The sequence below is a fragment of the Triticum urartu genome, chromosome 7A (assembly GCF_056163025.1).
Source record: "Triticum urartu cultivar PI428250 chromosome 7A, HENAU_Tu73, whole genome shotgun sequence".
Classification (NCBI taxonomy): Eukaryota; Viridiplantae; Streptophyta; class Magnoliopsida; order Poales; family Poaceae; genus Triticum; species Triticum urartu.
Window position 1 is genome coordinate 250,653,726 of NC_141879.1, and position 60,948 is coordinate 250,714,673.

The window sequence follows — 60,948 nt, forward strand, 5'->3', positions numbered from 1 at the left end:
ACAAGAGCATGATATGATGCATTTGTCATCGTGGTGGAAACGAAAGGGGTGCCACGACAATGACAACGGAAATGGTGCCACGGCAACATTCCGGTTCCGATAGCTCACTGAGATACCGGTGCAAAAGGAAGTGGGTGTGAGTTTATCATGCAAGAAAATGGGGTGCTCCCGGATACCGGGTTCCCACGGGTAGACGACGGTGTCAAACGAGGGAACAAGTAACGTTCTCGGGCAGATTACAACAACCAACATGCATCTCATACAACTCATGCATACGTTTCACGGGTGGTCGTCTCGGGGTTATACCTTCGAAGCATGCCTTTTCGGAACGAATCAAGTCCGATGCGGTGTAGGGGAAGTAGATGTTCTCGGGACGTTCGTAGGAAGTAGTGGTACTATCGTTCCTTGGCGACGGAAGTGGAAGTAGTGGTACATGTTCGTTCTCAGAGAGGTACTTGACGGATCCAACGTCCTTGGGGCAACGGTAGTTGTACACTTGGTTTTGTCAGACCCGCGGAGGCGGTAGAGGTACAGACGTTCTCGAGGTACTTGTCAAACCGGTCTTGGTGTAGTCGTACACGTTCGAAGCGGAACTTGGCGGTCCATGTAGTCAAACTTGGTGCATCCGAAGGTACTTGGTGAATCCTCGTAGTCGGTCTTGGCGGTCTGTGTGGTCATCGATGTTGTGGTACTTGGGGTCTTCGGACTTGCCGGTCTCGTTCTTGAGGTGGTAGTCGTTTATGTCTCGTTCGGAGGGGTACTTAATGACTCCAACGTCTTCGGGGCGACGGTAGTGGTACACACTTGTCGGAGAGGATCTTGGCGCCTCCAAAGCGAAGCAGCACAAAAAGGGCCTCGGTTCTCGGCGTGTCCAAAACGTAGCAGAACAGAGGTCTCGGTTGCGGTCGTGAAGGGGCTGCTCAAGGCAGCAGGAGAAGATGGCCGGGGTGGGCATCGAGCTTGAAGGCCGGTGGTGCATAGGCGAAGCAAAGGACGGAGCAAGGGCACAACGACGCTCGATGGCAGGAAGTGAAGAAGATGGCGCGACGCTCGCCGGTGACGAGGAGGAAGCAGGGGCGTAGGCGCGGCGCTCCGGTTGAGGGACTTGGCGCAGGGGCATCGTGGGGATGGCGCTGGTCCTCTCCTCCAGCGAATCAAGAACGACGGCCGAGCGGGCGACCTTCCAGCGACAGAGGGGCGTCCTGCCGGCTTGGTGGCGTGTTGAATGGGCGAGGAAGAACATGGACGCGTGGCTCGGCGACGTTGGCGCTCCTGCGGCCATTCATGGCGGCGGCGGATCGAGAAGATGGACGGCGGCGGGGCGCGAGGCACTTGAGGGCGCGGGGGGAGCGATGGAGCTCGGCGGGCGTGCTCCTCTGGGCACGGACAAGGACGACAGCTGCGGTCACAGGCCGGTGCGGCAGAGGTATGGGGGGTGAGGAGGCGGCGGAGCAGGCTCGCGGTGCTGGGAGGAGCGCGATGTCGAGGAGTAAAGAGCGAGTGAGCGTCGAGGGGATCAGGCAGTGTGCATTGGGGCGCTGGGAGAATGAGAGGGAGATGGGGGGCGAGGCTCCTGGCGGCGCTACGGGAGGGAGAGGGAGACGAGTGAGGAAGAGATCGGGCTAGGGTTAGAAGCATAGGTGGGTTGGCGTGGGAGGCCTTGGCCAAATGGGCCACGGGGAAGCAGGCCGCCTGACCACTGGGCTCTGCTCTCTTAACCTCTCTTAATACTACTATAACCAAAAAAACATTAGAGGGAAAGGGAAAAAAGAAGAAGAGGGGTTTAGGGAACGAATTTGAGCATGCGGGTAATTTTTCTGGACTCGTAAAAACGTGCATGTTCACCGAAAAATAGAATTGGCACGATTGCAAGAGTTAAATTCAAATTCATTTGAATTTAATTCAAATGGTTTTGAATTGGGACTAGGTTTGATGTGGCCAAAAATGTTCGGATTTTTGGTGGAGCTTGGAAAAAGAACAAAAGAATTATCGACAAAGTTGAGAGTCGAAAACCGGAAGAAGGAAAGGTCAAGGATTTATCTTGCAAGTGGGTTGCGGATAATTCCAAACTAATGGAATACTTTATAATAGCTCCCTAAATATTGGGAGGGTATGCTTTAAAGAGAAACCACCATGTGAGTTCCCTCGGTTTAAATGGACCGAAGATCCATGCAATTTATTTAGTTGAGTTGCAAAAGATTTATGAGATGATGGCATGATGACATGATGCAATGCAAAAATAAAAGGGCAGGCACAAATGAAACACACGGTGAAACCCGGAACATTGAAGTCTTCTCGAGCATCGGTCTCGGGGCGTCACAATAATGGATACTAGGGATCAAACCCTAACAAAACTAACTCGATTACATGATAAATCTCATCCAACCCATCACCGTCCAGCAAGCCTACGATGGAATTACTCACGCACGACGATGAGCATCATGAAATTGGTGATGGAGGAAGGTTGATGATGACGATGGAGACGGATTCCCCTCTCCGGAGCCCCGAACGGACTCTAGATCAGTCCTCCCGATGAAGATTAGGGCTTGGCGGCGGCTCCATATCGTAAAACAGGATAAATCCTTCTCTCCGGTTTTTTCTCCCTGAACATGAATATATAGAGTTGGGGTTGACGTTGGTGGAGTCTCAGGGGGCCCACGAGGCAGGGGGCGCGCCCTAGGGGGCGTCCTGCACCCTCGTGGACAGGGTGTGGGCCCTCCTGATGTTGATTCTTTCGCCAGTATTTTTTATTAATTCCAAAAGTGTGTCTGTGTATTTTCAGGTCATTCCGAGAACTTTTATTTCTGCACAAAAATAACACCATGGCAATTCTGCTAAAAACAGCGTCAGTCCGGGTTAGTTTCATTCAAATCATGCAAGTTAGAGTCCAAAACAAGGTCAAAAGTGTTTGGAAAAGTAGATACATTAGAGACATATCAACTCCCCCAAGCTTAAACCTTTGCTTGTCCTCAAGCAATTCAGTTGACAAACTGAAAGTGATAAAGAAAAACTTTTACAAACTCTGTTTGATCTTGTTGTTGTAAATATGTAAAGCCAGCATTCAAGTTTTCAGAAAAGATTATGAACTAACCATATTCACAATAATATTTAGGTCTCATGTTTACTCATATCAATGGCATAATCAACTAGCGAGCAATAATAATAAATATCGGATACAACACTTCCTCAAAACAATCATAACATGATATAACAAGATGGTATCTCGCTAGCCCTTTCTGAGACCGCAAAACATAAATGCAGAGCATCCCTGAAGATCAAGGACTGACTAGACATTGTAATTCATGGTAAAAGAGATCCAGTCAAGGTCATACTCAATGTAGATTAATAGCAATGCATGTGAATGACAGCGGTGCTCTCCAACTGGTGCTTTTTAATAAGAGGATGATGACTCAACATAAAAGCAAATAGATAGGCCCTTCACAGAGGGAAGTAGGGATTTGCAGATGTACCAGAGCTCAAGTTTTGAAACAGAGATAAAGAATATTTTGAGTGGTATACTTTCATCGTCAACATAACAACCAAGAGATCTCGATATCTTCCATGCTACACACATTATAGGCGGTTCCCAAATAGAATGGTAAAGTTTATACTCCCCCAACCACCAACAAACATCAATCCATGGCTTGTCCGAAACAACGGGTGCCTCCAACTAATTAACAATCCTGGGGGAGTTTTGTTTGCAATTATTTTGATTTGAGCATGGGACTGGGCATCCCGGTTACCAGCCATTTTCTCGTGAGTGACGAGCGGAGTCCACTCATCGTGAGAATAACCCACCTAGCATGGAAGATATAGATAGCCCTAGTTGATACATGAGCTATTCGAGCATACACAACAAAATTTCATTTGAAGATTTAGAGTTTGGCACATACAAATTTACTTGGAACGGTAGGTAGATACCGCTTATAGGAAGTTATGGTGGACTCAAGTGGAATAACTTTGGGGGTTTATGGAAGTGGATGCACAAGCAGTATTTCCGCTTAGTACAAGTGAAGGCTAGAAAGAGATTGGGAAGCGACCAACTAGAGAGCGACAACAGTCACGAACATGCACTAAGATTAATCAACAATGAGTGCAAGCATGAGTAGGATATAAATCACCATGAACATCAATATCGTGGAGGCTATGTTGATTTTGTTTCAACTACATGCGTGAACATGTGCCAAGTCAAGCCACTCGAATCATTCAAAGGAGGATACCACCCTATCATACCACATCACAACCATTTTAATAGCATGTTGGCACGCAAGGTAAACCATTGTAAACTCCTAGCTAATTAAGCATGGCATGGGCAACTATAATCTCTAATTGTCATTGCAAACATGTTTCCTTCATAATAGGCTGAATCAGGAACAATGAACTAATCATATTTACAAAAACAAGATAGGCAGAGTTCATACCAGCTTGTCTCATCTCAATCAGTCCATCATATATCGTCATTATTGCCTTTCACTCGTACGACCGAACGGTGTGGATAATAATAATAGTGCACGTGCATTGGACTAAGCTGGAATTTGCAAGCATTTAATATAAGGGAGAAGATAAGGTAATATGGGCTCCTGGTTAAATCAACAATAATGCATATGAGAGCCACTCAACATTTTCATCATGGTCTTCTCCTCTCGACCCCCAAAGAACAAGAAAAGAAATAAAACTATTTACACGGGAAAGCTCCCAACAAGCAAATGAAGAACGAGAAATCTTTTTGGGTTTTCTTTTAATTACTACTACTACAGACATGGAAAGTAAACTAGTTAAAAGCTACAACTAATTTTTTTGGTTTTTCTTAAGGTTTTTCAAACTCACAAGAAGAAGGCTTAGAAAATAAAATAACCTAGCATGGATAGTACAATGAAAAAGTATGAGCACCGACAACTGGCATGAGTGTGTGAACATGAATGTAATGTCGGTGAGAAATACGTACTCCCCCTAGCTTAGGCTTTTGGCCTAAGTTGGTCTATGGCCACTGCTGTCCTGGTGGATATCCAAAGTTGTAGCTGGGGTCGTACTGAGATGCAACAACTACTGCCTGAAGAGCTGCAGCTTGGAGGCGAGCTGCCTCCGTACTCCTCTCGTACTCGTTTGCCTCCTCCCTAGTTATAGTATATCTCCTTTTTTCCTAAAAGTTAAAGAAAGTAGGAGCAGGGAGGGCAGCATGGACAGTGTATTGTTTGTCAAAGATTAGTCGGTACTAGAGGAACTGTTCGTTCCTCTCAAGAAACTGATGGCGGACCATAGCATTATAATCTAGATAAGCAGGAGGTAGCTCTATATCATTTCCATGTATGGGTACATTAAGGCAATTAGCTACACGAGTTGCATAAATTCCACCAAACAAATCTCCACTTATACCGTTAAGATGCAACCTTCGTGCAACAATGGCCCCCAAGTTATATTGTTTATCTCCTAATACCGCACTTTTGAGGACACAAAGATCTGGAGCGCACATGTGACAAGCCTTGTCTTTACCATTAAGGCATCTACCAATAAAGAGAGAAAAATAATGTATGGAAGGGAAATGAATTCTCCCTATGGTGGCTTGTGTGATTTCCCTAGATTCCCCCACAGTGATACTAGCAAGAAAGTCTTTATATTCATATTTGCGGGGTTCACTAACATTGCCCCACTGCCGGAGTTTACAAGCAGTATTAAAATCTTCTAAGTCCAAGGTATATGATTTATCATAAAGATCAAATAAAACAGTGTGAGAATTGCGTGATGATGTAAATTTAAACCTCCTCACAAAGGAATCAGTTAGATAGTGGTACTGCCGGCACTTATCTGACACGAAGTCCTCAAGATCAGCATTACGCATATACACGTCAAATTCATCCTTGATGCCTGCCCGGACCATAAACTCCTCTGACGGCCATTCACAAGGCCGTACTTGAGCTTCCCTCGGGGGTTCATCGTCCGACTCACGTATCGCGAGCCTTGGTCCTTGCTTCCTTGAGGAACCACCTTGGTACATTTTCCTAAACATTTTATTTCTCTGAAAACTTTCTGAAATTTTTAGTGACTCAAAATAAAAGTGAACCAAACTCAACAAAAGTAATAGCAACTACTCCCACAAGTGCCTAGAGGCCATATCATGCATTAAAACTACTTTGGACCATATAAATTTGACATGCAAGCTCAAGAACAGGGTCACCTTAGCAAAAAAAAATTGCAATAAATAAAGCACTAGAACAAAAACTAATTGGACCATTGGAGGAGTCACATACCGAAGAACAATCTTCCCAAACAGTTTTGTGAATGGAGCTTTGAGCAAGGAGATCGAAAATGGCAGCAAGATGAGATAGAACACGGGTTTGAGCTATGAGAGGATTTTTCTGGAGGAAGACGAAGTGAGTAGGTGCTGGAATAAGTGGAGGGGGTCCATGTGGGGTTCACGAGGCAGGGGGCGCGCCCCAGGGGGGTGGGCGCGCCCTGCACCCTCGTGGCCAGATGGTGGCCCCCCTGGTGTGTTCTCAGTGCCAGTAATTCTTAAATATTGTACAAAAAATCATATATCATTTTCAGGACATTTGGAGAACTTTTATTTTCAGGGTATTTTTATTGCAAGGATAATTCAGAAAACAAACAGAAATTATTATTTTTGCTTTATTTTAATCTAAATTACAGAAAGTAAAAGGAGGGTGCAGAGAGTTGTGCCTTCTAACTTCATCCATCTCATGCTCATCAAAAGGAATCCACTAACAAGGTTGATCAAGTCTTGTTAACAAACTCTTTCCGAATAACATGAAAACGGAGAATTTTCGAATAACACTAGGTTACCTCAACGGGGATATGCATGTCCCCAACAATAAGAATATCATATTTCTTCTTGACAGTAGGAAGAGGGAATTCAAAACCTCCAATAGTAACCGTTGAAAATTTTCCAATCGAATTGATACTGTGGACTTGAGGTTGTTTCCTTGGAAAGTGTATCGTATGCTCATTACCATTAACATGAAAAGTGACATTGCCTTTGTTACAATCAATAACAGCCCCTACATTATTCAAAAAGTGTCTACCAAGGATAATAGACATACTATCATCCTCGGGAATATCAAGAATAACAAAGTCCGTTAAAATAGTAACGTTTGCAACCACAACAGGCACATCCTCACAGATACCGACAGGTATAGCAGTTGATTTATTGGCCATTTGCAAAGATATTTCAGTAGGTGTCAACTTATTCAAATCAAGTCTACAGTATAAAGAGAGAGGCATAACACTAACACCGGCTCCAAGATCACATAAAGCAGTTTTAACATAGTTTCTTTTAATGGAGCATGGTATAGTTGGTACTCCTGGATCTCCTAGTTTCTTAGGTATTCCACCTTTAAAAGTATAATTGGCAAGCATGGTGAAAATTTCAGCTTCTGATATCTTTCTTTTATTTGTAACAATATCTTTCATATACTTAGCATAAGGATTCATTTTAGGCATATAAGTCAAACGCATACGCAAAAAGATAGGTCTAATCATTTCAGCAAAGTGCTCAAAATCCACATCATCCTTTTTCTTGGATGGTTTAGGAGGAAAAGGCATGGGTTTCTGAACCCATGGTTCTCTTTCTTTACCGTGCTTTCTAGCAACGAAGTCTCTATTGTCATAACGTTGATTCTTGAATTGTGGGTTATCAAGATCAACAACAAGTTCAATCTCTACATCATTGTTATGTAGGGGATCATTGCGGAAAATAAAAAATTCTATGCATCACCAAGATCAATCTATGGAGAGACTAGCAACGAGAGAGAGAGAGGGGAGTGCATCTTCATACCCTTGAAGATTGCGATGCGGAAGCATTACAAGAATGCGGATGAAGGAGTCGTACTCGCAGTGATTCAGGTCACGGTTGATTCCGATCTAAGCGCCGAACAATGTTGCCTCCGTGTTCAACACACGTACAGCCCGGGGACGTCTCCTCCTTCTTGATCCAGCAAGGGGGAAGGAGAAGTTGAGGAAGAACTCCGGCAGCACGACGACATGGTGGTGGAGCTTGCAGTTCTCCGGCTGGGCTTCTCCAAGCTCAACTACGGAGGATGAGGTGTTGGGGAGGGAGAGGGCTGCGCCAGGGGAAGGGTATGGCATCCCTCCCACCTACCCTCTATTTATAGGGGCAAGGGAGAGGGGAGCCGTCCCCCACCAGATGGATCTAGAGGGGGCCGACCAAGGAGGGTGGCTTGCCCCCCAAGCCAAGGGGGCGCCCCCTTTAGGGTTTCCCCTAAACCCTAGGCACATGGTGAAGGAAATATGCCCTAGAGGCAATAATAAAGTTATTATTTATTTCCTTATATCATGATAAATGTTTATTATTCATGCTAGAATTGTATTAACCGGAAACATAATACATGTGTGAATACATAGACAAACAGAGTGTCACTAGTATACCTCTACTTGACTAGCTCGTTAATCAAAGATGGTTATGTTTCCTAACCATGAACGAAGTTTTGTTATTTGATTAACAAGGTCACATCATTAGTTGAATGATCTGATTGACATGACCCATTCCATTAGCTTAGCACCCGATCGTGTAGTATGTTGCTATTGCTTTCTTCATGTCTTATACATGTTCCTATGACTATGAGATTATGCAACTCCCGTTTGCCGGAGGAACACTTTGTCTGCTACCAAACGTCACAACGTAACTGGGTGATTATAAAGGAGCATTACAGGTGTCTCCAAAGGTACATGTTGGGTTGGCGTATTTCGAGATTAGGATTTGTCACTCTGATTATCGGAGAGGTATCTCTGGGCCCTCTCGGTAATGCACATCACATAAGCCTTGCAAGCGTTACAACTAATATGTTAGTTGTGAGATGATGTATTATGGAACGAGTAAAGAGACTTGCCGGTAATGAGATTGAACTAGGTATTGGATACCGACGATCGAATCTCGGGCAAGTAACATACCGATGACAAAGGGAACAACGTATGTTGTTATGCGGTCTGACCGATAAAGATCTTCGTAGAATATGTAGGAGCCAATATGGGCATCCAGGTCCCGCTATTGGTTATTGACCGGAGACGTGTCTCGGTCATGTATACATTATTCTCGAACCGTAGGGTCCGCACGCTTAATGTTACGATGACAGTTAGTATGAGTTTATGCATTTTGATGTACCGAAGGTTGTTTGGAGTCCCGGATGTGATCACGGACATGACGAGGAGTCTCGAAATGGTCGAGACATAAAGATTGATATATTGGAAGCCTATGTTTGGATATCGGAAGTGTTCCGGGTGAAATTGGGATTTTACCGGAGTACCGGGAGGTTACCGCTATATGGGCCTTAGTGGGCTTTAGTGGAAAGGAGAAAGGGGCAGCCCAAGGTGGCTGTGCGCCTCCCCCCTTCCCCTAGTCCTATTAGGACTAGGAGAGGTGGCCAGCCCCCTCTCTCTCTTTCCCCCCTCAAGGAATCCTATTCCAACTAGGATTGGGGGGGGGGAATCCTACTCCCAGAGGGAGTAGGACTCTCCTGGCGCGCCCTCCCTTGGCCGGCCAGCCTCCCCCTCTAGTCCTTTATATACAGAGGTAGGGCACCCCAAAGAACACACAAGTTGATCCACGTGATCTATTCCTTAGCCGTGTGCGGCGCCCCCAGCCACCATAGCCCTCGATATTACTGTAGCGGAGTTTAGGCGAAGCCCTGCTGCTGTAGTGCATCAAGATCGTCACCACGCCGTCGTGCTGACGGAACTCTTCCCTGACACTTTGCTAGATCGGAGTCCGGGGATCGTCATCGGGCTGTACGTGTGCTAAGAATTCGGAGGTGCCGGAGTAACGGTGCTTGGATCGGTCGAATCGGGAAGACGTACGACTACTTCCTCTACATTGCGTCAACACTTCCGCAGTCGGTCTGCGTGGGTACGTAGACAACACTCTCCCCTCTCGTTGCTATGCATCACCATGATCTTGCGTGTGCGTAGGAATTTTTTTGAAATTACTGCGTTCCCCAACAGTGGCATCCGAGCCTAGGTTTTATGGTTTGATGTTATATGCACGAGTAGAACACAAGTGAGTTGTGGGCGATATAAGTCATACTGCCTACCAGCATGTCATACTTTGGTTCGGCGGTATTGTTGGACGAGACGACCCGGACCAACATTACGCGTACGCTTACGCGAGACCGGTTTCCCCGACGTGCTTTGCACACAGGTGGCTTGCGGGCGACTATCTCTCCAACTTTAGTTGAACCGAATGTAGCTACGCCCGGTCCTTGCGAAGGTTAAAACGGAGTCTATTTGACAAACTATCGTTGTGGTTTTGATGCGTAGGTGAAATTGGTTCTTACCTAAGCCCGTAGCAGCCACGTAAAACTTGCAACAACAAAGTAGAGGACGTCTAACTTGTTTTTGCAGGGCATGTTGTGATGTGATATGGTCAAGGCATGATGCTAAATTTTATTGTATGAGATGATCATGTTTTGTAACCGAGTTATCGGCAACTGGCAGGAGCCATATGGTTGTCGCTTTATTGTATGCAATGCAATCGCGATGTAATGCTTTACTTTATCACTAAGCGGTAGTGATAGTCGTAGAAGCATAAGATTGGCGAGACGACAACGATGCTACGATGGAGATCAAGGTGTCGCGCCGGTGACGATGGTGATCATGACGGTGCTTCGGAGATGGAGATCACAGGCACAAGATGATGATGCCATATCATATCACTTATATTGATTGCATGTGATGTTTATCTTTTATGCATCTTATCTTGCTTTGATTGACGGTAGCATTATAAGATGATGTCTCACTAAATTATCAAGAAGTGTTCTCCCTGAGTATGCACCGTTGCCAAAGTTCGTCGTGCCTAGACACCACGTGATGATCGGGTGTGATAAGCTCTACGTCCATCTACAACGGGTGCAAGACAGTTTTGCACACGCAGAATACTCAGGTTAAACTTGACGAGCCTAGCATATGCAGATATGGCCTCGGAACACGGAGACCGAAAGGTCGAGCGTGAATCATATAGTAGATATGATCAACATAACGATGTTCACCATTGAAAACTACTCCATCTCACGTGATGATCGGTTATGGTTTAGTTGATTTGGATCACGTGATCACTTAGAGGATTAGAGGGATGTCTATCTAAGTGGGAGTTCTTAAGTAATTTGATTAATTGAACTTAAACTTATCATGAACTTAGTACCTGATAGTATCTTGCTTGTTTATGTTGATTGTAGATAGATGGCTCGTGCTGTTGTTCCGTTGAATTTTAATGCGTTCCTTGAGAAAGCAAAGTTGAAAGATGATGGTAGAAATTACACGGACTGGGTCCGTAACTTGAGGATTATCCTCATTGCTGCTCAGAAGAATTACGTCCTGGAAGCACCGCTGGGTGCCAAGCCTGCTGCTGGAGCAACACCAGATGTTATGAACGTCTGGCAGAGCAAAGTTGATGACTACTCGATAGTTCAGTGTGCCATGCTTTACGTCTTAGAATCGGGACTTCAACGATGTTTTGAACGTCATGGAGCATATGAGATGTTCCAGGAGTTGAAGTTAATATTTCAAGCAAATGCCCGGATTGAGAGATATGAAGTCTCCAATAAATTCTATAGCTGTAAGATGGAGGAGAACAGTTCTATCAGTGAACATATACTCAAAATGTCTGGGTATAATAATCACTTGATTCGGATGGGAGTTAATCTTCCAGATGATTGCGTCATTGACAGAATTCTCCAATCACTGCCACCAAGCTACAAGAGCTTCGTGATGAACTATAATATGCAAGGGATGAACAAGACTATTCCCGAGCTCTTCGCAATGCTGAAAGCTGCGGAGGTAGAAATCAAGAAGGAGCATCAAGTGTTGATGGTTAACAAGACCACTAGTTTCAAGAAAAGGGGCAAAGGGAAGAAGAAGGGGAACTTCAAGAAGAACAGCAAGCAAGTTGCTGCTCAAGAGAAGAAACCCAAGTCTGAACCTAAGCCTGAAACTGAGTGCTTCTACTGCAAGCAGACTGGTCACTGGAAGCAGAACTGCCCCAAGTATTTGGCGGATAAGAAGGATGGCAAGGTGAACAAAGGTATATGTGATATACATGTTATTGATGTGTACCTTACTAGAGCTCGCAGTAGCACCTGGGTATTTGATACTGGTTCTGTTGCTAATATTTGCAACTCGAAACAGGGACTATGGATTAAGCGAACACTGGCAAAGGACGAGGTGACGATGCGCGTGGGAAACGGTTCCAAAGTCGATGTGATCGCGGTCGGCACGCTACCTCTACATCTACCTTCGGGATTAGTATTAGACCTAAATAATTGTTGTTTGGTGCCAGCGTTGAGCATGAACATTATATCTGGATCTTGTTTAATGCGAGACGGTTATTCATTTAAATCAGAGAATAATGGTTGTTCAATTTATATGAGTAATATCTTTTATGGTCATGCACCCTTGAAGAGTGGTCTATTCTTATTGAATCTCGATAGTAGTAATACACATATTCATAATGTTGAAGCCAAAAGATGCAGAGTTGATAATGAAAGTGCAACTTATTTGTGGCACTGTCGTTTAGGTCATATCGGTGTAAAGCGCATGAAGAAACTCCATACTGATGGACTTTTGGAACCACTTGATTATGAATCACTTGGTACTTGAGAACCGTGCCTCATGGGCAAGATGACTAAAACACCGTTCTCCGGTACTATGGAGAGAGCAACAGATTTGTTGGAAATCATACATACCGATGTATGTGGTCCGATGAATATTGAGGCTCGTGGCGGATATCGTTATTTTCTCACCTTCATAGATGATTTAAGCAGATATGGGTATATCTACTTAATGAAACATAAAGTCTGAAACATTTGAAAAGTTCAAAGAATTTCAGAGTGAAGTTGAAAATCATCGTAACAAGAAAATAAAGTTCCTACGATCTGATCGTGGAGGAGAATATTTGAATTACGAGTTTGGTGTACATTTGAAAAACTGTGGAATAGTTTCGCAACTCACGCCACCCGGAACACCACAGCGTAATGGTGTGTCCGAACGTCGTAATCGTACTTTACTAGATATGGTGCGATCTATGATGTCTCTTACAGATTTACCGCTATCATTTTGGGGTTATGCTTTAGAGACGGCCACATTCACGTTAAATAGGGCACCATCAAAATCCGTTGAGACGACACCTTATGAACTATGGTTTGGCAAGAAACCAAAGTTGTCGTTTCTTAAAGTTTGGGGCTGCGATGCTTATGTGAAAAAGCTTCAACCTGATAAGTTCGAACCCAAATCGGAGAAATGTGTCTTCATAGGATACCCAAAGGAGACTGTTGGGTACACCTTCTATCACAGATCCGAAGGCAAGACATTCGTTGCTAAGAATGGATCCTTTCTAGAGAAGGAGTTTCTCTCGAAAGAAGTGACTGGGAGGAAAGTAGAACTTGACGAGGTAACTGTACCTGCTCCCTTACTGGAAAGTAGTACATCACAGAAAACTATTTCAGTGACACCTACACCAGTTAGTGAGGAAGCTAATGATAATGATCATGAAACTTCAGATCAAGATACTACTGAACCTCATAGATTAACCAGAGTAAGATCCGCGCCAGAGTGGTACGGTAATCCTGTTCTGGAAGTCATGCTACTAGATCATGATGAACCTTTGAACTATGGAGAAGCGATGGTGAGCCCAGATTCCACAAAATGGCTTGAAGCCATGAAATCTGAGATGGGATCCATGTATGAGAACAAAGTATGGACTTTGGTTGACTTGCCCGATGATCGGCAAGCAATTGAGAATAAATGGATCTTCAAGAAGAAGACAGACGCTAATGGTAATGTTACTGTCTACAAAGTGTGACTTGTCGCAAAAGGTTTTCGACAAGTTCAAGGGATTGACTACGATGAGACTTTCTCACCTGTAGCGATGCTTAAGTCTGTCTGTCCGAATCATGTTAGCGATTGCCGCATTTTATGATTATGAAATTTGGCAGATGGATGTCAAAACTGCATTCCTGAATGGATTTCTGGAAGAAGAGTTGTATATGATGCAGCCGGAAGGTTTTGTCGATCCAAAAGGAGCTAACAAAGTGTGCAAGCTCCAGCGATCCATTTATGGACTGGTGCAAGCATCTCGGAGTTGGAATAAACGCTTGATAGAGAGAAAATGAAAGATGTTCCATATGCTTCAGCCATAGGCTCTATCATGTATGCAATGCTGTGTACCAGACCTGATGTGTGCCTTGCTATAAGTTTAGCAGGGAGGTACCAAAGTAATCCAGGAGTGGATCACTGGACAGCGGTCAAGAACATCCTGAAATACCTGAAAAGGACTAAGGATATGTTTCTCGTATATGGAGGTGACAAAGGGCTCACCGTAAAAGGTTATGTTGATGCAAGCTTTGACACTGATCCGGACGATTCTAAATCGCAGACCGGATACGTGTTTACATTAAACGGTGGAGCTGTCAGTTGGTGCAGTTCTAAACAAAGCGTCGTAGCGGGATCTACATGTGAAGCGGAGTACATAGCTGCTTCGGAAGCAGCGAACGAAGGAGTCTGGATGAAGGAGTTCATATCCGATCTAGGTGTCATACCTAATGCATCGGGTCCAATGAAAATCTTTTGTGACAATACTGGTGCAATTGCCTTGGCAAAGGAATCCAGATTTCACAAAAGGACCAAGCACATCAAGAGACGCTTCAACTCCATCCGGGATCTAGTCCAGGTGGGAGACATAGAGATTTGCAAGATACATACGGATCTGAACGTTGCAGACCCGTTGACTAAGCCTCTTCCACGAGCAAAACATGATCAGCACCAAGGCTCCATGGGTGTTAGAATCATTACAGTGTAATCTAGATTATTGACTCTAGTGCAAGTGGGAGACTGAAGGAAATATGCCCTAGAGGAAATAATAAATTTATTATTTATTTACTTATATCATGATAAATGTTTATTATTCATGCTAGAATTGTATTAACCGGAAACATAATACATGTGTGAATACATAGACAAATAGAGTGTCACTAGTATACCTCTACTTGACTAGCTCGTTAATCAAAGATGGTTATGTTTCCTAACCATGAACAAAGTGTTGTTATTTGATTAACAAGGTCACATCATTAGTTGAATGATCTGATTGACATGACCCATTCCATTAGATTAGCACCCGATCGTGTAGTATGTTGCTATTGCTTTCTTCATGACTTATACATGTTCCTATGACTATGAGATTATGCAACTCCCGTTTGCCGGAGGAACACTTTGTGTGCTACCAAACGTCACAACGTAACTAGGTGATTATAAAGGAGCATTATAGGTGTCTCCAAAGGTACATGTTGGGTTGGCGTGTTTCGAGATTAGGATTTGTCACTCCGATTGTCGGAGAGGTATCTCTGGGCCCTCTCGGTAATGCACATCACATAAGCCTTGCAAGCGTTACAACTAATATGTTAGTTGTGAGATGATGTATTACGGAACGAGTAAAGAGACTTGTCGGTAACGAGATTGAACTAGGTATTGGATACCGACGATCGAATCTCGGGCAAGTAACATACCGATGACAAACGGAACAACGTATGTTGTTATGCGGTCTGACCGATAAAGATCTTCGTAGAATATGTAGGAGTCAATATGGGCATCCAGGTCCCACTATTGGTTATTGACCGGAGACATGTCTCGGTCATGTCTACATTATTCTCGAACCATAGGGTCCGCACGCTTAATGTTATGATGACAGTTATTATGAGTTTATGCATTTTAATGTACCGAAGGTTGTTCGGAGTCCCGGATGTGATCACGGACATGACGAGGAGTCTCGAAATGGTCGAGACATAAAGATTGATATATTGGAAGCCTATGTTTGGATATCGGAAGTGTTCCGGGTGAAATCGGGATTTTACCGGAGTACCGGGAGGTTACCGGAACCCCCCGGGAGCTATATGGGCCTTAGTGGGCTTTAGTGGAAAGGAGAAAGGGGCAGCCCAAGGTGGCTGTGCGCCTCCCCCCTTCCCCTAGTCCTATTAGGACTAGGAGAGGTGGCCGGCCCCCTCTCTCTCTTTCCCCCCTCAAGGAATCCTATTCCAACTAGGATTGGGGGGGAATCCTACTCCCAGAGGGAGTAGGACTCTCCTGGCGCGCCCTCCCTTGGCCGGCCAGCCTCCCCCCTCTAGTCCTTTATATACAGAGGCAGGGCACCCCAAAGAACACACAAGTTGATCCACGTGATCTATTCCTTAGCTGTGTGCGGCGCCCCCAGCCACCATAGCCCTCGATATTACTGTAGCGGAGTTTAGGCGAAGCCCTGCTGCTGTAGTGCATCAAGATCGTCACCACGCCGTCGTGCTGACGGAACTCTTCCCTGATACTTTGCTGGATCGGAGTTCGGGGATCGTCATCGAGCTGTACGTGTGCTAAGAACTCGGAGGTGCCGGAGTAACGGTGCTTGGATCGGTCGGATCGGGAAGACGTACGACTACTTCCTCTACATTGTGTCAACGCTTCCGCAGTCGGTCTGGGTGGGTACATAGACAACACTCTCCCCTCTCGTTGCTATGCATCACCATGATCTTGCGTGTGCGTAGGAAATTTTTTGAAATTACTGCGTTCCCCAACACATGGGCCCTAGGGGGTTTGGCGCCCAGCCCACTTAGGGGCTGGTTCCCCTCCATATTCAGTCCATAGGGCCCTCCGGGGCAGGTGGAACCTCCTGGTGAACCCACGAAACCCCTTCGGTGGTCCTGGTACAGTACCGATAAACCCCCGAACACTTCTCGCGACCGAATAAGAACCATTCCAGAACTCCTCGTGATGTCCGGGATCTCATCTGGGACTCCGAACAACATTTGGTAACCTGTGATGGCCTGGATTATTAGGGATGATAGACTACTCATATCAATAAGGAATTCCTTCTTTTCCGGGAGCCCATTCGGACAGAACTCCAAAGTTAAGCGTGCTTAGCTTGGAGTAGTGTCAGGATGGGTGACCGACCGGGAAGTTGCTCCCGGGTGCGCACGAGTGAGGACAAAGTGCGCAGAAAAGACTAGTATTGATCTGTGGGGCCAGTCTAGATCCCGCCAGGAGTAACGACCACCGGCGGGTGTGTCCGGGGCGTTACAAGTTGGTATCAGAGCCGACCCTCGCGGTTACACGGATGGTTGCGGACAGGTGCATGGTCATGTTGTTCATGACGTTTGTGACCCGTCGTGGCACCTAACATGGCACATGTACCGGACTGGAAGCACAGACGTTTGTGCCAAGAGGGAACGTTCATGTGGCCCGACGAGGACGTGGTTCCTCTGAGTGGGGGTGTATGTGATGGCCTGGCTTATTAGGGATGATAGATTACTCATATCAATAAGGAATTCCTTCTTTTCCGGGAGCCCATTCGGACAGAACTCCAAAGTTAAGCGTGCTTAGCTTGGAGTAGTGTCAGGATGGGTGACCGACCGGGAAGTTGCTCCCGGGTGCGCACGAGTGAGGACAAAGTGCGCAGAAAAGACTAGTATTGATCTATGGGGCCAGTCTAGATCCCGCTAGGAGTAACGACCACCGGCGGGTGTGTCCGGGGCGTTACATAACCGCATACTAATTTCCATAACAACTCTAGCGTCACCGAACCTTAAGTGTGTAGACCCTACGGGTTCGGGAATCATGCAGACATGACCGAGACATCTCTCTGGCCAATAACCAACAACGGGATCTGGATACCCATGTTGGTTCCCACATATTCCACGATGATCTCATCGGATGAACCACGATGTCGGGGATTCAATCAATCCCGTATACAATTCCCTTTGTCTACCGGTATGATACTTGCCCGAGATTCAATCGTCGGTACCCTATACCTTGTTCAATCTCGTTACCGGCAAGTCTCTTTTACTCGTTCCATAATACATCATCCCGTGATCAACTCCTTGATCACATTGAGCTCATTATGATGATGTCTTACCGAGTGGGCCCAGAGATACCTCACCGTCACACGGAGTGACAAATCCCAGTCTCGATTCGTGCCAACTCAATAGACACTTTCGGAGATACCCGTAGTGTGCCTTTATAGCCACCCAGTTACGTTGTGATGTTTGGCACACCCAAAGCATTCCTACGGTATCCGGGAGTTTCACAATCTCATGGTCTAAGGAAATTATACTTGACATTAGAAAAGCATTAGCAGACGAACTACACGATCTTGTGCTACGCTTAGGATTGGATCTTGTCCATCACATCATTCTCCCGATGATGTGATCCCATTATCAACGACATCCAATGTCCATGGTCAGGAAACCGTAACCATCTATTGATCAACGAGCTAGTCAACTAGAGGCTCACTAGGGAAATGTTGTGGTCTATGTATTCACACATGTATTATGATTTCCGGATAACACAATTATAGCATGAACAATAGACAATTATCATGAACAAGGAAATATAATAATAACCATTTTATTATTGCCTCTAGGGCATATTTCCAACATGTTATTGCTAGGTTGAGCATCAACATGAACATCATCATTAACATTATTACTAGGTTCATGTTCATTACCAGATTGTGTTTCAACATCAGAAATAGAAATATCGTTGGGATTCTCAGGTGTGTCAACAACAGGTTCACTAGAAGCATGCAAAGTCCTACCATTTTTCTTTTTCTTCCTCTTAGAAGGACTAACTGCATCAACATTAGTTCTATGAGAATCTTGCATGACTCTCTTAGGGTGGCCCTCACGATACAGAGGTTCCTGAGTCATTCTACCCCCTCTAGTCACAACTCTAACAACATTATCCTTTTTCTTATTATTTAACTCACTGAGAAAATCATCTTGTGCTTTAAGCACTTGTTCTACTTGAGTGGTAACCATAGAAACATGTTTACTAATAATTTTAAGGTCACCTTTAACTCTAGACATATAATCACTCAAGTGTTCAATCATATAAGCATTACATTTCAATTGTCTACCAACATAAGCATTGAGGTTTTCTTGTTTAACAATAAAATTATCAAACTCATCCAAGCATTGGCTAGCAGACTTATTACGAGGAATATCACCTTCATCAAATCTATAGAGACAATTTACCTTTACTACTTGTGTCGGGTTATTAGGACCATGTATTTCTTCAGTAGGTGGTAAATTCTTAACATCTTCAGCTTTAATACCCTTTTCTTTCATAGATTTCTTTGCCTCTTGCCTATCTTCAGGACTGAGAAATAGAATACCCCTTTTCTTTGGAGTTGGCTTAGGAGTTGGTTCAGGAAGTGTCCAATCATTATCATTACTCAATATATTATTCAATAGAAATTCAGCTTGCTCAATAGTTCTTTCCCTGAAAACACAACCAGCACAACTATCCAGGTGGTCTCTGGAAGCATCGGTTAGTCCATTATAAAAGATATCAAGTATTTCATTTTTCTTGAGAGAATGATCAAGCAGAGCATTAAGTAATCGGAGAAGCTACCCCAAGCTTGTGGGAGACTCTCTTCTTCAATTTGCACAAAATTATATATTTCCCTTAAGGCAGCTTGTTTCTTATGAGCGGGGAAATATTTAGCAGAGAAGTAATAAATCATATCCTGGGGACTACGCACACAACAAGAAGCAAGAGAATTAAACCATGTTTTAGCATCACCCTTTAATGAGAACGGAAATAACTTAAGGATATAGTAGTAACGAATTTTTTCCTCGTGAGTGAATAGGGTGGCTATATCATTCAATTTAGTAAGATGTGCCACAACAGTTTCAGATTCATAGCCATAAAAAAGATCAGATTCAACCAAAGTAATTAACTTAGGATCGACAGAGAAGTCATAATCCTGATCAGAAATACAGATAGGTGAAGTAGCAAAGCAGGGTCATATTTCATTCTAGCATTCAAAGACTTTTCTTTCAGCTTAGCTAACAGTTTCTTAAGATCATATCTATCTTTGCAAGCAAAAAGGTCTCGAGCAGTTTCTTCATCCATAACATAACCCTCGGGCACATCAGGCAATTCATATCTAGGGGGAGAATCTTCATCATCACTTTCATCGATATTATCTGTTTCAATAATTTCATTTTCTCTAAGCCTAGCAAGTTATTCATCAAGAAATTCACCTAATGGCACAGTATTATCAAGCATAGAAGTAGTATCATCATAATCATCATGCATAGTAGAAGTGGCATCATCAATAACATGCGACATACCAGAATCAATAACAGGTGTAGGTGTCGCAAGTTTACTCAAAACAGAAGGAGAATCAAGTGCAGAGCTAGATGGCAGTTCCTTACCTCCCCTCGTAGTTGAGGGAAAAATCTTGGTTCTTTCATCTTTCAAGTTCCTCATAGTGATCAACAGATATAAATCCCAAGTGACTCAAAGAATAGAGCTATGCTCCCCTGCAACGGCGCCAGAAAATGGTCTTGATAACCCACAAGTATAGGGGATCACAACAGTTTTCGAGGGTAGAGTATTCAACCCAAATTTATTGATTCGACACAAGGGGAGCCAAATAATATTCTCAAGTATTAGCAGTTGAGTTGTCAATTCAACCACACCTGAAAGACTTAATATCTGCAGCAAAGTAGTATGGAAGTAATGGTAACGGCGGCAAAAGTAAAAGTAGTAGTTTTTGTAGCAATCGTAACAGTGGCAACGGAAAAGTAACTAAGCAAAGATCAATATGTGAAAAGCTCGTAGGAAATGGATCAATGATGGATACTTATGTCGGATGCGATTCCTCATGCAATAGTTATAACATAGGGTGACACAGAACTAGCTCCAGTTCATCAATGTAATGCAGGCATGTATTCCGAATATAGTCATACGTGCTTATGGAAAAGAACTTGCATAACATATTTTGTCCTACCCTCCCATGGAAGCGGGGTCCTATTGGAAACTAAGGGATATTAAGGCCTCCTTTTAATAGAGTACCGGACCAAAGCATTAACACTTAGTGAATACATGAACTCCTCAAACTACGGTCATCACCGGGAGTGGTCCCGATTATTGTTACTTCGGGGTTACCGGATCATAACACATAGTAGGTGACTATTGACTTGTAAGATAGGATCAAGAACTCACATATATTCATGAAAACATAATAGGTTCAGATCTGAAATCATGGCACTCGGGCCCTAGTGACAAGCATTAGGCATAGCAACATCAATCTTAGAACAAAATGGATACTAGGGATCAAACCCTAACAAAACTAACTCGATTACATGATAAATCTTATCCAACCCATCACCGTCCAGCAAGCCTACGATGGAATTACTCACGCACGGCGGTGAGCATCATGAAATTGGTGATGGAGGAAGGTTGATCAGAAGTTTTGATGACCATCATCATTAGCTTCCTCACTAATTGTTGTAGGAATCACTGGAACTGATTTCTGTAATGAACTACTTTGCAATAAGGGAGCAGGTACAATTACCTCATCAAGTTCTACTTTCCTCCCACTCACTTCTTTCGAGAGAAACTCCTTCTCTAGAAAGGATCCACTCTTAGCAACAAAGATCTTGCCTTAGGATCTGTGATAGAAGGTGTACCCAATATTTTCTTTTGGGTATCCTATGAAGACGCACTTCTCCGATTTGGGTTTGAGCTTATCAGGTTGAAACTTTTTCACATATGCATCGCAACCCCAAACTTTTAAGAAACGATAGCTTAGGTTTCTTGCCAAACCATAGTTCATACGGTGTCGTCTCAACGGATTTAGATGGTGCCCTATTTAACGTAAATGCAGCTGTCTCTAATGCATAACCGCAAAACGATAGTGGTAAGTCAGTAAGATACATCATATATCGCACCATATCTAATAAAGTACGGTTACGACATTCGGACACACCATTACGCTGTGGTGTTCCTGGTGGCGTGAGTTGTGAAACTATTCCAAATGAAGGCCAAACTCATAACTCAAATATTTGCCTCGGCGATCAGATCGTAGAAACTTTATTTTCTTGTTACGATGATTCTCTACCTCACTCTGAAATTCTTTAACTTTTCAAATGTTTCAGACTTGTGTTTCATTAAGTAGATATACCCATATCTGCTCAAATCATCTGTGAAGGTTAGAAAATAACGATACCCACTGCGAGCCTCAACACTCATCGGACCGCATACATCGGTATGTATTATTTCCAATAAGTCAGTGGCTCGCTCCATTGTTCCGGAGAATGGAGTCTTAGTCATCTTGCCCATGAGGCATGGTTCGCAAGAATCAAATGATTCATAATCAAGTGATTCCAAAAGTCCATCCGCATGGAGTTTCTTCATGTGCTTTACACCAATATGACCTAAACGGTAGTGCCACAAATATGTTGCACTATCATTATCAACTTTGCATCTTTTGGCATCAATATTATGAATGTGTATCACCACGATCGAGATTCAACAAAAATAGACCACTCTTCAAGGGTGCTTGACAATAAAAGATATTACTCATATAAATAGAACAACCATTATTATCTGATTTAAATGAATAATTGTCCCGCATCAAACAAGATCCAGATATAATGTTCATGCTCAACGCTGGCACCAAATAACAAATATTCATTTCTAAAACTAATCCGGAAGGTAGATGTAGAGGTAGCATGGCGACGGTGATCACATCGACCTTGGAAACATTCCCGACGCGCATCGCCACCTCGTCCTTAGCCATTCTTCTTTAATCTGTAGCCCCTGTTTCAAGTTGCAAATATGGGCAACAAAACCAATATCAAATACCCAGGCGCTACTACGAGCATTAGTAAGGTACACATCAATAACATGTATATCGAATATACCTTTGTTCACTTTGTCATCCTTCTTATTCGCCAAATACTTGGGTCAGTTCCGCTTCCAGTGACCAGTCCCTTTGCAGTAGAAGCACTTAGTTTCAGGCTTGGGTCCAGACTTGGGCTTCTTCCCGGGAGTGACAACTTGCTTGTCATTCTTCTTGAAGTTCCCCTTCTTTCCCTTGCCCTTTTTCTTGAAACTAGTGGTCTTGTTAACCATCAACACTTGATGTTGTTTCTTAATTTCTACCTCCGCAGCTTTGAGCATAGCGAAGAGCTCAGGAATTGTCTTATCCATACCTTGCATATTATAGTTCATCATGAAGCCTTTGTAGCTTGGTGCAGTGATTGAAGAACTCTGTCAATAACACTATCATCCGGAAGATTAACTCCCAGCCGAGTCAAGTGGTTATGATACCCAGGCATTCTGAGTATGTGTTCACTGACAGAACTCTTCTCCTCCATCTTGCAACTATAGAACTTGTTGGAGTCTTCATATCTCTCAACTTGGGCATTTTCTTGAAATATTAACTTCAATTCCTTAAGCATCTCATATGGTCCATGATGTTCAAAACGTCTTTGAAGTCTCAATTCTAAGCCGTAGAGCATGGCACACTGAACTATAGAGTAGTCATAAGACCGCGTCTGCCAGACGTTCAAAGCGTCTACATTAGCGGGAGGGGGCTTGTCACCTAGCGGTGCATCAAGGACATAATTATTCTGTGCAGCAATGAGGATGATCCTCAAGTTACGGACCCAGTCCGTGTAGTTGTTACCATCATCTTTCAACTTAGCTTTCTCTAGGAACGCATTAAAATTCAAGGGAACGGTAGCACGGGCCATTAATCTACAACATATATATGCAAAAACTATCAGGACTAAGTTCATGATAAATTAAGTTTGATTAATCATATTACTTAAGAACTCCCACCTAGATAGACATCCCTCGAGTCATCTAAATGATCACATGATCCATATCAACTAAACCATGTCCGATCATCACATAATTATTCTGTGCGGCAATGAGGATAATCCTCAAGTTACGGACCCAATCCGTGTAGTTGATACCATCATCTTTCAACTTAGCTTTCTATAGGAACACATAAAATTCAAGGGAACGGTAGCACGGGCCATTAATCTACAACATAGATATGCAAAACCTATTAGGACTAAGTTCATGATAAATTAAGTTCGATTAATCATATTACTTAAGAACTCCCACTTAGAGACATCCCTCGAGTCATCTACATGATCACATGATCCATATCAACTAAACCATGTATGATCATCACATGAGATGGAGTAGTTTTCAATGGTGAACATCTCTATGTTGATCATATCTACTATATGATTCACGTTCGACCTTTCGGTCTCCAGTGTTCTGAGGCCATGTCTGTACATGCTAGGCTCGTCAAGTTTAACCCGACTACTCCGCATGTGCAACTGTCTTGCACCCGTTGTATGTGAACATAGAGCTTATCACACCCGATCATCATGTGGTGTCTCAGCATGACAGACTGTCGCAACGGTGCATACTCCGGGAGAACACTTATACCTTGAAATGTTATTGAGGGATCATCTTATAATGCTACCGCCGTACTAAGCAAAATAAGATGCATAAAAGATAAACATCACATGCAATCAAAATATGTGACATGATATGGCCATCATCATCTTGTGCCTTTGATCTCCATCTCCAAAGCACCGTCATGATTTCCATCGTCAGCGGCTTGACACCTTGATCTCCATCATAGCGTCGTGGTCATCTCGCCAACTATTGCTTCTACAACTATCGCTAACGCGTAGTGATAAAGTAAAGCAATTACATGGAGTTTGCATTTCATAGAATAAAGCGACAACCATAAGGCTCCTGCCAGTTGCCGATAACTTTTACAAAACATGATCATCTCATACAATAACGTATATCACATCATGTCTTGACCATATCACATCACAACATTCCCAGCAAAAACAAGTTAGACGTCCTCTACTTTGTTGTTGCTAGTTTTTCGTAGCTGCTACGGGCTTCTAGCAAGAACTATTCTTACCTACGCATCAAAACCACAACGGTGATTTATCAAGTTTGTTGTTTTAACCTTCAACAAGGACCGACCGCACTCAAATTCGATTCAACTAAAGTTGGAGAAATAGGCACCCGCCAGCCACCTTTATGCAAAACTAGTTGCATGTCTGTCAGTGGAACCGGTATCATGAACGTGGTCATGTAAGGTTGGTCCGGGCCGCTTCATCCAACAATACTGCCGAATCAAAATAAGACCAATCATTGGTGGTAAGCAGTATGACGATCACAGCCCACAACTCTTTGTGTTCTACTCACGAGAATCATCTACGCATAGACCTAGCTCGGATGCCACTATTGGGAAACGTAACATGCAATTTCAAAAGAATTCCTACGCTCACGCAAGATCTATCTATGAGATGCATAGCAACGAGGGGGGGAGAGTGTGTCCACGTACCCTCGTAAACCGAAAGCAAAAGGGTTTGACAACACGGTTGATATAGTCGAACTTCTTCTCGTTCCGACCGATCAAGCACCGAACATACGACACCTCCGAGTTCTGCACACGTTCAGCACGATGACGTCCCTCAAACTATTGATCCATCAAAGTGTCGAGGGAGAGTTTCGTCAGCATGACGGCGTGGTGACGATGATGGTAAAGTGATCCGCGCAGGGCTTCGCCTAAGCACTACGACAATATGACCGGAGGCGTAAACTATGGAGGGGGCACCGCACACGGCTAGGAATCAATGTTGTGTGTTCTAGCGGTGCCCCCCACATATATATAGGTGGGAGAGGGAGGGCAGCAGTAAGGGGCGCCCCAAGTAGGAGGGATCCTACTTGGGCGCCTCCTCCAAGTCGGCCTCCCCCCTTCCATATGCATCGGAGGGGGAAGGAAAGAGAGGGGGAGGGGAAGGAAAGGGGGATGTTGACTCCTCCTCTTTCCTTCTCCCTTCCCTTCTTTCCTTTCCCTCCTATTTCGGCCTATAGGGGGGCTCACCAGCCCCTTAGGGGCTGGTCTGTCCCTCTCTTGGCCCATTAGGCCCATATAGTGGGTTGCCCGGAACCCCTTCCGGTGACCCGATACGTACCCGGTACCTCCGGAATACTTCCGGTGTACGAATACTATCGTCCTATATATGAATCATTACCTCTCGACCATTTCGAGACTCCTCGTCATGTCCATGATCTCATCCGGGACCCTGAAAAACATTCGGTCACCAAATCACATAACTCATATAATACAAAATCATCATCAAATGTTAAGCGTGCGGACCCTACGGGTTCAAGAACTATGTAGACATGACCGAGACACCTCTTCGGTCAATAACCAATAGCAGAACCTAGATGCTCATATTGGTTCCCACATATTCTATGAAGATGTTTATCGGTCGTACTGTAATGACAACATACGTTATTCCCTTTGTCATCGGTATGTTACTTGCCCGAGATTCGATCGTTGGTATCTTCATACCTAGTTCGATCTCGTTACCGACAAGTCTATTTACTCGTTCCGTAATGCATCATCCCTCAACTAACTCCTTAGTCACATTGCTTGCAAGGCTTATTATGATGTGCATTACCGAGAGGGCCCAGAGATACCTCTCCGATACTCGGAGTGACAAATCCTAATCTCGATCTATGCCAACCCAACAAACACCTTCGGAGATGCACACACAAGGTATTTTCCTCCGGTATCCGGGAGTTGCATAATCTCATAGTAAAAGGAATATGTATATGACATGAAGAAAGCAGTAATAATAAAACTTAACGATCATTATGCTAAGCTAACGAATGGGTCTTGTCCATCACATCATTCTCCTAATGATCTGACCCCATTCATCAAATGACAACATATGTCTATGGTTAGGAAACTTAACCATCTTTGTTTAACGAGCTAGCCTAGTAGAGGCTTACTAGGGACACTGTGTTTTTTTCTATGTATCCACACATGTATTAAGTTTCCGGTTAATACAATTCTAGCATGAATAATAAACATTTATCATGATATAAGGAGATATAAATAACAACTTTATTATTACCTCTAGGGCATATTTCCCTTAGTTTTGAAGCCAGTAAAAGACTGTATCCATTGTGGAGCAATGAGGTTCCAGTATGAAGGTCCAGCCTTCTGTTGCAGAAAAGGTAAGGTAAGGTATTTATCCCAGAGGTTCCTCAAGAGCTACAATGATTGTTTACAAGTCAGTTCGACATGGATGCAAAGTACTTTAGATAGCACATTTGATATTTGAACTCCCATTTCTCCTTCACGAGCCTTGGAGTTACCCTTGACAATCGGGTCAACACCGCGGCAAGAACTAGTGTATACACCTTCCGTGCTCACGGTCAGTTGTACCACCGTCTAAACCATCTAGTACCAGGTGATCACGGATGCAGGCATTTGCAGCTGTACATTTATGATATAGATGAATCCTTGGAACATAGGGTGAAACGCTCTCCAGATCTAGATATCAACCTCATACGCAAGATTCTGTGTATACTGGAGAACAACCCGTATGTCGAGACTTAAGAGCCTTGGTTCAGTTCCCAACCTATCGGAATATAAAATTACACTGAGCACAAATATAAAATTGGACCAGCGGAGCTACAATGCCCCTACAGCTTCTTAGGTGTTTGCAATGTGGGTGGAAGGTAGTGACCCACAACACACTTCCGATAGAAGTGTTATATTGCATGCAAAAGGGGACCGTCCTTTGTACATCATAGACTACTATGGATGCTATGATCCTTTAGCGTACCCATTATTTTACCCGGCTGGGGAGACAAGATGGAACCGTTGGCTGCCATATGTGGGACCAACTCCCGCCCAGGCAGGCAATGAGGATGACAACGACAACCAAGACGATGAACGAGAAGCAGGTAAAGGTGTCATAACAATTGGTGACCCATCCATGAATTCCTCCAATCTTTAGTAGTGGCATTATTTATAATTCATTGTTGCAACCATCTTGTAGATGACAATGAAGAACCAAATGAGGATGAAGCCACTGAGTCTAGGAAATATGTCAATGCAAGGAAGTATTATTGTTTCAAGTTGCAGATCAAGGAAGGAATTTTTAACATCCTATTGTTTTTTTGGGGGGGCGTCATCTCCAATACTGGCTTGTTGACATGTACATCAAAATGGAAACTATGAGGCTTGATTTCTACTTGAAGCCTCAAAATCAAAAACTCATACGTGCTGAGCTCTACCAGGTAACAAAAATCTCCCCAGCCTCACGTATGTTACTGAATAACTAGAATTAACATTAACCAATTATGAGCCTAATGTATAGTCTTGTTGGTTATCATCATGCTTGTATTCTAAAAGCAAGAAGCAATTATGAGCCTAATTCGTTTGTTTCATAGGGTGTTGTTAACACCATTGCTCCTGGAGAGACGCGTGCTACTTATATTGGAAAAAGAATCGTGCTCCCTCAGACTTTTCCGGGAGGTGATCGAGACATCCAGCGAAGATTCCTTGATGCGATGGCCGTCGTCCAAAGATAAGGACTTACTTAATCACTATGACTTGCAACCCTTACTGGGAGGAGATAACTTCTAGACTTGCAACCGGACAAACATCATGAGACCGTCCTGACCTGGTGGCCAGAGTATATAGGGCCAAGATGCGGAGTCTAAAAGATCTTATGATAAAAAAGTACTTTGGTTCAGTTGCGGTGTATGCTCATGTTACCGAGTTCCAAAAAAGGGGTCTGCTGCATGAGCACTTCCTGCTGAGCATGGCCTTAGATAGTAAGCTAACAAATCTAGACGCCTATGATAGGGTAATCATGGCAGGGATCCCTAGCCGTGAGAAGTACCCTATGTTGCATGGACGGGTTATCAAGCATATGCTCCACGACCCATGTGGTACTCTCCAGAAGAATTGTCCTTGTATAATATATGGAAATTGTCGTTTTTGTTAACGTCGATAGTTTTGCACTGCAACACAAGAAGGAAAGGACTTATACCCTATATATAGGAGAAGGGATGATTGTCGCCGAGTAAAAGTTAGGAATGCAGTGTTGGACAACAAATGGTTGCCCCATACAACTCCGGACTGCTTATGAGATATAATTGTCACGTTAATGTTGAAGCTTGCTCGAGCATAAAGGCAGTCAAATATTTGTACAAGTCCATATACAAGGGGCATGATCGTGCTTCCTTCTCAGTTGACCCGGCGGCAACTGATGGTGGTATGGTAAATGAGATTCGACAATACAGGGATGCAAGGTTTGTAACACCACCAGAATCTATGTATAGGGTATGTGCTTTTCCGTATGCTTGGTGTCTCTCCTGCTATGTTGCAACTACAACTGCATTTGCCCAACATGCATATTGTTGCATTCAATGTTACTGATAACCTATAGGATGTCATGAACCGACCACCCTCTTCCAAAACCATGCTCACAGAATACTTTAGAATGAATGAGGTGGACCCTTATGCATGAAACTTCTTGTATAAAGAGTTCCCAGAATTCTTTCAATGGATTAAGGATAAGAAAAAGTGGCAGAAAAGAAGCCAAAGGGGCCGGGGACAAGTTGGAAGGATTGTTTATGCACACCCTACTGATGGTGAGAGGTACTTCTTGAGAGTGCTTCTAAAGCATATAAGAGGTGCCACTTCATATGAGGATTTGAGAACTATAAATGGAAGGCTTTATTCGACCTTCAGGGAAGCGTGTGAGCTCATGGGCCTAATAGAGACTGACAAATCTCTAGATGACTGCTTGACCGAGTCTACTACTTTCCAGATGGCATGTGCTCTAAGAAGGCTTTTTGCAACTATTCTTGTGTTCTGTGAGGCAACCAACATCCGTGCATTGTGGGAGAAGCATCTGGAGTCAATGTATGAGGATTACCGTCGTACCCAGTCCAACCAGGCCGCACTAGAATAGATGGTCCTTAGAGACATCCGGGATTTGGTGCATTCGATGGGCAAAGATATTAAAAGCTATGGCCTCCTGGAGCTGGTTGAGACCGGTGATTGTTCCGGCGACCTCCTAAGGGAGGTTCAAGAGGAGTTCTCAGTCGGTGTGGATCGAGAGCATTTAGATCTGTCTACATCCCTGAACATTGAGCAGAGGGCTTGGTTTGAGGAAATCTTGGATCACGTGGTGAACAACAGGAAACATGTTTTCTTTGCTAATGGTCCTGGTGGCACGGGGAAGACTTATCTCTACAAGGCGCTTCTTGCTAAAGTGCGTTCATTGGAAAAAATAGCTATAGCAACTGCGACTTCCGGAATAGCCGCATCAATCATGTCGGTGGACGTACCGCCCACTCCAGGTTCAAAATTCCGATCAAGCTCATGGATAATAACATTTTCGGCTTCACCTAGCAGAGTGGTACTGCAGAGTTGCTTCAGAGAGCATCTCTGATAATCCGGGATGAGGTTGCCATGATGAAGCATCAAGCAGAGGCATCAGACAAGTCACTACATGATATCATGGAATGTGTTATGCCATTTAGGGGGAAGGTTGTGGTGTTTGGAGGGGATTTTAGGTAGGTCCTTCCCGTGGTCCCGCCTAGGACAAGAGCACAAATCACTGACGCCACGCTGCAAAGATCATATCTATGGGAGAAAATTAGACAAATACGCCTCACGCGTAATATGAGAGCACAGACTGGCCCGTGGTTCTCCAAATACCTCTTGAGAACCACCAGTCAGTTTGTGCTCTCATATTACGCGTGAGGCGTATTTGTCTAATTTTCTCCCATAGATATCATCTTTGCAGCGTGGCGTTGGTGATTTGTGCTCTTGCCCCACGCGGGACCACATGAAGGGACCTATCTGAATGGCATAACACATCCCATGATATTCTGTAGTGACCTATCTGATGCATCAACTGCTTGATGCTTCGTCACGGCAACCTCATCCCAGATTATCAGAGATGCTCTCCGACGCAACTCTGTAGTACCACTCTGCTTGGTGAAGCTGTAAATGCTATTATCTGTGAGCTTGATCAGAATTTTGAACCTGGAGTGGGCAGTACATCCATCGGGCATGATTGGCTATTTCGGATGTCGCATCTGCAATAGCTATTTTCCCCAATGAACGCACTTTAGAAAGAAGCGCGTTGTAGAGATAAGTCTTCCCCGTGCCACCAGGACCATCAACAAAGAAAACATATTTCACGTTGTTCATCACGTGATCCAAGATTTCCTCAAACCCAGCCCTCTACTCAATGTTCAGGGATGTATACATATCTAAATGCTCTCGATCCACACTGACTGACAACTCCTCTCGAACCTCCCTTAGGAGGTCGCCCGAACCATCACCGGTATCAACCAGCTCCGAGAGGCCATAGCTTTTAATATCTTTGCCCATTGAATGCACCAAATCCCGGTGTCTCTAAGGACCATCTATTCCAGCGCAGCCTGGTTGGACTGGGTACGACGGTAATCCTCAGACATTGAGTCCAGATGCTTCTCCCACCATGCACGGAGATTGGTTGCCTCGCGGAACACAATAATAGTTGTAAAAAGCCTTCTTAGAGCACATGCCATCTCGAAAGTAGCAGACCCAGTCAGGCAATCATCTAGAGATTTGTCAGTCTCTATTAGGCCCATGAGATCGCACGCTTCCCTGAAGGTCGAGCAAAGCCTTCCATTTACAGTTCTCAAATCCTCATATGAAGTGGCACCTCTTCTATGATTCAAAAGCACTCTCAGGAATTACCTCTCACCATTAGTAGGGTGTGCATAAACAATCCTTCCAACTTGTGCCTTGCCCCTTTGGCTTCTTTTCTGCCACTTTTTCTTACCCTTAATCCATCGAAAGAATTCTGGGAACTCTTTATACAAGAAGTTTCGTGCATAAGGGTCCACCTCATTCATTCTAAAGTATTCTGTGAGCATGGTTTTGGAAGAGGACGGTCGGTTCATGACATCCTCTAGGTTATTAGTATCGTTGAATGCAACAGTATGCATGTTGGACAAATGCAGCTGTAATTGCAACACAGCAGGAGATACACCAAACATACGGAAAGCACATATCCTGTACATAGACTCTGGTGGTGTTACAAACCTTGCATCCCTGTATTGCCGAATCTCATTTATCACACAACCATTAGTTGCCGCTGGGTCAACTGAGATGGAAGCACGAACATGCCCCTTGTATATGTACTTGTACAAATATTTGACTGCCTTTATGCTCGAGCAAGCTTCAACATTAATGTGACAATTATATCTCATAAGCAGTCTGGGGTTGTATGGGACAACCAGTTGTTGTCCAACACTGCATTCCTAACTTTTACTCGGCGGCCATCATCCCTTCTCCTATATATAGGGTATGAGTCCTTTCCTTGTTGTGTTGCAGGGCAAAACTGTCGAGGGTAACAAAAATGACAATTTCCATCTATCACGCAAGAACAATTCTTCTGGAGAGTACCACATGGGCCGTGGAGCATATGCTTGATAACCAGTCCATGCAACACAAGGTACTTCTCACGGCTAGGGTTCAGTGCCGTGATTACCCTATCATAGGCGTCTGGATTTGTTAGCTTATTATCTGAGGCCATGATCAGCAGGAAGTGCTCATGCGGAATACCCCCTTTTTTGGAACTCGGTAACATGAGCATACTCCACAGTCAGGCCAAAGTACTTCTTTTTTATCATAAGATCTTTCAGACTCCGCATCTTGGCCCTATATACTCTGGCCACCAGGTCAGGACGGTCTTGTGGTGTTTGTCTGGATGCAAGTCTAGAAGTTATCTCCTCTCAGTAAAGGTTGCAAGTCATAGTGATTAAGTAATCAGGCTTTCCGTATCTTTGGATGACGACCATCGCATCAAGGAATCTTTGTCGCATGTCTCGATCACCTCCCGGAAAAGTCTGAGGGAGCATGATTCTTTTTCCAATCTGAGTAGCACGCGTCTCTCCAGAAGTAATTAGGCTCATAATTGGTTCTTGCTTTTGGAATACAAGCATGATAACCAACAAAACTATACATTAGGGTCATAATTGGTTAATGTTTAATTCTAGTTATTCAGTAACATACATGAGGCTGGCGAGATTTTTGTTACCTGCACGTATGAGTTTTTGATTCTGAGGCTTCCAGTAGAAATCAAGCCTCATAGTCTCCATTTTGATGTACATGTCAACAAGCCACTGTTGCAGAGGACGCCTCCCCATGCAATAGGATGTTAAAAATTTCTTCCCTGATCTGCAACTTGAAACAGTAATACTCCCTCACATTGACATATTTTCTAGACTCAGTGGCTTCATCCTCATCTTGTTTTTCGTTGTCATCTACAAGATGGTTGCGACAACGAATTATGAATAATGCCACTACTAAAGATTGCAGGAATTCATGGATGGATCACCAATTGTTATGACACCTTTACCTGCTTCTTGTTCATCGTCCTAGTTGTCATTTTCATCCTCATTGCCTGCTTGAGCGGAAGTTGGTCCCTCATATGGCAGCCAACGGTTCCATCCCGTCTCCCCAGCCGGTTAAAATAATGGGTACTCTAAAGGATCATAGCATTCATAATAGGCTCTGATGCACTATAACACTTCTATCGAAAGTGTGTTGCGAGTCACTACCTTCCACCCACATTGCACCCACCTGAGAAGCTGTAGGGGCATTGTACCTCCGTTTTTCCAATTTTATGTTTGTGTTTAGTGTAATTTTATATTCTGATAGGTTGGGAATTGAACCAACGCTCTTAAAAGTCTCGACATACGGGTTGTTCTTCAGTATACGCAGAATCTTGCGTATGAGGTTGATATCTAGATCTGGAGAGCGTTTCATCCTATGCTCCAAGGATTCATCTGTATCATAAATGTACAACTGCAAATGCCTAGGTCTGTGATCACCTGGTACAAGATGGTCTAGACGGTGGTACAACTGACCGTGAGCACGGAAGGTGTATACACCGGTTCTTGCCGCGGTGTTGATCCAATTATCAAGGGCAACTCCAAGGCTCACGAAGGAGAAATGGGAGTTGAAACAGTGAATGTGCTTTCTAAAGTACTTTGCATCCATGTCGATCTGACTTGTAAACAATCATTGTAGATCTTGAGGAACCTCTGGGATAAATACCTTGAGCTTACTTTTTCTGCAACAGAAGTCTGGACCTTCATACTGGAACCTCATTGCTCCACAATGGATACAGTCTTTTACTGGCTTCAAAACATGATGCTTGTTGGGTAGATTGTGGTAGACGTAGTCGTAAGGATCATGAGTCTCGAGCCTATGCGAACCATCAGTTGTCACTCTGTATGATTCGAAGTCATCACCTGGAAAGTCACAGGCAAGAGTTAATTATGTGCAGTAGTAATGAATTACTATAACCTTGTGCACTGAATATCCTAAATTCATCATCATTATAGCTGGTTTCTCCTTCTTGGAGCGTGTTCAAGAATTCCGTGTGAAGGACAACCTCAGAATCAGCTAAACATATTCACATTGGGTAATATTATATTCACAGTGGGTCAAATTTGGAGGTAGACGGTTCAGATGATTGGTTGCGCAGTAATCCAATTTACATACGGCGAGCGATGTCAGGGAAACATGTCGAAGATTGCTCTGTTCCCATAAGTTTCATCTCCGGACGCTCCATTGAACCATTAGGTATAGCATACCATCTACTTTACATTATGATGTCCTTTTGAGTTCATGAGCAGGCTTCTGCTATACATTATAAATTACAAAAGCGATAAGGAAATCTAATGATAGATTTAAAAGAAAGTTAAATTTCACCCGCGTAATTCAGATATGGGCTGATCCATCTTGAGTGTGTGTATAACAGAAGTGCAAACACGTGTGATGACACGTCTAATGATATATTTAAAAGAAAGTTAGATGCCCGTCCGCACATCACCTTCATTACCATTATGTTTGTTGCATTGTCCTACTATTTCCTGCAATTGATGTTCACGACCACCATAGCTTACCCGACCAGAGGTATGAGCTGACACAGAACAGACACAAAACATGGCATCAACCCATAATTCGAGACAAAAATCACCCTGATGTAGATTTTCCAAATTTAAATAATTAAGGTAACATGTTGGTCGTCTAACCAGATGAAGCTTGTGGGGCAGATGATGTAGGCACTTGGACATTCACCCTGGCAGAGGCAGCTTTCCGTGCGATTCGGGCCATCTTCTGTTTGTTTATGTACTCAGCCCACCGCTCGTCGGATAGCCCGGCATACCAACTTTGTCCACTTCTTTTTCTGCCTGAAATGTTGTCTTGTTGAAGATGAACAATACCAGCGGAGCTTGCAGCCGTACATACTGTAACTGACATGTAGATGCGAGGATTCAGATATGTATAAATGATGCATGAATGCATTAGGACACGAAATGGAAGCGCCTACCATCTATATGTGTGTTGGTGATGTTGGCCAAAGGGATACATTGCTAAGACCTTATAGAAGAAGCACGTGCCTCTGATTCCTGGGCATGGTTTAGACTTCGTACGGACGCAACCTTCTTCTGTTGCCGGGGGACACGACGCTTCTCGGGGATCTCTGCTTTCTTGTCATCAGACAATCTGGTGTACCATGATTGGCCACTTTTATTTTGAGCAGCAGAATTACTCTCCGCATTTCCATTTAGAGGTGAGTTTGTTACGTCCTGCAACGGGGAACGTTCCCCTGAGGCAAACCGATGTGCATCTCGAATATCACCTCGAATATTCTTACCCATCTGCGTTTTGCAAACACAAATGATAGAGACACTAGAAACAAAAAAAAAGTGCACGACCACAGTTTCCATGTATTTCAACTTCCATCTATTGTATTGTGCATTAAGAATGCAACTTCCATGTATTTTTTACCTTAGTTTCCATCTATTTATTTATTTTTTCACTTTCATCTATTTATGTATAAAGCTGAGAATTGCGAAAGTAGGTCGACCAAGAAATGGATCATTAATAGTCAACAGGAGATGATCTCAAAGTTTGTTTGACATCAAGCAGAGACACTGGAACAAAAAAAATGTATAGGACCATAGTTTCCATGTATTTCAACTTCCATCTATTGTATTGTGCATTAATAATTGCAACTTCCATCTATTTTTGACCTTAGTTTCCATCTAATTATTTTTTACTTCCATCTATTTAGGTATAAAGCTGAGAATTTGCGAAAGTAGGTGGACCAAGAAATGGATCATCAATAGTCAACAGGAGGTGATCTCAAAGTTTGTTTGACATGAAGCACTCACTCACCTTTGCAACGTGAGGTTATACTTGTCTATCTTTTTGAACAATTTTCATCTGACCTTGCCAGCTACATACAGTATATAGAGAAAAAATCAGGTGCTGAGATGTTTTAAATCTGTATAGCAAAAACATTTGTAGTTAACAAGATCACCAATTTTAATCCGGAAGTACATAGAATGCGTTGGACTAACGATCCTCGCGATAGAATGTGTGAACTACAACAGAAACAATCGAAACTGAACCTTGCGGGGGTGCAGCTCGGCGACGACGTGCATGAGATGCCGCGGCGAGCAGAACCATGTCGCGCCCGATGGCACTGAGGTAGATGGCGCGCAGGTCTCCGGCAGCCTCCAACAACGGACGGGAGACGCCGCGGCGAGCAGAACCGTGTCATGCCCGGGGGTAGTGAAGCAGACGGCCGCACAGGTCTCCGACAGCGGACAAGGGACGATGACTGCAGGCGGTGCGAGCAGGAGGGGGTCTCCGGCGGGGACGGCGGCGGCCATGCAGGGCGGGGCGGGGTAGCGGGGGCGGGGCAGCCGACGAGGGATGTGGCGTGGGACGTGGGATGGGGTGGGGATAGCGTGCGTGCGCGGGGGGGGGGGGGGGGGGGGGGGGGGGGGGGGGGGGGGGGGGGGTGTTGCTGCTAAACACTTGTTAGATGAAACGTGTTTTAGTGAGTAATCTGTTTTGGATCTCCGCACTTCTTTCTATTATAGGGGTAATAGATAGATAATGCTAAAACAAACAAAATTACTTGAAAAGGATGTCTTGCATTCTAAAATTCCAAAACACATCAGACACCAAGGTTCAATAACCTACAATATAGAAACTAGAAATAAATTTTGAAGTAGAAGTTTAGAACATAATTAAATGCCCAAATCAAAGTACCAATATTACTATTTTTTTATTATTTAACTTTAGTAGATTAGGGTCCATTAGAACCAACATATGGAAATTTGATATCTCTGGGCCGACAAGGTCCATTAAGCAAGTACTTTCTTCTTACCAGATCTTTCAAATTTGGATGATAAAGTTCTATCATTTTTCTCTTGCATGGATCATATTAGATCTCCTCCCAATTAATGTCTTCTGGAGCATCTTGTGAGGGTGCCATTCTTTTGAGAAGAAACATGTCCATATTATCTGCATTTAACTAATAAAATTACAAAAGAGACAACGAAAATTGATGTACTAGCTACCAGTAAATACATACAATTTGTTGCTGTTAGGAACAACAACTTGTATTATTAGGAGGCCAAAGCCAACATATATACACATACATGAGGATGCCAAAAGGCTACAAGAGTATACCAAAAGACTGAATGCAAAAGGTCAAAAGGCATCACTAATATAACTAACACCCCCCCTCAAACTCATGGTGGATCCACAACACTGAGTTTGGAAAGGTGAAATCCATGTTGCGCTCTAGCCTGGGCCTTTGTGAAGAAGTCTGCTAGCTGTAACTCAGAAGGCACATACTGAAGAGCAACAACATGATCCTGCACAGCAGCGCGCACATAAAAAGCATCAACGCTAATATGCTTGGTAAGCTCATGCTTCACGGGATCCCGTGCAATACTGATAGCACATGTACTATCTGACAAGAGGGTGGTAGGTGTTGTAACAGAAACACCAAAATCCTCCAGTAACCATCGTAACCAAGTCACCTCTGCCGTCAGAAGAGACATAGCTCGCAACTCAGCCTCTGCACTCGAACGGGAAACTGCAGTCTGTTTCTTCGTCTTCCAGGCAATGAGAGAACCACCCAGAAAAACACAGTAAGCAGAAAGTGAACGGCGATCCGTAGGATCACTAGCCCACGTAGCATCTGAATAAGCCAGGACCTATAACAAGCTGGAGCAGGGAAAAAAGAGACAGCGAGAGATCGTGCCACGAAGATATCGTAGAACACGAAGAAGGTGACTATAGTGTACCGAAGTGGGAGAAGAAACAAACTGACTCAAGATGTGGACAGGATAGGAGATATCCGGACGAGTGACGGCGAGATAGACAAGACTCCCAACAAGATGACGATAACGTGTCGGATCAGACAAGGGCTCACCATCAGAAGCGCGGAGGTGAAGATTGAGCTCCATAGGTGTCTCAACAGTGCGCTCATCACTAAGAGCCGCACGAGTAAGAAGATCCTGGATATACTTTTCTTGGGAAATAAAAAAGCCATTAGAGGTGGAGGAAACCTCAATCCCAAGAAAGTAACAAAGAGGACCAAGATCAGACATAAGAAACTGCTCACTGAGACGTGCCTTGACAAAGGCAATGTACTCAGGGTCATCACCAGTGATGATCATGTCATCAACATATAGAAGAAGAAGAGTCCGACCACGAGCTGAAAGGTGGACAAACAACGCCGGATCATGAGCACTCGCTGAAAAACCAGCGGCGGTCACCACAGAGGCAAAACGCTCAAACCAAGCGCGAGGGGCTTGCTTAAGGCCATAAAGGGAGCGACGAAGACGACATACCATGCCATCAGGGACAGAATACCCGGGTGGTGGCTGCATATAAACCTCCTCACGCAACTCAGCATTAAGAAAGGCTTTCTTAACATCAAGCTGAGAAACAGACCAATGGCGAATAGAGACCACAACGAGAAGTGTGCGGATAGTGGTCATATGGGCCACAGGAGCAAAAGTCTCATCGTAATCACGACCATGCTCCTGCTGAAAGCCACGAGCCACAAGACAAGCTTTGTAACGCTCAAGAGAACCATCAGAGCGAGTCTTAACTTTGTAGACCCACTTACAAGTGATGGGACGAACACCGGAAGGAAGAGAAACAAGATCCCACGTGCCGGTGCACTCAAGAGCAGCAAGCTCCTTTGCCATCGCAAACTGCCATTCAGGATGAACAATAGCATCGCGATAAGAGGTAGGCTCAAGTACAGCCGAAAGACCATATCGACTAGGAGAATAGCGGTCAGGGGGAGGGCGAGGCCGAGCTCGAAGACCATAAGTCGGCTGGGATGAGGAGGACGATGCACCAGAAGTAGATGGCACGTTAGTGGATTTATCCACCACACGTTGACGACGAGTATAATGGAAAGGAAAGGAGGGAAGAGGTGGAATCACTGGAGGTGGAGACGGAGAATGTGTCGGTGATGAAGGTGGAGAAGGGGAAGGTATCGGTGATGAAGGTGGAGAAGGGGAAGGTATCGGTGATGAAGGTGGAGAGTCATGCGATGAGGGAGGAGAACACACCGTAGGAGAGGACGACGTCTGATCTGCAATAGCAGGACGAGGAATAGGAATACTGGGCACAGAGGGAGGTGTATCTGGAAACGTAAGAAAAGAGATGTCCTCCGCTGAAAAACCCGAGGAGGATGGACATGGGTAGAAGGGGCGAGACTCATCAAAAGTCACATCTCGGGAAATACGCATCCGGCGACCGACAGGATCCCAACACCGATAGCCCTTATGCTCATCAATGTATCCGAGAAAGACACACTCAACAGACTGAGCGGTCAGTTTGGTGCGTTCACGAGGGGCAAGCAAAACATAGCAAACGCAACCAAACAAACGAAGCGCCAAATAATCAGGAGGATGACCAGAAAGACGCTTGAGAGGAATACCACCTTGTAGAGCTGTAGAAGGCTGAATGTTGATGAGATAGGTGGAAGTGGTAACAGCCTCAGCCCAAAAGTGAGGCAGAAGAGAGGCAGCGATCATCATCGCACGCGCCGTCTCAAGAAGGTGACGATGCTTGCGCTCAGCCACACCATTCTGAGCATGAGCATCAGGGCAAGAGAACTGAGTAAGAGTGCCCTGCTCAGCAAGAAATCCTCGTAGTGCATCAGAGATATACTCACCAGCTGAATCTGCGCGAAAAATACAAATAGGAGTGAAAAACTGGGTGTGAACTATGGCAGCAAATTTTTTGTATATAGATAAGACCTCACTACGAGAAGACATGAAATAGATCCAAGTGTACCGAGAAAAATCGTCTATAAAGATAATATAGTAGCGATGGCCCCCTTTCGAAGAGAAGGGATCCGGACCCAAACATCAGAGTGAACAAGATCAAAAGGACGCTCGGACACTGACTCACTATGAGGGTAGGGCAGCTGAATTTGCTTACCAAGTCTACAACCCAGACAATCCAACGAAGCATTACCAGCGACAGACCCCAGAACACCGCGATGAACCAAAGACGAGAGACGAGAACCACATAAATGCCAAGACGATGATGCCACTGCTGAAAAGAGCTGGTAGATGCAGCTACAGGGGATGCGAGACTGGCGGCACTGGCAACAGAGGGAAGACGAAGCCAGTCAAGCTCCCATAGACCATCAGAGCGTCGAGGGTCAGCACCAAGCAGAGCACCCGTGCGGCGATCCTGAACAGAACACGAATCAAAGTCGAGAATGACCCTACAACTAGAGTCAACAATCTGACCACCAGATATGAGTTGCATGGTAAGTCGAGGAACATGAGCGACAGAGGGAACATGAAATGAAGAAGTGCTAAGAGTGCCTCGACTAGCTACAGGGAGGGGAGTGCCATCAGCCGTAAGAACACGAACAGGAGACTCAACAGGTAGAACAGAGGTCAAAGTGGAAGAATCATACGTCATATGAAAAGATGCTCCAGTATCAAGAATCCATGGGGATATACCTGAATGAGTTGAAGGTGGTTTCTCAATGCCAGAAGAGTTAGTCACAGAACCTGCAGAAACTGTCGGTGAAGAGTCCCAAGCATCAAGCAGGCATCGCAGCTGTGCAATCTCATGCGCAGACAGGGACACGATAGAAGCTTCGGTAGAAGAGATCGACGTAGAAACATCTGACGACGATGAGCAGTCGCCACCACCCATGGAAGCCGCATGTAGAGTTGACCGAGAGTAGCGAGTCGACGTAGAGCCACATGTGGAAGCCACATGGGGAGGCAACATAGAGCGGTTGCCGCCGTGCGCGGAAGCTGATGAAGCTATGTACCTAGGGTAGGGGCATGGGCCTGTCCTAACTGACCTACCCAAGGACATCTCCAGAAGAAAATATCTTTCAGTCGACTTAGAGGTGTTCCACTCGACAGACTCGAAGATACTCGACCAAGAAGCAATCACTCGACCAAGACCAAGCCACTCGACAGTCAGGAAACTTAAAGGCACTCCGCATGACAACGGTCGGTTATTAAGTAGCTTTTATGGTCATCATAACACTTTATTACTAGCGTTACCAGTAACGCCCTGCCTTAATGTACATTGAATCCTTTGTAATGTGGGCCGGCTGGGGTCCTGGCGCACTCTATATAAGCCACCCCCTCCTCCGAGACAAGGGTTCGCACCCCTGTAATTCATACACACATAATCCAGTTGACCGCCTCCGGGCTCCGAGACGTAGGGCTATTACTTCCTCCGAGAAGGGCCTGAACTCGTAAACCCTGCGTTATTACAACTTCTCCATAGCTAAGATCTTGCCTCTCCATACTTACCCCCTACACTACTATCATACTTAGAACCACGACAGTTGGCGCCCACCGTGGGGCCGGTGTTTTAGCGTTTTTGTTGGAGGAGTTGCGACCTTTTCCGACCCGAATCATCATGGTTTTCGGCGGAGTTTTGGTGGAGGGCCGTGAGATCCATCTCGGCGCGCTCACGTTCATCGCCGACGACTCTGCTGGCTTCAGGAGGCTCCGCTCGACGTGGACGCACTCCCTGTTCGCGGGGCAACACACTTTAGTGCGTGCGTCCGCGGCGTTCTCCTGCGACAACCGTCGACCCCCTACCGGTCGGCTCCTGTGTTGTCCTCCCTCCCTGTTTCCCGCCGGCGCAAGCGCTCCGGTCGGTCGAGACTTCAGCGGTGGGTGAGGCACGCGGTGGCACGCTAGTCGGCCACCCCTCAAGTCGCGGCGATCGAGCCCGACGAATCCCTCTACGGCATGTTCGACCTGTCGACTGGCTCCGCAGAGACCGCATCCGAGTGTGACAGCAGCGATCCGGCGGCGGAGGTTCTAATGGTCGATGGACCGCCCAGTCCTCCCGGTTTTCCCCGCACCGACGGAGGCGCGGGTGGAGGCGACCCGTCGCGTCCCCATGAGGAGTATCTTCCCGAGCCTCTCACGTCACTGCAAAGAGAAGAACTTCGCCGCCGGAACATGGATGCACTGCACACTCCTATCGTTGGAGAAACCCTCGAGGCTCGCGCCTTGGAAGACGCGCGCCTGGCAAACTTGGCTGAGCGCACTCAACTGGAGAACCTCCAGCGAGCACTCGACGAGCGTGCGCGACAACGGGTTCCCGAATCCAGTCGACGTCAGCTCTTCCCGCCCCCGCAGGTATATCGAACTCCAATTCAAAATTTAGCAGCTGCGACCCGTATAGCAGAGTTGATTCAGCCTTCCCAGTCGGAGGCTGGCAGAGGCTTGCTACAGATCAGAGCGTTACTCCGAGCAGCAGGAGACCAGAATTCCGTTGTTTCCCAGTCGCGGAACAGGATTCATAGCAGATCCGTTGCCACGGACACAGTCCAGTCGGCTCATAGCCCAAGATCGCCTCCGAGGCGTGAGGGACGTGGAGACCGGCATAATCAGTATGAGAACCATGAGCAGTATGATCACCGAGTCGATCGTGACGGTCGACGTCGAGTGCCCACCCCTCCCCCGAGGAGCGGGTCGTATGTGCCACGCCAGCAAGATGACAGGCGCCCTCATAGTGTTGGGCGAAGGATTCCAGTCGACCCAGGGGGCCAGGCTTTGATGCGAGATCTATTCTCGTTCAAGGTTTGGTCGACAGGAACAGAGCTCACCGAGAAGGACTCGACAGAGATGCACCGACCAGCAGCAGGGTACATGTTTCGGGGCCAGAGTGCTTTAGCAGAGCCATCAGGGCCGCTGTGATTCCTCCCAACTTCAGGTTGGCGACTGGAGTCAGTAAGTTCATTGGCGAGTCCAAGCCCGATACTTGGCTTGAGGACTACCGAGTGGCCATCCAGATTGGCGGCGGCAATGATGAAGTGGCCATGAAGCACCTGCCTCTCATGTTGGAGGGCTCGGCCAGAGCGTGGCTGAACCAGTTAGCGCCTGGCAGCATTTACACGTGGGAAGATCTCTCCCGGGTGTTTGTCACCACATTTGAAGGCACATGCAAGCGACCGGCAGGGCTGACGGAACTGCGGTCTTGCGTGCAGAAGCCGAATGAAACTTTGAGGGATTACATCCAAAGGTGGATCACGTTACATCACACGGTGGAGAATGTGCCCGATCACCAAGCAGTTTGTGCCTTCAAAGAAGGTGTCAAGTACAGAGAACTGAATCTGAAATTCGGTCAAACCGGAGATATGTCCCTGAATCGGATGATGGACATTGCCACCAAGTACGCTAATGGTGAAGATGAGGATCGACTCAGAAGTGGCAAGCTCAAGTCAGTCGCCCAAGAAACCGGAGGAAATTCCAATCGGAAATAGAAGCGAAAAGCCGAGCCAGCTGCTCCCGGAGAAGCCTTGGCTGTAACCCAAGGAAAGTTTAAAGGGAAACCTAAAGGGCCTTGGAACCCCAAAAAGGTTAAAGACCAGGACGGAAATGATGTGTTGGACTTACCGTGTCTCGTCCACACAAAGAAAGATGAAGAGGGTAATTTCATTTACCCGAAACATACCACTCGACAGTGTCGAATCTTGATCCAGTAGTTCCAGGGCAAGCAACCCAAAGATAAGGAAAAGGAGTCGGACAAGGTTGAGGACAAGGAAGATAGTGACGACGGATACCCTCAGGTCAATTCCACTCTGATGATTTTTGCCGATGTTGAAAGCAAAAGTCGACTGAAAGTTATTAACCGAGAGGTGAATATGGTCGCTCCGGCGACACCCAGTTACCTGAAATGGTCTCAGACTGCCATAACATTCGACCAGTCCAACCACCCAACGCACATCGCCACCCCTGGGAGGCAAGCTTTGGTGGTCGACCCAGTTGTTGAAGGCACTCGACTGACCAAAGTCCTAATGGATGGTGGCAGTGGTTTGAACATATTGTATGCTGAGACGTTGAAAGGGATGGGCATTCCGATGTCCAGACTCAGTGCCAGCAACATGAGTTTTCATGGAGTCATTCCTGGGAAGAAGGCTGAGTCACTCGGCCAGATTGCTCTTGATGTGGTTTTCGGTGATTCCAAAAATTACCGCAAAGAAAAGTTGACATTTGAGGTCATAGACTTCCAGAGTGCCTACCATGCTATTTTGGACAGGACGGCTTATGCATGCTTCATGGCCCGACCATGTTATGTGTATCTCAAATTGAAGATGCCCGGCCCCAAAGGTGTGATCACTATCACAGGCAATCAGAAGAAAGCGGAAGAGTGTTTTCAGAAAGGTTCGAAGATCGCTGATGCTCAGATGGCAGTGGTGGAGTTGCAAGAATACCAGAAGACTGCAGACCCGAGTGATTTGTTGCGAGCCAAGAAGCCCACTATAGAATCAGCTTTTCAGTCGACTGGCGATACGAAGACAGCTCACATCCACCCGACCGACCCCAACGCTGCTCCAACTCATATCTCGACAACACTCAACTCCAAATAGGAAGAAGCGCTCATCCAGTTCCTCCGTGAGAACTGGGACATTTTCGCATGGAAACCTTCTGACATGCCGGGTGTTCCCAGGGAGCTGGCTGAGCACCGCCTAAGAGTCGACTCAAAAGTAAAACCTGTCAAGGAACATCTCCGACGGTCCGCTGTCCAGAAGAGAAAGGCCATTTGTAACGCCCTCGATGCGGCTATATCTCCCACGTGTCGAGGCACGACTTAGAGGCATAACCGCATTGAAAGCAATGTCGCAAGTTAGGCAATCATCACAACATCCATGTAATACATAATAAAGGGATGAGTAACATAGTTGGCTTACACTCGCCACGTCAATCAAGTACATAAGTAGCATTACATCAACCAATCACTCATGGCCCGACTACGGCGCCAAAATAAAAGATAAACCCAACATGCGACACGGTCCCGATCACCCCGACTGGGCACCACTACTGATCATCAGGAAAAGAAACATAGTATCGTTGAGAGTCCTCGCCGAACTCCCACTTGAGCTCGAGCGCGCCATCTGGAGCGGAATCATCAGGCCCTGCATCTGGTGTAATAGTAATCTGTGAGCCACAGGGACTCAGCAATCTCGCACCCTCGCGATCAAGACTATTTAAGCTTATAGGTAAGGCAAGGTTAATATATGTGGAGCTGCAGCAAGCGACTAGCATATATGGTGGCTATCCTGTTCGCAAAAGAGAGCGAGAATAGAAGGCAAAGCGCGAACGCATAACTAAAGAGGGCAAACCTGCGGCAAGCATTACTCCAACACCGTGTCCACTTCCCTCCGCTGAGAAGAGGCCATCGCGGTAACTCACACAGTTGATTCATTTTAATTAAGTTAAGGTTCAAGTTATCTACAATCGGACATTAACAAATTCCCATCTGCCCATAACCGTGGGCACGGCTTTCGAAAGTTCAATCCCTGCAGGGGGTCCCAACTTAGCCCATGAAAAGCTCTCACGGTCAATGAAGGAATAGACCTTCTCCCGAGACGTTCCGATCAGGCTCGGTATCCCGGTTCTACAAGACACTTCGACAAGTTAAAACCAATCCAGCAACACCGCCCGAATGTGCCGACAAATCCCGATAGGAGCTGCACATATCTCGTTCTCAGGGCACACTTAGATGAGACTAGCTACGAGTAAAACCAAACCTCAAGTTGCCCCGAGATGGCCCCGCAGGCAGCTCAGTCGGACCAACACTCAGAGGAGCACTGGCCCAGGGGGGGTTTAAAATAAGATGACCCTCGGGCTCTGGAAACCCAAGGGAAAAAGAGGCTAGGTGGCAAATGGTAAAACCAAGGTTGGGCATTGCTGGAGAAGCTTTATTCAAGGCGAACTATCAAGGGGTTCCCATTATAACCCAACCGCGTAAGGAATGCAAAATCCGGGAACATAACACCGATATGACGGAAACTAGGGCGGCAAGAGTGGAACAAAACACTAGGCGAGAGGCCGAGCCTTCAACCCTTTACCAAGTATATAGATGAATTAAGATAACATGGAAATATAATGATATCCCAACAAGTAAATAGGGTTCCAACAAGGAACGGTCTCCAATCTTCACCTGCAACTAGCAACGCTATAAGAGGGGCTGAGCAAAGCGGTAACATAGCCAATCAACGGTTTGCTAGGACACGGTGTTGGAGTAATGCTTGCCGTAGGTTTGCCCTCTTTAGTTATGCGTTCGCGCTTTACCTTCTCTTCTCGCTCTCTTTTGCGAACAGGATAGCCACCATATATGCTAGTCGCTTGCTGCAGCTCCACATATATTAACCTTGCCTTACCTATAAGCTTAAATAGTCTTGATCGCGAGGGTGCAAGATTGCTGAGTCCCTGTGGCTCACATATTACTATTACACCAGATGCAGGGCCTGATGATTCCGCTCCAGATGGCGCGTTCGAGCTCAAGTGGGAGTTTGACGAGGACTCTCAACGATACTATGTTTCTTTTCCTGATGATCAGTAGTGGTGCCCAGTCGGGGTGATCGGGACCGTGTCGCATGTTGGGTTTATCTTTTATTTTGGCGCCGTAGTCGGGCCATGAGTGATTGGTTGATGTAATGCTACTTATGTACTTGATTGACGTGGCGAGTGTAAGCCAACTATGTTACTCATCCCTTTATTATGTATTACATGGATGTTGTGATGATTGCCTAACTTGCGACATTGCTTTCAATGTGGTTATGCCTCTAAGTCGTGCCTTGACACGTGGGAGATATAGCCGCATCGAGGGCGTTACAAGTTGGCAAAAATGCATTTGGTAAACAGATTTCAGACTTAGTGAATTTAACACTTGTCTAGAATTTCAGATCAGATAGCACTCTTCGGGGCATCAAAACTATATGCTACAGGACCTGAACATGGCCAAGTAAAGCATGGCATGGAGCTACTCGAAGAGCTTAACAAAAGTCCCATAGTGACCTTGAGCCAAAAGGGATCAGAAAATACATTTGCAAGCATGTGAACATGGCAAAAACATAATCAGTTCTCAGACTTAGTGAAAAACTGGAGCATGCTGAAAACAGATATCAAGTAGGCATGTTTACGAGCTCTATGCACTCACTACAGAGCATGTCATGATAATCTAAGCTTACACCCATCAATAATACACAAAATACAAGCTAGACATGGCAAGAACAATGACATAGCATGCACGGATCAACTACAACATCATCGGCAAAATCGCTAACTAGTAGACAATCTATCCAGATTCACAAAGTAGCAAAAGTAGAGCTCGATTGACTCAAGCTAGGTGCTCCATAATTGCAAATAAAGACATGGATGGATAGAGCACTACAAGATTAACAAAACATCCTTACTGATCATCCTCAAAAGAGGCACGGATCACTAGGAAACAACATGAACATATGGCATCATGAGATAAACAGATCAAGGACTTAGTGGAAATGCTAAGTCCCTGAAATCAGCACTAACAAGTGCACCACTTTGCAAGCTTGTGCTAGTCACCACACACATCACAAAAATACATGGGTTGCACCTTTGGAAACATGGCAAATCTCTTAACAAAACACATGTAGAGCACCTAGGCATATCATGCACACAATAATCATGGCAAAAATGACAAATATCTAAATGGAGTAGCAGATCTGACAATTATCTCAAGTAACACTCTTCTAACAACATTTCGGGCATCAAGATGAACTCAAATGAAAATGATGCAATGGAATGAAATGATGTGCTCTCTGAGATGAACATTTTGATATGCTATATGCCCAAAACGGAGCTACGGTTACAAAGTTACGATGCGATGAACAAGGGCATATGAACTAGGGTTTCGGGAGAAAGTCAACCGAGATTTCGGATCTCAGATCTGCACGCTTCCCGAGGTCGCCGGAACAGTGCACCGGAGCTTCGCCGGGGAGGAGGACGACGCCGGAGGGGGGGGTCGCCGGAGTGGCGCGGACGCCGAGGAGGTCGCCGGATGGCGGCGGGTGGCGCGGCGCCGGACTTGGGAGGCGGCGGAGCCGGGGTCGAGGCGCCCTTGCGCCGGTGGTCGGGGCGGCGCTCGCCGGGCGCGGGGACGAAGGGCGCGGGGCGCGCGGGGAACTACGGGCTCGCCGGGCCGGCGGTGGAGGAAGGCGGCGGCGACACGTGGCGCTGCGTGGTTGGTGGCGGCGGATCGGGCGGACGTGTCCGGCCCGATTCGGACACGTCCGGCGGCGAGGGGATCTTTTTTTTAGGGTTTAGAGAGAGGGGATCCGAGATTTGGAATGGGGGAGGTATATATAGGCATAGAGGGAGCTAGGAGTGTCCAAATGAGGTGCGGTTTTCGGCCACGCGATCGTGATCGAATGCTCTAGATGATGGAGGAGGTTTTGGTGGGTTTTGGGCCAAATTGGAGGGGTGTTGGGCTGCAACACACACGAGGCCTTTTCGGTCCCTCGGTTAACCGTTGGAGTATCAAACGAAGTCCAAATGGTACGAAACTTGACAGGCGGTCTACCGGTAGTGAACCAAGGCTGCTTGGCAAGTCTCGGTCCAATCCGGAACTGTTTAAACCCCGCACACAAAAGAAAGGTAGAAATGACCACCGGAGGAGAACGAAGCGCCGGAATGCAAAACGGACAACGGGGAAAATGCTCGAATGCATGAGATGAACACGTATGCAAATACAATGCACATGATGAAATGATATGAGATGCATGACAACAACAACAACAACAACACACACGAAGACAAAAACCCGAACCTGAGAAAATAAAATAACTTAACGCCGGAAACGGCAAGAGTTGGAATACATAATGGGTAAATCATATCCGGGGTGTTACAACACTCCACCACTACGAAAGGATCTCGTCTCGAGATCTAGGACTGAAAGAACGCCGGGTACTCAGAACGGAGATGATCCTCGCGTTCCCAGGTAGCTTCACGGCCGGAATGGTGTGACCACTTGACTTTGAGGAATTTGATCGACTTGTTGCGAGTCTTGCGTTCAGTCTTTTCAAGAATAGCAACTGGGTGCTCACGATAAGAGAGATCTTCTTGGAGCTCAATGTCCTCGAAGTTGACAGTGCGGTCAGGAGTCTTGAAGCACTTTCGAAGCTGAGAGACATGGAACACGTCATGAACATTTGCAAAGTTTGAAGGAAGCTCGAGTTGATAGGCGAGATCGCCTCTCTTGCTGACAATCTTGAAAGGTCCCACGTATCTAGGGGCAAGCTTCCCTTTGATACCGAAGCGACGAGTACCTTTCATAGGAGAGACGCGGAGGTACACATGATCTCCAATCTCGAAAGCCAAATCCCGGTGCTTACTATCATAGTAGCTCTTCTGGCGCGATTCTGCTGCTTTGAGGTTATCGCGAATGACTTTGCACATTTCCTCTGCCTCTGTGATTAAGTCATTTCCCAAAAGCTGGCGCTCACCGATTTTAGACCAGTTGAGAGGGGTACGGCACTTCCTGCCATACAGAATTTCAAATGGGGCCTTGCCCGAACTTGCTTGAAAACTGTTGTTGTAGGAGAATTCAGCATATGGAAGACAATCCTCCCACTTCATGCCGAAGGAGATCACACAAGCCCTGAGCATATCTTCAAGAATCTGGTTGACACGCTCGACTTGACCGCTAGTCTGAGGGTGGAAAGCTGTGCTGAAGCGGATGTTGGTGCCCATGGCCTTCTGAAAAGAATCCCAAAACTTGGAGGTAAAGATGCTGCCACGGTCTGAAGAGATCACTTGTGGAATACCGTGCAGAGAGACAATCCGAGAGGTATAGAGTTCAGCCAATTGAGCTTCCGTGATAGACTCTTTGATAGGCAGAAAATGAGCCACTTTAGTGAGTTTGTCGATAACAACGAATATAGCATCATTGCCATGTTTGGACTTTGGAAACCCAGTCATGAAATCCATCTCAATGTGGTCAAACTTCCATTCTGGAATGGCAAGAGGTTGGAGGAGACCCGTTGGCCTTTGGTGTTCTGCCTTCACTCTTCTGCAGACATCACATTCATTCACGAATTGAGCAATCTCGCGCTTCATTCGAGTCCACCAATAAGCCTGCTTGAGGTCCTGATACATCTTTGTGCTCCCAGGGTGGATGGAGAGGAGAGAATTGTGAGCCTCGTTCATGATCACTTTACGAAGGTCACCTTTGGGCACGACAATACGATCCTCGAAGAAGAGAGTATCCTTGTCATCCAGGCGGTAGCACTTGTACTTGGGTTGACTCTTGGCAATCCCAATCTTCACCTTCTTCACCATAGCATCAAGAAGTTGAGCTTGGCAAATCTGATCTTCCAAGGTAGGAGAGACTTGAAGGTTGGCGAGGAAACCTTGAGGAACAATTTGCAGATTAAGTTTGTGGAAAGCTTCACAAAGCTCGGGTTGATAAGGCTTGAGAATCAGGCTGTTGCAATAAGCCTTTCTGCTCAAAGCGTCAGCAATCACATTGGCCTTGCCTGGAGTATACTCGATACTCGGATTATACTCTTGAATCATTTCGACCCATCGAGTCTGCCTGAGGTTGAGATTAGGCTGAGTGAAGATGTACTTGAGACTCTTGTGATCAGTGAAAATGTCCACTTTTCTTTCCAATAAGAGATGTCTCCAAGTCAAAAGAGCATGCACAACTGCCGCCAACTCGAGATCATGAGTGGGGTAGTTCTTTTCATTGGGCTTCAACTGGCGAGAGGTATAAGCAACAACTTTTTTCTCTTGCATCAACACTGCGCCAAGACCTTGGAGAGAGGCATCACAAAAGACCTCGTACGGTTTGGATTCATCAGGCGGAGTCAGAACTGGAGCAGTGATCAATTTATCTTTCAAAGTGTTGAAAGCAATGTCACACTCCGGAGACCAAACGTACTTGACGTGCTTCTGGAGAAGATTTGAGAGAGGCTTCGCGATCTTAGAAAAGTTCTCCACGAACCTTCTACAATAGCTTGCTAGACCGAGGAAGCTACGGAGTTGCTTCACATTCTGAGGAGGTTCCCAATTCACAATTGCAGACACCTTCTCAGGATTCACCGCAATGCCCTTGGCAGAGATGATATGACCAAGATAAAGAACCTCATCGAGCCAAAATTCGCACTTGGAGAACTTGGCGTAGAACTGATGTTCCCTGAGCTTATCGAGTACCAAACGCAAGTGCTTGGCATGATCTTCCTTGTTCTTCGAGAAAACCAGAATGCCGTCGAGATAGACCAAAACGAAGTCATTGGTGTAGGCGTTGAAGATGAAGTTCATCATGTGAGAGAAAGTCGGAGGAGCGTTGACGAGGCCAAAAGACATGACAGTGTATTCATATGAACCATAGCTTGTCCTGAAGGCCGTCTTGGGAATATCTTGTTCACGGATTCGAATCTGATGATAACCCATACGGAGATCAAGCTTGGAGAATACTTGGGCACCCTTGAGTTGTTCGAACAGCTCATTGATGTTGGGAAGTGGGTAGTTGTTCTTGATGGTCTTCTTGTTCAATGGACGGTAATCAACACAAAGTCGGTCCGTTCCATCCTTCTTCTTCACAAAAAGAACACCACAACCCCACGGAGAAGAACTAGGCCGGATGAGACCCATTCTCTCTTGAATATCGAGTTGCTTCTTCAGCTCCTTCAACTCTTCAGGTCCGAGCTTATAAGGACATTTGCAAACAGGTTCCGTGCCAGGTTCAGGATCGATGACGAATTCAACTGGCCGGTGCGGAGGCATTCCTGGAAGCTCTTCTGGAAAGACGTCTTGATATTCGCAAATGACTGGAATTTGAGAGATGGCATCCAGTTCACCCTTCTCATTGAGAGAAAACAGACGGATGGTATTATCCCGAGCGACAAAGACAATAACATCCTCAGACGAATGAGTCAATTGAATCTGCCTGGCTGCACAATCAAGCTGCGCCTTGTGCTTAGAAAGCCAATCCATCCCGAGAATAAGATCAATATCCAAGTTACCAAGGACCATTGGAGAAGCCAGAAACTTGAAATCACCCATCATGATAGAAATATCCGGAACCATCATACTAGAAATCAGACGCTTAGCCGGAGAGACGACTTGCATAGCTCTAGGTAAAGCCTTAGTACTAAAATTGTTCTCCGATGCAAATGGGAATGACATGAAGGAATGCGATGCACCAGAGTCAAAAAGTACTTTAGCTGGAATATCATTAACAGGAAGGTTACCCATGATGACATCTGACGAGTCCTTTGCCTGAGCTGCATTCATCAAGTTGACCTTGGCATGCTTGGGGTTATGCTTGACCACAGCTGTACTTGCCGATCTCACAGGAGGAGGAGGAGGAAGACGCCTCTGGTTGAAACATTTGTTGGCATAGTGACCCTTCTGTTGGCACTTGTTGCACGTGACCTCTGAAATCGGACGGTGGTACGGAGCACTCGATCTTGGAGCTTGAGATGAAGTCTTGTTCTGAAAGCCAGGGTTGGGTGGGTGGGAAGATCCACTGCCACATTTGCTCTTCTGATACGGCTGATGGAACGGAGGAGGAGGAAGTCAATACTTCTGCTGCTTGGCCACTTGAGTAGAGGAAGACGGAATAGCATCTCGGACTCGCTTCTTGGAAGCATCACACCTCAGTTGAGCGGCCTCTTGCTTCAATGCCATGTTGTAGAACTCATCGTACCTCAAGGGCTCAAAGAGAACAAGAGCTAGCTGGATTTCTTCTCTGAGACCACCCCTGAACTGATATATCATGCTCTTCTCATCAGGGACGTCCTGCTTGGCAAAGCGGGCGAGCTTCTGAAACAACTTGTTGTAGTCATAGACAAACAAAGAGCCTTGCTTCAGGTTGTGGAATTCCTCATGCTTGTTTTCAACCACGCTCTGAGGGATATGGTGAGCTCGGAAATCTTGACGGAATTCATCCCAAGTAATCACACGTCCACCTCTGGAATCCTTGTACCGCTGGAACCATTCTGCAGCTTGATCTTTGAGTTGGAAGGAAGCGAACTTGACAAAGTCCTCAGGCCTGACGTTACTGCACTCGAAATGCTTGGACAGATCCACGAGCCAATCGTCAGCATCAGTTGCCTCAACACAATTGCTGAAAGTTTTTGGCCCATTAGCAAGGAACTGGCTGAGTGTAGCAAAGTGATTCTGATTGTTGCCTTGGTTCCCTTGATTGCCTTGATTGCGCTCTTGAAGAATTTGCATGATCAACTGCGTGTTTGCATTGGTTGCGGCCATCACAGCTTGCCATACCTCCGGAGGAGGGGGAGGTGGTGGCGGATCTTGATTCTGATTCTGATTGGTGCTCTTAGCGGGAGCCATACTGAAGAGGTTGACCACCGTTAGCACATTGCTACATAAAATGAAGCTGAATCCAACAGAATGAAAATTGCAACATAAAGTCTTCACATCCGAACAAAATGAACGAATGCATTCCTCTTGAAATGGTCACATATCCATGAATTGAGAAGCCACTCAAAATTTAGGTAGAGAAATAAATCAACAAGGTACGGATCAAGAACGAATACTCGGTAAGAAATCCCAATCTCAAACCAATTATCCGTGGAAGAAGAACTAGAGCTACAAGAATTCCCACCTATGAAACTCCAGAACCTTTCCGGTTATGCAATCAGGTGTTGGGGATATAGGGGAAGCATAATATCTCACCCAAATCTAGCAAATCCTACATCCAGCTGTATCCATCCTTCAACACATAACCGAGAAAAACTTCGGAAACCATCTACCTCAACCTTCGAAAAGCATCCGTTATACAAGTTATGGCGATACTCCCGAACTCCCGCCCCAGTACTGGGTGGCGTCGAGGTTATCTCACCAACGAACTGCATAAAAGAGATTTTCGATGTCGGCGTACTAAACTCAGGTATTCCAGAACTGCAACGATAAAATTATGACGACAACACCTCATAGCTCAACTCCCCAGGACACTTCCACAAAACCCCTGACAGGAGGCACCAAGAATTGTTCTCATCATAAAACCATCGGAACGATTCCAAGATACCCGCGTGATCCTAAATTTTTTTTAGTGAAATTTGAGATGAGAAGAGTCAAAACTCTACGTCAGGATGCCTTACCAGAGCGATGAGGAGACTGGGAAGTAAAAGAATTCCTAAACTCTCCGATATATAATTCCTAAATGACTCAAAACATTTTTTCTAGACACAACTCGGCCGCTAATAACGATCAAGCAATGGGGCTCCTAAGGTCGGGATGGCTCTGATTACCAACTTTTAACGCCCTCGATGCGGCTATATCTCCCACGTGTCGAGGCACGACTTAGAGGCATAACCGCATTGAAAGCAATGTCGCAAGTTAGGCAATCATCACAACATCCATGTAATACATAATAAAGGGATGAGTAACATAGTTGGCTTACACTCGCCACGTCAATCAAGTACATAAGTAGCATTACATCAACCAATCACTCATGGCCCAACTACGGCGCCAAAATAAAAAATAAACCCAACATGCGACACGGTCCCGATCACCCCGACTGAGCACCACTACTGATCATCAGGAAAAGAAACATAGTATCATTGAGAGTCCTCGTCGAACTCCCACTTGAGCTCGAGCGCGCCATCTGGAGCGGAATCATCAGGCCCTGCATCTGGTGTAATAGTAATCTGTGAGCCACAGGGACTCAGCAATCTCGCACCCTCGCGATCAAGACTATTTAAGCTTATAGGTAAGGCAAGGTTAATATATGTGGAGCTGCAGCAAGCGACTAGCATATATGGTGGCTATCCTATTCGCAAAAGAGAGCGAGAAGAGAAGGCAAAGCGCGAATGCATAACTAAAGAGGGCAAACCTGCGGCAAGCATTACTCCAACACCGTGTCCACTTCCCAGACTCCGCCGAGAAGAGGCCATCACGGTAACTCACATAGTTGATTCATTTTAATTAAGTTAAGGTTCAAGTTATCTACAACCGGACATTAACAAATTCCCATCTGCCCATAACCGCGGGCACGGCTTTCGAAAGTTCAATCCCTACAGGGGGTCCCAACTTAGCCCATGACAAGCTCTCACGGTCAACGAAGTAATAGACCTTCTCCCGAGACGTTCCGATCAGGCTCGGTATCCCGGTTCTACAAGACACTTCGACAAGTTAAAACCAATCCAGCAACACCGCCCGAATGTGCCGACAAATCCCGATAGGAGCTGCACATATCTCGTTCTCAGGTCACACTCAGATGAGACTAGCTACGAGTAAAACCAAACCTCAAGTTGCCCCAAGGTGGCCCCGCAGGCAGCTCAGTCGGACCAACACTCAGAGGAGCACTGGCCCAGGGGGGTTTAAAATAAGATGACCCTCGGGCTCCGGAAACCCAAGGGAAAAAGAGGCTAGGTGGCAAATGGTAAAACCAAGGTTGGGCATTGCTGGAGAAGCTTTATTCAAGGCAAACTATCAAGGGGTTCCCATTATAACCCAACCGCGTAAGGAACGCAAAATCCGGGAACATAACACCGATATGACGGAAACTAGGGCGGCAAGAGTGGAACAAAACACTAGGCAAGAGGCCGAGCCTTCCACCCTTTACCAAGTATATAGATTCATTAATATAACATGGCAATATAATGATATCCCAACAAGTAAATAGGGTTCCAACAAGGAACGGCCTCCAATCTTCACCTGCAACTAGCAACGCTATAAGAGGGGCTGAGCAAAGCAGTAACATAGCCAATCAACGGTTTGCTAGGACATGGTGGGTTAGAGGTTTGACATGGCAATTTGGGAGGCTTGAAAGCAAGTGGTAGGCATCGTAGCATGGCATAGCAAAAGAGCGAGCATCTAGCAAAGCAAAGATAGTAGTGATTTCAAGGGTATGATCATCTTGCATGCAAAGTTGTTAGAGTTGACTGGATCCTCGTAAGCAAACTCAACGGGCTCCTCGTTAGCGAACTCGTCTCCCGGCTCTACCCAAACAAGACAAACAAGCAACAAGGACACAATCAACCACGTGCACAACTCACACAACATGATGCAAAGATGGTATGCTATGCGGGATGCGATGCGGGATGCATATGCAAGATTTGACAAGGAATGCATGAACCTGGCCCCAACTTGGATATCCAAGTGTGCCACTCAAAAGATGAGATGAAATCGCTTGAAAACGATATAAAGAACGCCGGAATCGGAGTTACGGTTTGGAAATAGCAAGCGATTCAAAAATGACACCGGTCTGCGATTTACAGCAAGTAGTCAACTAAATGCAACGAGATGAACATGCTACAGCACCCAAACATGGCATAAAAATACATGGCAGGGATGCATTCATCAAGCTTAACAAAAGTCTAGCACTGAGCTACGGCCAATACATCCATTAACAGGTTCAAACAAGCATGGCAAAAATGCATTTGGTAAACAGATTTCAGACTTGGTGAATTTAACACTTGTCTGGAATTTCAGATCAGATAGCACTCTTCGAGGCATCAAAACTATATGCTACAGGACCTGAACATGGCAAAGTAAAGCATGGCATGGAGCTACTCAAAGAGCTTAACAAAAGTCCCTTAGTGACCTTGAGCCAAAAGGGATCAGAAAATACATTTGCAAGCATGTGAACATGGCAAAAACATAATCAGTTCTCAGACTTAGTGAAAAACTAGAGCATGCTGAAAACAGATATCAAGTAGGCATGTTTACGAGCTCGATGCACTCACTACAGAGCATGTCATGATAATCTAAGCATACACCCATCAAGAATACACAAAATACAAGCTAGACATGGCAAGAACAATAACATAGCATGCACGGATCAACTACAACATCATCGGCAAAATCGCTAACTAGTAGACAATCTGCCCAGATTCACAAAGTAGCAAAAGTAGAGCTCGATTGACTCAAGCTAGGGTGCACCATAATTGCAAACAAAGACATGGATGGATAGAGCACTACAAGATTAACACAAATCCTTACTGATCATCCTCAAAAGAGGCACGGATCACTAGGAAACAACATGAACATATGGCATCATGAGATAAACATATCAAGGACTTAGTGGAAACGCTAAGTCCCTGAAATCAGCACTAACAAGTGCACCACTTTGCAAGCTTGTGCTAGTCACCACACACATCACAAAAATACATGGGTTGCACCTCTGGAAAGATGGCAAATCTCTTAACAAAACACATGTAGAGCACCTAGGCATATCATGCACACAATAATCATGGCAAAAATGACAAATATCTAAATGGAGTAGCAGATCTGACAATTATCTCAAGTAACACTCTTCTAACAGCATTTCAGACATCAAGATGAACTCAAATGAAAATGATGCAATGGAATGAAATGATGTGCTCTCTGAGACGAACATTTTGATATGCTATATGCCCAAAACGGAGCTACGGTTGCAAAGTTACGATGCGATGAACAAGGGCATATGAACTAGGGTTTCGGGAGAAAGTCAACCGAGATTTCGGATCTCAGATCTGCACGCTTCCCGAGGTCGCCGGAACAGTGCACCGGAGCTTCGCCAGGGAGGAGGACGACGCCAGAGGGGGGGGTCGCCGGAGTGGCGCGGACGCCGAGGAGGTCACCGGATGGCGGCGGGTGGCGACGCCGGACTTGGGAGGCGGCGGAGCTGGGGTCGAGGCGCCCTTGCGCCGGTGGTCGGGGCGGCGCTCGCCGGGCAGCCGGGGCGGCGGTCGCCGGGCGCGGGGACGAAGGGCGTGGGGCGCGCGGGGAACCGCGGGCCGGGGAGGGCCTCCCGCGGGCTCGCCGGGCCGGCGGTGGAGGAAGGCGGCGGCGACACGTGGCGCTGCGTGGTTGGCGGCGGCGGATCGGGCGGACGTGTCCGGCCCGATTCGGACACGTCCGGCGGCGAGGGGGTCTTTTTTTAGGGTTTAGAGAGAGGGGATCCGAGATTTGGAATGGGGGAGGTATATATAGGCATAGAGGGAGCTAGGAGTGTTCAAATGAGGTGCGGTTTTCGGCCACGCGATCGTGATCGAACGCTCTAGATGATGGAGGAGGTTTTGATGGGTTTTGGGCCAAATTGGAGGGGTGTTGGGCTGCAACACACACGAGGCCTTTTCGGTCCCTCGGTTAACCGTTGGAGTATCAAACGAAGTCCAAATGGTACGAAACTTGACAGGCGGTCTACCGGTAGTGAACCAAGGCCGCTTGGCAAGTATCGGTCCAATCCGGAAATGTTTAAACCCCGCACACAAAACAAAGGTAGAAATGACCACCGGAGGAGAACGAAGCGCCGGAATGCAAAACGGACAACGGGGAAAATGCTAGAATGCATGAGATGAACACGTATGCAAATGCAATGCACATGATGAAATGATATGAGATGCATGACAACAACAACACACACGAAGACAAAAACCCGAACCCGAGAAAATAAAATAACTTAACGCCGGAAACGGCAAGAGTTGGAATACATAATGGGTAAATCATATCCGGGGTGTTACACCATTGGTGAGGAGGTGGCTCGGCTCTTAGCAGCAGAGTTCATCCGAGAAATTTACCACTCCGAGTGGCTCGCCAACGTTGTCATGGTCCCCAAGAAGGATAAATCACTCCGCATGTGCATTGACTTTAAACATATCAATCGGGCCTGCCCGAAAGATCATTTTCCTCTCCCCCGCATCGACCAGATAGTCGACTCAACTGCAGGATGTGAGCGACTGTCTTTTTTAGACGCCTATTCCGGGTACCATCAGATCCGTCTGTATGGACCTGACGAAATCAAAACAGCTTTCATCACTCCATTCGGGTGCTTCTGTTATGTTACCATGCCATTCGGCCTCAAGAATGCCGGGGCCACGTTCACGAGGATGATTCAGAAGTGTTTGCTCACCCAAATCAGTCGGAATGTGGAGGCATACATGGATGATATTGTGGTCAAGTCACGGAAGGGTTCCGACCTACTGACTGACCTTGCTGAAACCTTTGCCAACCTCAGAAGGTTTGATATCAAGCTTAATCCATCAAAATGCACATTCGGGGTTCCTGGTGGAAAATTACTCGGTTTTCTCGTTTCCGAACGGGGAATCGACGCCAATCCAGAAAAAGTCGGTACTATACTCCGAATGAAAAGTCCTGTGTGAGTGCACGATGTCCAGAAGCTTACTGGTTGCTTGGCCGCCCTAAGTCGATTCATATCTCGTCTCGGTGAAAAGGCATTGCTGAAGAAGTCCGACAAGTTCGAGTGGACTCCTGAAGCTGACGCAGCGTTCGCAGAGCTCAAAGCTCTGCTCTCCACCCAGTCGGTGCTTGCTGCCCCAATCAGCAAGGAGCCTTTGCTGCTTTACATTGCAGCCATAGGACAAGCGTCAGTACGGTACTTACGGTCGAGCGGGAAGAAGAAGGAAAAACCTTCAAAGTTCAGCGCCCAGTATATTATATTTCTGAAGTCTTGACCCCATCGAAGCAAAGATATCCTCATTATCAGAAGCTTGTATATGGGATTTATATGACCACAAAGAAAGTTGCCCACTACTTCTTTGATCATTCCATTACAGTCGTCAGCGACGCTCCATTGTCAGAGATCCTGCATAACAGGGACGCAACTGGTGGAGTGGCAAAATGGGCGATTGAACTCCTTCCTCTAGATATCAAGTTTGAGGTAAAGAAAGCTATCAAGTCCCAGGCAATCGCGGATTTCGTCGCCGAGTGGATTGAACAGCAACTGCCGACTCGGGTTCACTCGTAACATTGGACCATGTTCTTCGACGGTTCCAAGATGCTGAATGGTTCCGGCGCCGGGGTGGTGTTGGTCTCCCCCAGAGGAGATAAACTCAGATATGTTATTCAAATCCACTTTGATTCCTCTAACAACGAGGCAGAATATGAAGCACATTTATATGGGTTGCGCATGGCCATTTCACTCGGCGTCCGTCACCTCATGGTCTATGGTGACTCAGATTTGGTGGTTAATCAGGTAACGAAGGAATGGGACGTCAGAAGTCCAGCCATGACTGGTTATTGCAATGCAGTGAGAAAGCTGGAGAAGAAATTCGAGGGGTTAGAACTTCATCACATACCCCGACTGAAAAATCAAGCAGTTGATGATTTGGCAAAAATAGGTTCTAAAAGAGAAGCCATTCCCAGCAATGTGTTTTTGGAACACATCCACACACCATCAGTTCAGGAGGATCCCTTCACTGAAGAGGCCCCGCGGCCAAAAAGTACCATGGATCCGACTGAAGTTGAAGTTCCAGCTGTGGTCGACCTGATCATGGAAGTCTTGGTTATCACGCCCGTCTGGACAGTACCATACATCGCGTACATCCTAAGGAAAGAACTCCCAGAAGACGAAGAAGACGCTCGACAGATCGTCCGTCGATCCAAGGCCTTTACAGTCATAAAGGGACAGTTATATAGAGAAAGCGCGACTGGGGTCAGCCAGAAGTGTATTACACCAGAAGAAGGTCAGATGATCCTTAACGATATCCACTCGGGGACCTGTGGTCATCATGCGTCCTCTTGGACCATTGTCGCTAAAGCATACCGAGCAGGGTTCTACTGGCCAAGAGCCAATGAGATGGCAAAAGAGATAGTCGACAAATGTGAAGGATGTCAGTATTACTCTAGTATGTCGCACAAGCCCGCGTCAGCCCTGAAAACCATTCCACTCGTTTGGCCCTTCGTTGTTTGGGGGCTGGACATGGTCGGACCATTGAGAACAGGCAGGAGCGGCTTCACTCATGTGCTGGTAGTAGTCGACAAGTTCACCAAATGGATTGAAGCCAAGCCTATCAAAAATCTTGATGCTTGCACCGCTATCAGTTTCATCAGAGAGTTGATATTCAGATATGGAGTTCCGCACAGCATCATCACCGACAATGGGTCAAACTTCGATTTCGACAAATTCAGGGCCTTTTGCGCCTCTCAGGGTACTCGGGTTGATTATGCTTCGGTCGCTCACCCCCAGTCGAATGGACAAGCAGAAAGGGCGAACGGCCTAATTCTCAAAGGACTGAAACCACGATTGATGCGCGATCTCAAGCACGCAACAGGTGCATGGGTCAACGAGCTTCCATCAGTCCTTTGGGGATTAAGGACCACCCCGAATCGATCGACCGGAAGAACCCCATTCTTTCTGGTCTACGGAGC

General features: G+C 45.8%; 1 long non-coding RNA gene across 4 annotated transcripts; it reads right to left on the bottom strand.

The window, feature by feature from the left end:
* Positions 1-33,083: 33,083 nt before the first annotated feature.
* On the bottom strand, positions 33,084-36,466 carry LOC125525236 (uncharacterized). 4 transcript variants are annotated; one of them, XR_015611982.1, is made up of 5 exons: positions 36,148-36,466; positions 35,912-35,972; positions 35,061-35,391; positions 34,569-34,983; positions 33,084-33,975 (listed from the first exon to the last, which is right to left on the bottom strand). It is a non-coding gene; the product is annotated as an uncharacterized LOC125525236 (long non-coding RNA). The 4 variants fall into 4 exon arrangements; XR_007291208.2 differs by having other exon boundaries at positions 34,569-34,649; positions 34,762-34,983; positions 35,061-35,972; XR_015611981.1 differs by having other exon boundaries at positions 35,061-35,972.
* Positions 36,467-60,948: the final 24,482 nt, after the last annotated feature.